The 72089-nt window shown below is 40.0% G+C and overlaps 2 protein-coding genes and 1 non-coding gene across 3 annotated transcripts; 2 read left to right on the top strand and 1 right to left on the bottom strand.

The window, feature by feature from the left end:
- Positions 1-24953: 24953 nt before the first annotated feature.
- On the bottom strand, positions 24954-25265 carry LOC142174504 (uncharacterized). The gene has a single exon (XM_075240310.1). The coding sequence runs from the start codon at positions 25263-25265 to the stop codon at positions 24954-24956; it is 312 nt and encodes a 103-aa protein (XP_075096411.1).
- Positions 25266-31288: 6023 nt separating this feature from the next.
- On the top strand, positions 31289-33663 carry LOC107823771 (putative carbohydrate esterase At4g34215). Its single transcript, XM_016650477.2, has 3 exons — positions 31289-32051; positions 32427-32622; positions 32927-33663. The coding sequence occupies exons 1-2, from the start codon at positions 31395-31397 to the stop codon at positions 32619-32621; spliced, it is 852 nt and encodes a 283-aa protein (XP_016505963.1). The 5' UTR covers positions 31289-31394; the 3' UTR covers position 32622; positions 32927-33663.
- A 5874-nt stretch (positions 33664-39537) lies between these two features.
- On the top strand, positions 39538-39644 carry LOC142174983 (small nucleolar RNA R71). Its single transcript, XR_012704180.1, has one exon. It is a non-coding gene; the product is annotated as a small nucleolar RNA R71 (small nucleolar RNA).
- Positions 39645-72089: the final 32445 nt, after the last annotated feature.

The raw sequence follows: 72089 nt of genomic DNA, 5'->3' as shown, positions 1-72089 counted from the left end.
TCATGTTCTAGGTCGCCCACCAGTATAATGCGGGTATGCATTTCTCTTTTCATTTCATGTTCTAGGTCGCCCACCAGTATAATGCGGGTATGCATTTATGTTTTCATTTCATGTTCGCCCACCAGTATAATGCGGGAATACATTTCTGTCTTTTCATTTCTGTTCTAGGTCGCCCACCAGTATAATGCGGGAATACATTTCTGTCTTTTCATTTCTGTTCTAGGTCGCCCACCAGTATAATGCGGGAATACATTTCTGTCTTTTCAGTTCATGTTCTAGGTCGCCCACCAGTATAATGCGGGAATACATTTTCATTTCATATCCTAGGTCGCCCACCAGTATAACGAGGGAATACATTTCATATTGTTGCATCCAGGCGCCCACCTGTATAACGAGAGGAATACTTTGCGGTCTTATACTGCAGATTTTGAAGTCAGTAACCCCACCAGAAGGCAGAAGGTTACAACAAGAATCCCCAGCAGGAAACAATAAAAATCCCAGCACCGGAAGGTAGAAGGTGGCAACAAGAAGTCCCAGCGCAAATTCAAGCGCATGAGTCAAAAGAAAGAAAAGACGCGTCTTGAAAAATGGCGTGTGAACATTAAATCATGCCCAACATAACAAATCTGATGAAGAGAATCGTATCCCCAGAGGAACCACCAAAAAGCTTAATGAAGAAAGCCCTGTCCCCAGCGGATCGAACAAAATGATGAAAACTAGTATTCAGAAAAGCGAAGGGCCAAAAATCTTGGTAGAAAGGCACCAGAGGAAACACAAGCCGACAAAAAGCAAGGCAACCGGAGCAAGGGGGAAGACAGATAAGATTCTGTAATTTTTAACTTAGTCTAGCTTCTTATTTTTTTAAGCATGGTGTAATAAGGAGGTCAGCAAACAGTAAAAGTAGCATGCAACAGCAGTAACATTGCAGTCCCATGGTAGTCCCAGCTACCAAGACTTCCCGAACTACATTGACCTGATTCCTGTTCAGCCCAGTATATGTAGGAAACCTCTGAAGCAAAGGTTCGGTCAAAATCTTTCAAAAAATGCTTCACACGGAGTACTCGAACGGGCAAAAATTGCTCGTATTCGCTCACTTTATCTTTGCACGAAAACCCTTCGTGTTTTCGGACAAAGAGGGGCAGCTGTGAGCACGTGATTTTTGCCCTATATGAGAATCACTCCCAAAAAATTCAAAATAAAACAATTTTCCTTTGTATACAATTTTTGTATTTTTGTGGTATTTTTGTATAATTATTTTTATCTGTGCATGTTTATTTGTTAAATTAATAAAAAATACCAAAAATATGTCGCATTTGCATTTAGGATTTAATCCTACAATTGTTAGTAATTAAGTTTGTTTTACAAAAATTAAAAAATTACAAAAATAGGCATCTTTTGCATTTTTAGCATTTAATGTCCAAATATATAATTTTATGCTTAATTACTACTTAATTATGCGTTAATTGTTATTGGGAATTAATTTGTGCTTTTATATCTTAACTTAGTTCTTAATAATAATTTAAGTATTTTTATAATTTAGTTCTAGAAAAATAAAAGAAGAAAAGAGTAAAAATACAAAGAAAAATCGGATTGGGCCATTTCTTCAAATTTCAACCCCAAGCCCAAACAATTGTCCAATCTTCCCCACGACCCGGTCCATTTCAAACTGGGTCGACCCGGTACATAACCCAACACCCCTATTATCTTGCCTTTCAAAAATAAAACAAAAAAAAAAAAAATGAAAAACCCTAAAACTATACTAACTACCCCCCCTCATTTTCCTTCTTCTTCCTCAAGCTCCCCTCCTTAGCATCAATGGCTGCCCTTCACCCTCACCATGGACAACTAGCCACCCTCACTCACCTCTCAATACCCAGCAACCACCCTTCAACTCCTCCTCTCACCGGACCATCCTTGAACCAACCCAAGACCACCATCACCCAACCTATTGCTTCATCTTCTCGCAACCAAGCGACCACTGGATCAGCCTCATGTCTACCCGACCACGTCATAACGTCGTCTTCTTCAGCAGCCAAGCTCGACCATCATTTTCTCGAACACCCTCGAGACCCTAGAACCTCACCCTTCTACTACGATCCAGCCAGGACGTCGAACAGCAGCTCCAAACCAAAAGCGTCGTCCAGTTCGAGCCCAGTTGCTGCGTCTTCATGTTGAACAACAACAGTAAAGAAACCCAGTTGTTGCGTCTTCACGTTCATCCGCGTCGTCGTCACGTCCAAACGACCAGACGCTCCTGCTTCTGCTTGCCGCGCACATGGATGTTGTTGTTGCTGCTTCAACCTTTGCCACTGCCAGCTGCTTCTGCTTCACGTGCTGCTTCTACTGTTGCTTCATCTTCTTCGTCAAAGTTCGAGGGTCTTTGGTTGAGTCGAGGTCCGGTACGTCGAGTTTTCTGTTCGGGTTTTGGTTGGGGGTCGTCAAAACAGTCCCTACATAGTCCGAGGTCGTCATTGGTTAGTCGTTGTTCGTCGTTTCGATCCGGTTAGTAGATTTTGAGTTTTATTTTTTTTCCGTATTTCGTTTTGATATTTCTCGAATCTAAAATCGGTAGATGTTTGATTTTTGTTTTGTTCATGTTCATTGTTTTGTTAATTTTTCAGTTGTTCATGTGAAATTGTTAGTTTAATATTTGTTAGATTCAAATTGAAATTTAATTAATTATTTCTTCAATTTGTTTCATGTATTTTATGTATTTTTCAGAAATTGTTAATATTGTTAGATTCAAGTTTAAGCTCATAATTGGTTCTTGTTCGATCTTGTTATTTGTCTAAAAAAGAATTTAGTTGTAGTCGGGGAGTATGTTGGTTTAATCATGTGAATCCGTCATGTTTTGTTTTTTTAAAAATAGATTTAATTCATGTTCATCTTTGTTTGAAGTTCGTTTTTAATTCAATGTTTTAATGTGAAGTTATGTTTTAATTTTTTTTTTGGAATCATGTATCTTTGTTATAATTTTGTTGAATTTAATTTTAAAAGATCAATTGATTATTTGAAGTTTAGTGATTTGAATAAGTTTATTTGTTTTGTTTGAGCTTAATACAAGTTTAATTCGAATTTGAATAAAACTTGCTTGTTATTGTTGTTGAATCTTTTCATTTATGTTCATACTTTGTTTGATTGTTCTTGAATCCGAAATTTGTATAGTTTGATTTTCTTGTTTATTGTTTATCATTTATGATTATTTCTTGAGTTTGTCTCATAATCTTGTTTAAGTTTAATATAGGAATTGTTGGTTGTAATGTTGTTAGAGTTGATTTTAAGTTCAAATGATTATTGAATTTAGAAATCTGAATATACTTGTTTGTTGTTGTTGTTGAATCTGAAAGTAGGTTTGTTTGTTGCTAAAAATATTGTTCAATCAAAATTTTAGTTGTTCTTTGTTGTTCGATTTGTGTTCATGTGATATTGTTGTTGAATTGGTTCAGAAATCATGTTCATGTGATTTGTTGTTTGAACATTGTTAGAAATTGGTCATATTTGCTATATTTTGGTTGAAATTGATTAAGTGAAGTGTTTATAGCTGATGGGGGTAGTTTGGTAATTTGCAGTACGTTCAGGGGTAGTTTGGTAATTTCACTAAGGGCAGAGGGGTATTTTTGGAATTTAATTTCTGAATAATTATTTATTTTGAATGTTCTTTCCATTAAAATTAAGATAATATTAAAGTAATTAAGCATGTGGGACAAAATGTAATGGGTGAGGTTTGATATGATTGTTTAATTTAATGGGGGACAAGACATAATGTAGTGGAGGGAAATATGGTAATTGTTTATGATAAGCATGGGGGACAAGATGTAATGGGGTGGGGTTGATATATTTGTTTAATTTAGTGGGATTAAAGAGTGGGAAGATAATGGGTTTGGTAAGAGAAAATGGGTGTTTTATTAATTAATTAAAGGGTTTGGGGATGTGATATATATAGGAGGCTTGATCAGATTTTAGAAGAGACGGACAAAGATATAGAGAGAAAAAAAGCTGAATATTTAAGAGAGAAAGAAAAATCCGAAAAATATTAAAACTTTCAAGAAAGAAAAAGAAAAGAAAAGAAAAATATAAATAAAAAGAGCTGGAAATTAGAAGAGAGAGTAGTACACACCTGATAAATATTCTGATATACGGGTTTAGAAAAGAAGGGTTAAACATTAATTAGCCTTTCAAAATCTGAAAATTCCCTTAGATTCTGCCCGTTGTTTGTGGATTTTATTTTGATTTTCAAATCTGTCACTGGGATTTCTGTTGACTGGATTGCTGGTTATTATTGTTGTTGCTGTGTTACGTACTACGTGGCTGACTTTCTTCTTCTTATATTGACAATACCGGGTACACAACTGTAATTTTGGCCTCTTGTAAGCTGAAAAATGAAGAATGGAAGTTTAAATTTTTTTTATTTAGTTTTCTTTTATTAATTGCATTTAGGTTATTTCATGTATTATTATTCTGTAAATCGCTGTTGTTTTGCATAATTAGGCATATTGTAGCGATGTATTAAATAATGCTTTGCTTTAACCTGATTATTAGGTAGTATATATTTAAGCATGTTCATTACTGTTTAAATTGTCAAATAATTAAAATAGAAGAAAAATAACGTAAAAATGGCTTATAAATCAGTTTGGCAAAATTGATTAAGTTCCTTATGCATAAGGGTTTTAGTATCACCAACATTAAGTTAATCGGAATCATGTAGTAAAATTCAGTTAAAACATGAATTAATTTCGCGAATCAAATATTAGGACAGGATTTGAATTAAAACAAGGTTAGTTAAGGCTAAATTATTTAATTTTTAGAAATATGGTTTAGTACTCAAGATTATTTCAAATTTTCAGTATTTGTAAATAATTAATTTCAATAACTCAAGTCATCTAACAATATGATTTTTAATCCGACTATGGGATAATTAGTTTTTTTTTAAAAAAAAAAAAATTATTTGACAATTCCATGTTGTATTTATAATTATAATTTTTATTACTTTCTTTTAATATTTGTTTTTCTCTTCTATTTAATATGTTATTTTTTAAGAATGTAGAGATTGATTTTATAGACAAACTTAGTAATAATAAAAATGTAGTCATTAAAGGATATTCTTAAAATAAGGAAGGATTTCGCTAAGAATAAATAGATGTAAACAATACAAAAAATTTGCAGGATTCTCATTTATTTATTTAATTATTTTTTTTAAAAAAATAATGCTTAGAGTTTGGGATGGACTGTTTAGTGAATTTCACTTCCTTCCCCAAAGATAATAACGCGCTAGACTCTTTAGGCGCGATTTAATTAATTTTACCTTCTTAAACTCGGATGCGCATTTCATGCGACCCAAATCTAAATCCTAAAACATTGAATAAAAATGTGTTCCGGATTGCGGGTGCATTTCATGTGACGTAATCCAAAGACATGTTTTAAACGATGTTCACATTTTTTTTAAAAAATAATAATAATAATAAAGTGGTAAAAAGTTAAAATTGGCACATCGGTTCATAATTGTATTAAAATCAGATAAATAAGCCGAATATAACAGTTGAGCGACCGTGCTAGAACCACGGAACTCGGGAATGCCTAACACCTTCTCCCGGGTTAACAGAATTCCTTATCCGAATTTCTGGTACGCAGACTGTAATATGGAGTCATTCTTTTCCTCGATTCGGGATTAAAATTGGTGACTTGGGACACCCTAAATCTCCCAAGTGGCGACTCTGAAATAAATAAATAAATCCCGTTTCGATTGTCCTTTAATTGGAAAAACTCCTACGCCCTTCGCGGAGGTCGGAAAAAGGAGGTGTGACAGCTCTGGCGACTCTGCTGGGGAACTATAACCCAGAACCACTCTTGCCTCCAAATAATATCCCAAAGTCTTCTTTCCTTACAAAGTAGTGTCTTCCCCTCAAAAGCATATTTTAGGATGTATTTATAGCGATTAGGGTTTGTGTGGGGCAAATTTCGCTTCTCCTAATTCGGATTGGAGAAGGCTATTTTTTCTACTCCGGTCCTGATCTAGAAAAGTGAACATCGGTTTGCTGTCCGGGACTTTTCTGATTTCTTCTGCTCCGGTCCGGCCGGTATGGCAAAGTGAATCTCGCTTCTGTCCGGGACCTGGGCATACTTCCTCCATATTCTTCCGTTTCTACTCCACTTTACATGCAAACTTTTCAAATGATTTCCAATTGACTCCTACACATATGAATACTATTATTTAGCTCAAGTTACAAATATTCACACCACAGTTAACAAGATTGAGGCATAAAGCAAGGAAAATTACATGCAAAAATATGAATTTTTAGCCAAACATCAAAGGCCCTTTCTAATCAAACAATGCAACGCAAGGCATCATATAATGGAGGAACATTTAGAAATTCAACACACTACACCTGTGACCATGGTTGATACCAACAATTAAAGAATTGCATATGCATTCATATCTTCCCCAGCTTTATCACGCTTGAATAGTGGTGAACAATTTAAAATACTCAAACAACTTACCCATAACCACCTTACCTCAAATATCGATTCGTCGCCTATAAGCACTCTCAACTTGTGCACTCACCCAACAAGAGATGTTTAATAACGTCACCTATCCATCATGGAATCATGTGCCTCACCAAAGAATAAGAGAGTATTTTATCCACACATTCAAATATGCATTCGAATATAATTTAAGGACATCACATACACGAAAAAGGAAACACTCACTCTCACAAAAAATATTGTGTGCATCACGCGGTTGTATAGGCTTGCCCGTAGTGTATATCTCTACTAATTTAAGTTTGCAAAGTGCAAGATCAATTAGGTTTTTACAGGTTGTAATAGAGGCTGAAGGACGGGTAGGATATATATTAGTATAGTGACTAACCTTCTTAAACACTTTAATATACTTCATTTAACTTTAAAGTGCACACTCTTCATGACCAACTCAATCCATGCCATGAAACCATACACAATTTAGCTCTTTCTCTTTAAACAAATCTATACATTTACTAGTCTGGATCAAGATTGATGGGAGATATATTTTCTATTTTTTCATTTTTTTTCTCTTTTTGTACTTTTTTTTTTTTGCTTTTTTCCCAACACTCTTCTTAAATTTAAGTGTGCCCGGATAATGATCTTTCAAAACATATGTGCACCTTTTGGTCTTTCTATGGCTACACTCAAAAGCTAATACAACTCTCACCTTATTCTTCAGTGACTTATGTGCTTTCGAAGGCAAAGATTCGACAAGGTTCAACTAAGAACAAAATAAGATTCAGCTTGTAATGTGGATGCCAAAGATAAGGTTTATAGGTTCAACTGGGCTATCTAAGGATAATTTTATTTGTGGTGGCATAATAGCTCGATAAATGATCAAAGAAACACCTACATCATCTCCTAGACTTACGAGACTTAATTATTTTTCTTCGACTAACACATCGGGCAAGTTCTACACTAAAACATGATAGCACAACATAAAGCAAGACCTTTATCACGTCCAAATGCATGCCTCTAACAAGGTATGACATGGTCGTTTGCAATAATAAAACCCAAGAAGGAGTTGGGATCGAATCCACAGGGAGATAAGATGCGAATTAGTAGTATATATTTGGAGTGAGTACGTGAAGTATCAAGATTACACTTTCACAAATAGGTTATTATTTTTACTTCTAAAATTAACTAAGGATTACAGATCTAAAGGAATAAATCTAGAGATGATTGTTTTTGAATGTTTTTCAAAGATATAAAAAGGTCTAGGTATGTGACCATGACCTAGGTATTTGCCTAATGGGAAAAAGATTTCTATGTTGTTTTATTGACTGGGGTGTATTATAGCTCACAAGAGTAGGTTGCCCACTCAATACCTTTCAGTCAGAGAGTGGTTTTGCCCAATTTAGCTTTCTCAAAACCAAATGGGTATCTACCAAAATGGTTGGTAAGAGCTCAAGCCGGATTGTTACTATCTCTAGGTTGAACCTTTTAATTGGGTTAATCAATCTCTAAATTGACCCATTTCCTTGTTAGCTAAGTTAATCTAGACTAGGTCTCTCTTTCTCAATAAGAGACTAAGTCAAATATGCATAAATTAATTTTTACAACCATTAATTTCACAATTGAAGCATGAATCTTGCTAAATAACAAATACCCATTCATAAACAAGCATAAAATTAATCACCCATAAGGTTTACACACTATGGTTGGGTCACAACCCTAGTAAAAATCTAGCTACTCATAATGGGTGTAGAAGAAAATAAAGAAGAAGAGATAATAAAACTCATATTGAAAGATTAAAATATAGAAATCCAATGTTAAACGACCAAAATAAACTAAAGTTGCCTAAAGGAGGAAAGAGAAATGGCTACAACACTTTTAATATTCAAAACTTGACCTAAAAAAGTGAAACTCTTCTATTTATACAACGCTGGAATTTTCGGACAAAAATGACCTTTTGGAGGTTCTGCAGCCGCACAATTCCATGTGCAGTCCTCACTTTGCTTCAACTTAATAGGACTTGGATCTTGCGGCCGCACAACTCTGAACAGCGGCCGCATCTCTTTTTTTCTGTGGTCCGCACATTTTTGAGTGCGGCCGCACAAGGCTCTTCTGCGGACCAAAATGCACTTGCGGCCGTATAGCTGATCTTCTACGACATCACAATAATTGTACGGTCCGCACTTCTTTTATGATGACCCAAAAGGTCATCACTTGTTTTAAAAGTAAATTCTGCATTCCAAGGCCTCAAAAACTTCTTTTAGCATCACCTTGATTTGCGTGCGTAGTTCGGGTGCGTAGCCGAAAAGCCATTATGTGAAAATCTGTGAGAAATGATGAATTTTTGACTTTAAAATGGATTTAAGTTGATTTCGGTCAACATTTTGGGTAAACGAACCTAGACCCGTAATTTGACGGTCTTGGAGGGTCCGTAGGAAATTATGGGACTTGGCCGTATGCTCGGAATCGAATTCCTAGGTCCCAAGCCCGAGAAATGAATTTTTAAAGAAAATTTTTTTCTGCAATTATTTATGAGTTTTGGAAATAAAATGTTTTTAAAACTTGATGGTATGGAGCCCGTATTTTAGTTTCGGCGTCCGTAGGTCTTATATGTGATTTAAGATAACTTTGTGAAATTTGGTAAGAAACAGACTTGAAATGATATGAATCGGACCTTATTTGAGGAAATTGGGAAATTTGAAGTTCTTAAGAAATTTCATGATTTTGATGCTAAATTCATAGTTTTTGATGTTATTTTAGTGATTTGAATGCACGAGCGAGTCCGTATGATGTTTTTAGGTTAGTGTGCATGTTTGGTTTGGAGCCTCGAGGGCTCGGTTGAGTTTTGGATAGGCCACGGGGTGGATTTGGACTTGAGAATTGCAGATTTCAGCTGTTACATTGCAGGCCTGCAGGCTTCGCATTATGTGAGTTCGCAAATGCAAAGGCTATGTCGCAAATGGAAAAATAGCCCAGGCCAACCTTCCTCGCAATTACGAGGAATTTATCGCAAATGCGATGTTTTCCCCTTTGGGTCAGTTGTCGCAAATGCGATGTGTGGTTCACAAAAGTGACTTCGCAAATGCAAAGGTCTCCTCACAAATGCGAACTTAGCAAAAGTCTGGGTTCGCAATTGCAAACCCTAGTCGCAATTGCGAACCCTAGTCGCAATTGCGACATTTGCAACCTGCAATTTTATAACTTAGCCGAAAATCTTTCATTTTTCACACTCTTTCAATACCAAAACACTCTTGGGCGATTTTTCAAAGACAACTCTTCTTCCAAATCGATTGTAAGTCAATTTTAACTTATTTTGTTCAATCATTAACATCTTTTCACATGATTTCAACTCAAAATCAATGATTTTCATGAGGGGAAATTGGGTGTTTTGGGTAGAACCTAGGTTTTTTTAAAAATTGGGGATTTGGACCTCGATTTGAGGTTCGATTTCAAAACAAATTATATATTTGAGTTTGTGGGGGAATGGGTAATCGAGTTTTGGTTCAAACCTCTGGTTTTGAACATGTGGGCCCGGGGGCATTTTTGACTTTTTGGGTAAAACTTTAGAAAACTCATTTTTATGCATTAGAATTGATTCATTTAGCATTTATTGATGTAATTAAGTAATTTGTGGATATATACGAGCAAATTGGTGGTGGAATCAAGAGGTAAAGCGATAGTAGAGACTTGAATTGTGTTCGTGGCATCGAGGTAAGTGTTTGGTCTAACCTTAGCTTGAGGGATTATGAGTCGAGTCCTATTTGTTATGTGGTATTTGTTGAGTACGACGTATAGGCATGGTGACGAGTATCTATACGTTGGTGTCAAGCATGTCCGTGAGTCTTATATTGTGATTATTATGACTTCGTTGTATTATTCATGCTTTGATGATGATTTCTATTATTGGGCAAAGTTTGTGGAAGTAATTGTGACATTTAAACATTGAGGAGCGTTGGCTCAAGTTGTACAATGAAATGTGAAAGTATAAGTGGAAATTGAATCTTTTAGAGCATTGGATCAAGTTGTGAAGTGAGTTGCAAAGTAAAAGTGAGAAAAAAAGAGAATCATTACGTGGTCTCCCTTGCCGGGATATTGTTGCTTTTAATGTTATCTCCCTTGTTGGGATGTTGATATTTCTTTTGATGTTGTTCCCTTGCCGGGACTTGATTGTTGAGCTATTGTTCCCTTGCCGGGATTCTTATTGTAATTTCATTTATTCCCTTGCCCTATTGGTTGTGATTGTTGTTTGGGTGAGGCAGAGTGTTAAAGAACGAAGGGTAATGCCGTGTGTTGTTTTGGTGAGAAAGTGTTAAAGCACAAAGGGCGTGTACGATTTGTGAGGAAAGAATGTAAAGCACGAAGGGTGATGTCGTGCCACACGATGTACCATATCGTGCTGATTATATTGACTATATGGTGAGGATGAGAGTAAAAGCACGAAGGGTGATGCCGTGCATATTTTTATTACTTGATTGCTTTGGTGAGGATGAGAGTAAAAGCACGAAGGTTGATCCCGTGCACTTATTGATTTCTGATTCTTTGTTGATATATGAGATATATTGTTCCCTCGCAGCATGTTACCCCTCCCATACTTGACTGTATATTACCGTTATTCTTTTCCGTTGTATATAGTTGAATTGTACAAGTTTATTTGGTAGTCTTGTCCTAGCCTCGTCACTACTTCGCCGAGGTTAGGCTAGGCACTTACTAGCACATGGAGTCGGTTGTGATAATACTACACTCTGTATTGTGTGCATATCCCGGAGTAGTAGCTTTTGGATCGTAGATTGGGTGGCTGCCTTCAGTCCACGCGGAGATCCAAGGTAGTCCTGCAGGCGTCCGCAGGCCCTGGTGTCTCCCTCTATCCCTTTACTCTTGTTTCATTTACTTAGTTCAGAAACAATGTATCTTTTATCTTTCAGACTTTGTATGTAGTATTCTTAGATTGTCTGTGAAACTGTGACACCAGTTCTGGGTAGTCGAGGCTCAAACAGTTGTATTAGATACATATTTCAGATAGTTTGCTGCATTTCTTCCGCTTATTGTAATTTTCACTATCTACACATTATTGCCTTATAATTGTTAAAGAATATAAATTGGTAAAAAGGTAATTTGTTCAAACAGTCAGCTTGCCTAGCTCACATTAGTAGGCGCCATCCCGACTCCCAAGAGTGGGAAATCTGGGTCGTGACAAGTTGGTATCAAAGCTCTACGTTACATGGGTCTCACAGTTCACAGACAAGCTTAGTAGAGTCTGAGGGATAGGTACGGAGATGTCTGTATTTATCCCCCAGAGGCTACAGAGTTGGGAAAAACTTCACATTTATTCTTTCCTGTCTTGCGGTTTGGTTTCTCAATGCTAATTGGATTTCTACTCTGTTCTTTCGCAGATGGCGAGAATACGCGCTTCCTCATCCACTTACCAGTAGTAGAGCCCCCAGCAGGAGCTCCTACGAGGGGGAGAGGGCGAGGCCGAGGCCATGCTAGATGCCAAGGTAGGGGCAGAGCTCAGCCCAGAGCAGCAGCACCAGTGGCAGAGCCTCAGGTTGACCTTGATGATAAGGTTCCGGCCCCGACAGTTCTGGTGGGCCTAGCTCAGGTCCCAGAGGGGATTAATTCTACCCCCGTACTCCAGGATGCTCTGGTCCGTCTAGTGGGCCTTATGGAGAGTGTCACCCAGGCAGGCTTGCTTCCTATAGCCCCAGCTGTCTCTCAGGCTGGAGGAGGAGCTCAGACTCCTGCTACTCGCACTTCGGAGCAGGTAGCTCCACAGTTCTAGACTCCAGCAGTTCAACAAGTTGGAGTAGTTCAGCCGAGTGTGGTAGCTCAGACCGGTGATAGAGCAGCTATGTTTGCCGATGCTTTGTAGAGGTTGGATAGGTTCACCAATCTCTTCACTACTATTTTCAGCGGTGCATCTTCTGAGGATCCCCAGGATTATCTAGACAGCTGCCATGAGGTTCTCAGGAACATGGGGATAGCGGAGACCAATGGGGTCGATTTTGCTACTTTTCGCTTGTTTGGATCCATCAAGACTTGGTGGAGAGATTATTTTTTGGCTAGGCCAGCTGGATCACCAGCTTTAACTCGGGAGCAGTTTACTCAGCTATTTCTGTAGAAGTTTCTCCCCATCACTCAGAGAGAGATCTATCAGAGGCAGTTTGAGCATCTCCAACAGGGTTCTATGACCGTTACTCAGTATGAGACCAGATTCATCGACTTGGCTCGTCATGCTCTTATCATACTTCCCACCGAGAGAGAGAGAGGGGGGTAAGGAGGTTCATTGAGGGACTTATTCAGCCGATTCGACTTTAGATGGCCAAGGAGACTAGGAGCGAGATTTTTTTCCAGGAGGCGGCCAATATGGCTAGGAAAGTTGAGATGGTTCTATCGTAGGGAGGTGGTCAAGGGTCTGGCAAGAAGCCTCGTCATTCAGGACGATTTAGTGGTACCTCGTCTGGAGGCAGAGATTCGTATGGTAGAGGCCATCCTCCTAGGCCTTTTCAGTCCGCACTTCAGGTTTCTCACAGTGCTTCAGGTGGTCGTGGTTCCTATATGTAGTATTCTAATCAACAGTCCTACAGTGCACCACCAGCTCCTATCAGTGCATCACCGCTTCAGAGTTTTTGGGCTGGTCATTCAAGTCGTCAAGGTCAGCAGTCTCAGCAGCCGAGGGCTTGTTACACTTGTGGTGATATGGGTCACATTGCTAGGTTTTTCCCTCGGGCACCGAGCAGTTCTCAGCATCAGGGTTCCCATGCCATGGTTCAGGCACCGAGTGTTCCATAGTCCGCCCAGCTAGCTAGAGGTAGGGGTAAAGGTGCTAGAGGTGGAGGTGGAGGTATTAGAGGTGGAGCTCAGGCCGCTAGAGGTGGAGGCCAGCCAATAACAGGCCATCCTAGAGATGTAGTTCAGGGTGGTGGGCCCAACCCCGATGTTATGCTCTTCCAGGCCCGAGGCTGAGGCTTCCAATGCAGTTATCACAGGTACTGTTCTGGTTTATAGCAGAGATGCTTCAGTTTTATTTGATCCAGGATCTACATACTCCTATGTGTCATCTTATTTTGCACCGTATCTGGTCATGCCTAGTAATTCTTTGAGTGCTCCTGCTTATGTGTCTACACCTGTGGGTGATTCTACTGTGGTAGATCGAGTCTATCATTCATGTATAGTTGTGATTGGAGGTCCTGAGACTCATGTAGATTTGCTTCTTCTGGACATGGTTGATTTCGATGTCATATTGGGGATGGACTAGTTATTACTTTATCACACTATCTTGGACTATCATGCCAAGACTGTGACCTTAGACTTGCTGGGTTTACCTCGTTTAGAGTGGAGGGGGACTCCTGGTCATTCTAACCGCAGTGTTATCTCTTATATGAAGGCTCGGCGTATGGTCGAGATGGGGTGTTTGGCCTATGTTTGTGATTCTAGTGCTGAGGTTCCTTCTATTGATTCTATGCCCGTTGTTTGTGAGTTTCCTGAGGTATTCCCTTCAGACCTACCGGATATGCCACCCGACAGGGATATTGACTTTTGCATTGATTTGGCTCCGGGCAATCAGCCCATTTCTATCCCGCCGTATCGTATGGCCCCGCCTGAGTTGAAAGAGTTGAAGGAGCAATTGGAAGACTTGCTTGAGAAAGGTTTCATTAGACCGAGTGTTTCGCCTTGGGGTGTGCCGGTATTGTTTGTTAAGAAGAAGGACAGATCGATGAGAATATGTATTGATTACCGGCAGTTAAACAAGGTTACAATCAAGAATAAGTATCCATTGTCGAGGATTGATGATTTGTTTGATCAGCTTCAAGGTGCCAAGGTATTTTCGAAGATTGACTTGATATCTGGCTACCATCAGTTGAGGATTAGGGCATCCGATGTCCCTAAGACAGCTTTCCGCACTCGGTACGGGCATTATGAGTTCTTGGTGATGTCATTCAGGTTAACAAATGCCCCAACAGCTTTTATGGATTTGATGAACCGAGTGTTCAGGCCTTACTTGGATTCGTTTTTGATAGTCTTTATTGATGATAGTTTGATCTATTCCCGTAGCCGGGAGGAGCACGAGCAGCATACTAGAGTGGTTCTTCAGACTTTGAGGATAGTCAATTGTTTGCTAAGTTTTCGAAGTATTAGTTCTGGCTGAGTTCAGTGGCATTTCTGGGTCATTTTGTATCAGCAGAGGATATTCAGGTCGATCCGAAGAAGATTGAGGCAGTCAAGAACTGGCCCAGACCAGCATCAGCTATAGAGATCTAGAGTTTCTTGGGATTGACAGGCTATTATCATTGGTTTGTGGAGGGGTTTTCATCTATTGCAGCCCCGATGACCAGGTTGACCTAGAAGGGTGCCCAATTCAGATGGTCGGATGAGTGTGAGGCGAGCTTTCAGAAGCTTAAGATAGCTCTGACTATGGCACCAGTGTTGGTTTTGCCCACAGGTTTAGGGCCTTATACAGTTTATTGTGATGCCTCTCGTATTCGACTTAGTGCTATGTTGATGCAGGATGGCAAGGTCATTACCTATGCGTCGCGGCAGTTGAAGATTCATGAGAAGAACTATCCGGTTCATGATTTGGAGTTAGCAGCCATTGTTCACGCGTTGAAGATTTGGAGGTATTATTTGTATGGCGTAGCATGTGAGGTGTTCACGGATCACAAGAGTCTGTAGTATTTGTTCAAGCAGAAGGAACTAAATTTGAGACAGATAAGGTGGTTGGAGCTATTAAAGGACTATGATATCACCATCTTATATGGGTTTTCATCTATTGCAGCCCCGATGACCAGGTTGACCTAGAAGGGTGCCCAATTCAGATGGTCGGATGAGTGTGAGGCGAGCTTTCAGAAGCTCAAGACAGCTCTGACTACGGCACCAATGTTGGTTTTGCCCACAGGTTCAGGGCCTTATACAATTTATTGTGATGCCTCTCGTATTCGACTTGGTTCTATGTTGATGTAGGATGGCAAGGTCATTGCCTATGCATCGCGGTAGTTGAAGATTCATGAGAAGAACTATCCGGTTCATGATTTGGAGTTAGCAGCCATTGTTCACGGGTTGAAGATTTGGAGGCATTATCTGTATGGCGTGGCATGAGAGGTGTTCACGGATCACAATAGTCTGTAGTATTTATTCAAGCAGAAGGAGCTAAATTTGAGATAGATAAGGTGGTTGGAGCTATTAAAGAACTATGATATCACCATCTTATATCATCCGGGAAAGGCTAATGTGGTGGCCGATGCTTTGAGTAGGAAGTCAGCCAGTATGGGCAGTCTTGCTTATATTCCAGTCGGTGAGAGACCATTTGCTTTGGATGTTCAGGCTTTGGCCATTCAGTTTGTGAGGTGTGATGTTTCTGAGCCCAGCTATGTGTTAGCTTGCACAGTCGCTCGTTCTTCTTTATTGGAGCGTATCCGAGATCGGCAGTATGATGATCCTCATTTGTGTGTCCTTAGAGACACGGTACAACATGGAGGTGCCAAGCATGTTACCTTAAGAGATGATGGAGTTTTGAGATTGTAGGGTTGAGTTTGTATGCCTAATATGGATGGGCTTCGGGAGTTGATTTTAGAGGAGGCCCATAGTTCCCGGTACTCTATTCATCCGGGCGTCGTGAAGATATATCAGGATTTGCGGCAGCATTATTGGTGGAGAAGAATGAAGAAGGACATTGTTGCATATGTGGCTCGGTGTTTGAATTGTCAGCAGGTTAAGTACGAGCATCAGAGACCTGGTGGTTTGTTCCAGAAGATTGAGATTCCTAAGTGGAAGTAGGAGCGTATCACTATGGACTTCGTTGTTGGACTCCCACAGACTCAGAGGAAGTTTGATGCAGTGTGGGTTATTGTTGACAGGATGACCAAGTCAGCACATTTCATTCCCGTGGCAGTGTCCTATTCTTCCGAGAGGTTAGCTGAGATCTATATCCGGGAGATAGTTCGTCTTCATGGCGTGCCCGTGTCTATCATTCGGACCGAGGTACGAAGTATACCTCCCATTTTTGGAGAGTAGTTTAGCGAGAGTTAGGCACACGGGTTGGTTGAGCACAGCGTTTCATCTTCAGACGGACGGGCAGTCCGAGCGGACCATTCAGATTTTGGAGGATATACTCTAAGCTTGTGTCATTGACTTTGGAGGCTCGTGGGATCATTTTTTGCCTTTAGAAGAGTTTGCCTATAACAACAGCTACCAGTCGAGTATCCAGATGGCTCCTTATGAGGCTTTGTACGGTAGGCGATGTCGATCACCGGTTGGATGGTTTGAGCCGGGAGAGGCTCGGTTGTTGGGTACGGATCTGGTTCAGGATGCCTTGGACAAGGTCAAGATTATTCAGGATAGGCTTCGTACAGCTCAGTCCATGCAAAAAAGTTATGCCGACCATAAGGTTCGTGATTTAGCATTCATGGTTGGTGAGCGAGTATTGCTTCGAGTGTCGCCTATGAAGGGCGTGATGAGATTTGGGAAAAGGGCAAGCTTAGCCCTAGGTTCATTGGCCCGTTTGAGATTCTTGATCGAGTGGGAGAGGTAGCTTATAGACTTGCATTGTCGCCGAGCTTATCAACTGTGCATCCAGTGTTTTATGTGTCCATGCTTCAAAAATATCACGGCGATCCATCCCACGTGTTAGATTTCAGCACTGTCCAGTTGGACAAGAACTTGTCTTATGAGGAGGAGCCGGTAGCTATGCTAGACCGGCAAGTTCATCAATTGAGATCGAAGAGTTTTCCTTCTGTTCGTGTTCAGTGGAGAGGTCAGCCCACTGAGGCATCGACCTGGGAGTCCGAGTCCGATAAGTAGAGCCGTTATCCCCATATTTTTCCCGACTCAGGTACTTTCTTTTTCTATCCGTTCGAGGACGAACGGTTATTTTAGAGGTGGAGGAAAGGATCATCACTTGTTTTAAAAGTAAATTCTGCATTCCGAGGCCTCAAAAACCTTTATCGGCATCACCTCGATTTATGTGCGTAGTCCGGACGCGTAGCCGGAAAGACATTATGTGAAATCTGTGAAAAATGATGAATTTTGACTTTAAAATGGATTTAAGTTGACTTCGGTCAACATTTTGGGTAAACAGACCCGGACCCGTGATTTGACGGTCTCAGAGGGTCCATAGGAAAATATGGGACTAGGACGTATGCCCGGAATTGAATTCCGAGGTCCCAAGCCCGAGAAATGAATTTTTAAAGAAAATTATTTTCTGAAATTATTTATGAGTTTTGGAAATGAATGTTTTTAAAACTTGATGGTATCGGGCCCGTATTTTGGTTCTGGCGCACGGTACAAGTCTTATATGTGATTTAAGATAAGTCTGAGAAATTTGGTAAGAAACGGACTTGAAATGATATGAATCGGACCTTATTTGAGGAAATCGGGAAATTTGAAGTTCTTAAGAAATTTCATGATTTTGATGCTAAATTAATAGTGGTTGAAGTTATTTTAGTGATTTGAATGCACGAGCTAGTCCGTATGATGTTTTTAGGTTGGTGTGCATGTTTGGTTTGGAGCCCCGAGGGCTCGGGTGAGTTTTGGATAGGACAAAGGGTGGATTTTGGACTTGAGAAATCGCAGATTTCAGCCATTGCATTGCAGGCCTGCAGGATTCGTATTTTCGCAAATGCGAAGTCTATGCCGCAAATGTGAAAATAGCCATAGTCAGCCTTCCTCGCAATTGCGAGGAATTTATCGCAAATGCGATGTTTTCCACTTTGGGTCATTTGTCACAAATGTGACGTGTGGTTCGCAAAAGCGACTTCGCAAATGCGAAAGTCGCCTCGCAAATGCGAACTTAGTAGAAGTCTAGGTTCGCAATTGCGAACCCTGGTCGCAATTGCGACATCTGCAACCTGCAATTTTATAACTTAGCCGAAAATCTTTCATTTTTCACACTCTTTTAAAATCAAAACACACTTGGGCGACTTCTCAAAGACAACTCTTCTTCCAAATCGATTGTAAGTCAATTTTAACTCATTTTCTTCAATTATTAACATCTTTTCACATGATTTCAACTCAAAATCAATGATTTTCATGTGGGGGGGGGGGGATTGGGTGTTTTGGGTAGAACCTAGGTTTTTCAAAAATTGGGGATTTGGACCTCGATTTGAGGTACAATTTCAAAACAAATTATATATTTGAGTTTGTGGGGGAATGGGCAACCGGTTTTGATTCGAACCTCGGGTTTTGACCATGTGGGCCCCGAGGGTGAATTTTGACTTTTTGGGTAAAACTTTAGAAAACTCATTTTCATGCATTAGAATTGATTCATTTGGCATTTATTGATACAATTAAGTAACTTGTGGCTAGATACGACCAAATTGGTGGTGGAATCAAGAGGTAAAGCGGTAGTAGAGGTTTGAATTGTGTTCGTGGCATCGAGGTTAGTGTTTGGTCTAACCTTAGCTTGAGGGATTAGAAGTCGAGTCCTATTTTCTATGTGGTATTTGTCGATTACGACGTATAGGAATGGTGACGAGTATCTATACGTTGGTTTCAAGCATGCCCGTGAGTCTTATATTGTGATTATTATGACTTCGTTGTATTATTCATGCTTTGATGATGATTTTTATTGTTGGGCAAAGTTTGTGGAAGTAATTGTGACATTTGAACATTGAGGAGCATTGGCTCAAGTTGTATAATGAAATGTGAAAGTATAAGTGGTAATTGAATCTTTTAGAGCATTGGCTCAAGTTGTGAAGTGAGTTGTGAAGTAAAAGTGAGAAAAAGAAGAGAATCATTACGTGGTCTCCCTTGCCGGGATATTGTTGCTTTTAATGTTATCTCCCTTGCCGGGATGTTGATGTTTCTTTTGATGTTATTCCCTTACCGGGACTTGATTGTTGAACCAGTATTCCTTTGCCGGGATTCTTATTGTAATTTTATTTTTTCCCTTTCCCTATTGTTTGTGATTGTTGTTTGGGTGAGGAAGAGTGTTAAAGCACGAAAGGTGATGCCGTGTATTGTTTTGGTGAGAGAGTGTTAAAGCACGAAGGGTGATACCGTATACGATTTGTGAGGAAAGAGTGTAAAGCACGAAGGGTGATGTCGTGCCGTACGATGTACCATTCCGTGCCGATTATATTGACTATATGGTGAGGATGAGAGTAAAAACACAAAGGGTAATTTCGTGCACTTTTTTTATTATTTGATTGCTTTGGTAAGGATGAGAGTAAAAGCACGAAGGGTGATGCCATGCACTTATTGATTTCTGATTCTTTGTTGATATCTGAGATATATTGTTTCTTTCAATTACCTGTTATCTTTCTATTCTAAATTGATATTTTCCCCACAGCGTGTTACCCCTCCCATACTTGACTGTATATTACTGTTCTTCTTTTTCGTTGTATATAGTCGAATTGCACAGGTTTATTTGGTAGTCTGGTCCTAGCCTCGTCACTACTTCGCCGAGGTTAGGCTAGACACTTACTAGCACATGGGGTCGGTTGTACTGATACTACACTTTGCATTGTGTGCAGATCCCGAAGCAGTAGCGTTTGGACCATAGATTAGGTGGCTGCCTTCAGTCCACGCGGAGATCCAAGGTAGTCCTGCAGGCGTCCGCAGGCCCTGGCGTCTCCCTCTATCCCTTTACTCCTGTTTCATTTACTTAGTTCAGAAATAGAGAATCTTTTATCTTTCAGACTTTGTATGTAGTATTCTTAGATCGTCTGTGAAACTATAACACCAGTTCTGGGTAGTCGAGGCTCAAATAGTTGTATTAGATATATATTTCAGATAGTTTACTGTATTTCTTCCGCTTATTGTAATTTTCGCTATCTATACATTATTGCATTATAATTGTTAAAGAATATAAATTGGTAAAAGGTAATTTGTTCAAACAGTCGGCTTGCCTAGCTCACATTAATAGGTGCCATCACGATTCCCGAGGGTGGAATATCCGGGTCGTGACATCTTTTGATCTTGAAATGATAACTCTTTGAACCTATGCTCTTGCTTAGCTTCTGCGGCCTCACTTCTCACAGTCCCCTGATATGAATGCCTTCACAATCTGCGGCCGTAGATGGAAATCTGTAATTCGCACTTTGAGCTTCTGTACCTGTTTTTGTCCTTGAGTTCAGATCACTCATTCTTGAATTAGATTTCATCTTAGTTGCTCATTTTCTAATGCTCCTGTAATTAGGCATATTTCATCAGTTTTCGGGAAAACAATTAAACACTTTTGGACTAAAAAGAAAGCTAAAAGGCACTAATAAGTAGTCAAAATCCCCATTTATCAGACCTCACATCACACAATGCACATGATCCATTCAGGATGGTTCTATTCCAACCCTCAAGTCAAAGAAAGTAATCACATAGTCAAGAAATATTAAGCAATAAAGAAGAAACTGAGAGAAGGCGTCATAAACAAGTTGTTCAATTTATCTATGCCATCAATATTTGTCAAAACATATTAGGGAGGTAATTCGCATGCTAAGGCCTAACTATGATATCATCAAACAAGTCAAAAGGCATACAGGAGCAATCAAATTTTCTTCCTTTTATTTTCTAAATAAAAATAAAAATACCCGGTTCAAGATACATCCCTTGGAAAAGAACCGATGCCCAAAGAAAAATCAAGGGGGATTATTACCTACCTACGACTAACTAAAAAGAAAGAAAATATTTTCTTTTGATTTTGCATTAGACCTTAATCCTTCAAGAAAGTTGTCCAAGAGATCCAATTCGGGAAAAGTCCAAGTTTTTTTGATGTTTTTGAATTTTTGATTTTTTTCCGGATAAAAGCTACTAAAACTAGTACTAAAATACTACACTACTAATTCTACTAACTAGGAAATAAAAATAAGAAGCTAAAAATTAAAGACAAGAAGTTAATGTTAATACAACTATACCTCTATAATCTGACAGTCCTCCACCCCACACTTAAAAGGGTGCAGTGTCCCCAATGCACAAATAAAACAAAATAAATAAATAATGAGGGCGGATAAGAAACTCCCTGAAAAGCCAAAGGTTGAAGCAATTGCGGCTTACGAGGTACTAAGACTTTCTCAGGTATGGTCCTTTGTGCGGGCACCACACACTTAATTCTCAGCATCTAGCTTACTTTTGCACTCTTCCAATGGCTTTATTTCCTACGCTTGTAATCCTACAAAATAAAAACAAATACTACAAAAATATATATAAAAAAACTAAAATAAAATAAAGTAGTAAAGACGAGTTTTCTCCCAACAAGCGTATGATTTAATGCCACGACACGACGTAGAATCTCGCCTAATCATTGGCGAGCAACACCTTTGACTTCTGACGATCAAAGTAACCTCCATAATAGTGCTTTACTCTTTGTCCATTCACTAAGAATGTTCTCTCTCCATCTATGACGTGCAACTCAGTTGCACCATGTGGAGTAACTCTTACTACCTCAAAGGGCCCCGACCATCTCAATTTGAGCTTTTCAGGAAAGATTCTCAACCTTTAATTGAACAAGAGAACCAATTGGCTCGGTTCGAACTAGCTATGGTGAATATGCTTATCATGCCTGCGCTTGGTCTTTTCTTTATACAACTTGGCATTCTCATACGCATGCAAGCGAAACTCATCAAGCTCGTTCAATTGCATCAACCATTCTTCACCCACTAATTCTACATCAAAGTCAGCTTCTTTATCGCCTAATAGGCCTTGTGCTCAAGTTCCATCAGTAAATGGCATGCCTTCCCATAAACCATCATGTAAGGGGAGGCTCTGATTGGAGTTTTGTAGCCAGTCCAGTATGCCCATAGAGTATCATCAAGCTTTGCAGCCCAATCTTTCCTACTTGCACCAACCGTCTTCTCGAGGATCTTCTTTATCTCTCTATTTGACACCTCAACTTGTCCACTAGTCTGAGAATGGTAGGTGGTCGCAACCTTATGTTTGAGCCCGTATTTCGCTAAGAGATTATCCAATAGCTTATTACAAAAATGGGTGCCCCCATCACTTATCATCACTCTCAGAGTGTCAAACCTTGTAAAGATATGATTTTTCACAAAGTTAACCACAACCTTGGCATCATTGGTAGGAAGAGAAATGGCCTCCGCCCACTTCGACACATAGTCAATGGCCACCAAAATGTACTTGCACCCATTGGACAGGGGAAACGGACCCATGAAATCAATTTCCTATACATCAAAGATTTCAACCTCCATAATACCATGAAATGGTATATCATGCCTTTTCGTAATCATTCCCATTCTCTGGAATCTATCACACTTCCTCACGAACTCATGTGCATCTTTAAACAACCTAGGCCAATAGAAGGCCGATTGCAACTCCTTGACTGTCGTTTTGTCACCTGCATGGTGACAACCATAAGGTGACGCATGACAGTCATGTAAAATATCATTTATCTCAGACTCAGACACACATCTTTGCATCAATTGATCAACATATGATTTGAACAGAAATGGCTGAGCTTACATATATGATCTCACATCCCGCAAGAACATCTTTTTAGCATGAGGTTCAAGGTTAGGTGGCATTTCTCTAGAAGCTAGATAATTCACAATATCCACATACCATGTCACCTCACCAACAGTAACGGCCAACAATTTTTCATCCGGCAAGGTTTTATTGTTGACATCTCCCTCAGCTACATGACTCCGAGTTTCTAACGTAGACAATTGATCGGCCACTTGATTCTCTGTTCCTTTACGGTCTCAGATCTCCAAGTCAAATTCTTGCAAGAGTAAACCCAACAGATTATCCTTGATTTAGCATCTTTCTTTCAGAACAAATACATGATGGTTGCCTGGTCTGTGTAGATGATGACTTTGGTGCCAACCAAATAGGCCCGAAATTTATCGAACGTCCATACTACAACAAACAACTCCTTCTCTGTCATCGTATAATTTATTTGAGCACGAGTGAAAGTCTTGCTTGCGTAGTAAATAGAGTGAAATATTTTGCTCCTCCTATGGCCCAATACGACCCCAATTGCACTGTCACAAGCATCACACATCAGCTCGAATGGCTCGTTCCAGTCAGGAGACACTATGATTGGTGCACTCACTAACTTCTTTTTCAGCTCCTCGAATGCCTTTAGACAAGCATCGTCAAACTTGAACGGTACATCCTTCTCTAAAAACCTACACAAAGGAGAGAACTTTTTTGAGAAATTCTTTATAAATCGGTGATAAAATCCTACATGTCCCAAAAAACTCCTAACTCCTTTTATTGAAATTGGTGGTGGCAACTTTTCAATTGCTTCCTTCCACCTTAGCATTGTCAACTTCCAGTCCATATTTGGACACCTTGTTCCCCAACTCTATACCTTCACATAACATAAAATGACACTTTTCTCAATTCACTACCAGATTAGTCTCCTCGCACCTAGCAAGCACTTTAGCAAGATTGGTCAAGCATTCATCAAAAGAGGGACCAAATATAGAAAAATCATCCATAAAGACCTCCACAAATCTTTCTGCCATATTGGTGAAAATAGCCATCATAGACATTTAAAAAGTTGTAGGTACATTACATAACCTGAATGGCATTCTCTTAAATGCATAAGTTCCATAAGGTCATGTAAAAGTGGTCTTTTCTTGATCTTTCTAGGCAATAGCAATCTGATTATACCCTGAGTATCCATCAAGGAAACAATAATATTCTTGTCCAGCTAACCTGTCAAGCATTTGATCAATGAATGGGAGAGGGAAGTGATCTTTTTTGTGTAGCATTATTCAAGTTCCTATAATCTATGCATATTTGCCATCTAGTCACAGTCCTAGTTGGGATTAATTTATTTTTTCATTCACTGCAATAGTTATACCCCCTAGATAAACATTGGACATGGCTTACCCACTTACTATCGGAAATAGGAAACACTATACCTGCGTCGAGCCATTTAATCACTTCCTTTCTTACCACCTCTTTTATGATTGGATTTAGGCAGCATTGATATTCCCTACTAGGCTTGTGCCCCTCATCCATGAATATTTTGTGCATACAGAATGCAGGGCTAATACCTTTTGGTCAGACATTTTCCAACCAATGGCACCCTTGTGATCCCTCAGCACCCTCAACAAATTTTCTTCCTGCAAGTTAGACAAATGAGAAAAAAACAATCATAGGCAAACTATTAGAACATCCCAAATATGCACAATGAAGATGAGACAGTACGAGTGTAAGTTCTAGTTTTGGGGCTCCTCAACTGAGGGTTTAGGGGGCGGGCCGATTGGCCTATTTAGGGGCACAAAAAGGGTTAATCGTTGCATGTATATGCATGATGCATCTGGTATATGCATTATCTCCTCAACCTCATCATCAATCTCCAAGCTATCGAATAATATGAGTGATTTCTCTAGAGAATCATCTGGATATATGCTCGGATCTATAAGCTGCTCATTCACATACACAATAGATATCATAGAGAGCTCATTATAATGGCCTATGAGTTGAATCGCCTTGTAGACATTGAAAACTATTTCCTCATTGTCTATGCTCATAATCATTTTTCCCTCTCTCACTTTAATAATTGCATCACTTGTAGCCAAGTGATGTCATCCAAATATAATTGTAACTTGTTCATCAGCCTCATAATCTAGGATGATAAAGTCTGTTGGGAAGATGAATGTCCCAATTTGTAGCAATACATCTTCAATCACTCCTTCAGGGTAAGAAATGGATCTATCGGTTAATTGCAATATCACAGTGGGTGGTCTTGGAGCTCCCACACCCAGTTGCTTGAACAAAGACAAGGGAATCAGATTTATGCTCGCCCCCAAATCACAAAGAACATGACATACATCAACATTACCAATCTGCACAGAGATGGTGAAGCTGCTAGGATCCTTAAGCATTTGAGGAAGCATGTTTTGGACCCTTGAGGTGCATTCCTCAATAAGTGCGACTGTCTAGAATTCAGTAGGTCTCCTCTTGTGAGCCACTATATCTTTGGTGTACTTAGCATATTTTGGAATTTCACGAAGTACATCAACCAATGGAATATTTAATTGAACCTGGCTCAACATAGACAAATTTGTTAAATATGCGATCATCATTCTTCTTCTGTAACCTTTGGGGGAAATGAGGTGGTAGCATTGCGACACCTACTAGTTGTGAACTTGTATCATCTTTCTTTGACTCATGGTTGCTTTAGGAATCAACTCCCTCTCAGGTACATGCTTAACTTTTCTCTTCTTTGGCACCTTTTCTAATTCCCTTCCGTTTTAGAGTGAGACTGCATTAACTTGAAGATTCTTCTTAACATCACTGGGAAGTGCACAATCAGGCCTAGTATTTTGATTTGTCGCCAATCGCCAACTTGTCTCTCAAGATTTCTAAAATCGGTCTTGAACTGCTGATTGTTAAGCAATAACTTCTTCAATAAGTCATTCATATTCTCCTCTACTTGTTGGGCTGGCTTCAACAGTTGACTATAATTTCCTTGGGGTCTATACAAATTCTGAGTCATCTGATTCCCACCCCATGAGAAGTTAGGGTGATTCTTCCAATTTGGATTGTATGTGTTCCCATATTGTGCCTGCTAATTTATCGTCCCTCCACTTTATTGCCCTACATAATAGATGGATTCAGGATTTGCAGGACATATGTCACTCGTGTGACCTTCACCACATAACTCGCAACAAGTAGACATCTATTGCACATGTTGCATATGTTATGCTTAGTACATAGTCATTTTATTCATCTGATTTGCTAACTTTGCTATATCTACCCTCATGACTGAGAAATCATCGAGCTCAATTGCACATGCTGACTTTTGTATAAATGCTCTTCGTGGTTCCCCACCTCCTTGCCAATTATTATCATTAGCAGTGAAATTATTTAGCAGGATCTGGATTTTACTATACGGTCTTGCCATGAAACTACTCCCACATGGTGAGTCAAGATTCATATTTGATGTCTCATCCAACCCATCAACGAAAGTATGACCCAACACCTCATCAGTCTAACAATGGTGTGGGCAGTCTTTGAATAGCTTCTTGTATATTTCCCAATCTTGATGAAGAGTCTCGCCATCTCGTTGTTGAAACCCAAGAATCTGACTCCTTAGCGACTTTGTCTTCTTAATGGGAAAAAACTTGATTAAAAATTTTCGTGCTAGATCATCCCATGTGTGGATCGAGCTTGCGGGATCCTTCTGCAACCATTCTTTGGCTCCTCAGCAGTGAAAAGGGAAACAATGTCAGTCTGACATAGTCGTTGGAAACAATCGGATAATTATAGGTACTCGTAATTTCCAAAAAGTTCTGAATGTGCCGCTGCTGATCTTCATGAGATAGACCCACATACTGCCCTATGGACTGAATTAGTTGTACGATGTACTGTTTGAGCTCAAGTGACTCGTGATATCAGGCTTCACTATAGCCTGGGTCACATTAGCAAGATTAGGCATTGCGGCCACTATCACTGGTCGCTCTTCATTTACTGCCATTTGTTGTGGTTTAGGCTGAACATTAATTTCCAACTCTCCTTTTGTTCTAGTTCTAGCTTCGACTTCCCTCTTTAACTTGCGAAGTGTTCGTTCTATTTCAAGATCAAGAGGAAAGTGGTTGTTCGTGCTTCTACTCCTCTGCATTCGAGAGAAGAGCCTGCGTTAACATAAATAAAGCAAACTAAAAATTAAAAATTGAACATATAATGAATAAAAGCTTAAATTAAATAAATAATCAATAACCAAGTCCCGGCAACAACGCCAAAACTTATTGGTTCCCTAACTAAACGCAAGTATATGTGACTGTCAAGTAATAAAGTGACTCAAAAGTCGGATGTCGAACCCATATAGACTTAGATTAATCGTTAACTAAGCTAACTAAAATCAATTAACAGTCCAAGATAAAAAATATCATTTTTCTACTAAACAACTTTTGTATAAATTGAACAAGTAATTAGCTAATATATCAAGGATGCAAACATGTGTTTTTGGATTTTATTTAGAGGTGATAAAGATTCTAGGGTTGTGGTCAGTTTATCAATCATATTAAGTTCAATAACCATACTTGTTAATCCATAGTATCAATGATTGCTAATTGACCGGATCATTTATATGAATAACATGTTATAGCATGTTCCCACAATACTACTCGTCTATCCATACTATATTAATCCTATATTCCTATGGTATTGAGTCTATCACGAACGAATATAATACGATATTCAACTAAGCAAGATGGTTAGGTTTATCCCTATCCTAACCTCAAAATGCCCTGAGCCACGTATTCAGAAACAGGCTCTCTTTAATTCAACTCTAATCTACACACGACTTTTCCAAGCATAGCTGTTACATCCCGCGTTTTCGTACGTTAAAGTTTCGTCTTCAGTTAATCGATGTAGACTCAGGGATGAGATTATCTTAAGGCTAACGTATTTATGCTATTTATAACAAGCGATAAGTAAGTGCCGTGAAGGATAAAGGGCAAATAAATCTAAGAAAATGAGTTTCGTTGAAGGTTGTCGATTTATGATAAAATACGGTCCGAGCTATAATACCCGATATTTATAGACTAGTGTCATATAAGGTACCCCATGACCACGATAGTAGGGTACTCAAAGTGTATTAACAATGAGTGGTAACTTAAGTAATTTGAGACAATTCTTAATTATGCGGGTAATTGATTAATTATCAGGTAACGGGACATTACCTAATTAATTAATAAATTATTGGATAAAGATTTAAAATCTCCTCCCTGCCCCACCCCTCACGTGGCAGTAGGCCACTATTAAGACATATGACTAAGTAGTCATATGATCATAGGTGGATACCTAAAGTGAATAAGTCATCAACGTGTAAAACATTCAAAGTTATAAAAAGTTTGGTTCATTTGGACAGAGAATAATAAAGTAAGAATCATATATCTTTCTTCCTAAGTTTAAAGTACTTCAAGAATAGAAGCTAAACTCCATCCGAAAAAGCTACCAACGAAATTCTTGCAACCAAACAATTCCAACGAGAATTGTTAGAACTGTAGTAACGTAAAATTTTGCGGTTCTAAAGGAGTATAGTGCAATCTTTTCCAAGAATATTATACGGGTTTTTCCCTACTCTAGGTATGTTAAGGTCATCCCTTCTTTCTTTTGGCATGATCTATACGATACAAATGAAACGAGCAAATGCACAACTTTCATAAATTACTCTATTCGTAGAAATGCTAGAGATATGTATATTCTTATTCTCTCATAAGTCTTATTATTCTATCGTCTGTTTATGAGTCTCAGAAAAATATGTATTTGATAAAGTTTATCCAAAAGGCATATAAAGTTTTATGGCATTCCAAGAAAATCTTATTAACGTATTTCTTATGCATTTATACATGTACATTGGCCCATGAACAGATGGCGTTATATATGTGTATATATGTATATTATATTTATATGGGATACGGGAAAAAGATTACGATGTTATATACGCACCACCACCAGTTGGTATATGCTGATGATGTTGTCCACAGTGGCCGAGACGATATGCTATGATGCCCTTAGAGGCTTGATGATATTATGTACACCTATACCCATGCATGGCACGATATTTATATGCACGTTCATGACATTATAAACGTTTCAGAATTTACAAAGTTATTCAGACTTACAAATGAAATTCTTCATTCCATGTTTCATCTATGTCTTTTATGTACTGATTTTCATGCCTTACATACTTAGTACATTATTTGTACTGACGCTCTATTTCCCAGGGCCTGCGTTTCATGCCCGCAGGTGCAGGTAGGCAAGCTGACAATCCCCCTTCTTAGGATCCTTGATCAGCGAGAATTGGCATGCTCCACTTGATCCGGAGCTGCTTTTGATTTTGGTATGATATGCTTGTATATATAAATATGGGTATGACATGGCTCAGTGCCGTCTTTGTACAGTTGTATTTCTATTAGAAGTCGGTAGACAGTATGTATAGTTGGATAGTATGTGGCCTTGCCGGCTTCTAGTTTTGGATATGTAGTTTTCTATAGCAGCCTTGTTGGCCCGCCCTAAGTAATTCGCACGTGTATGTATATATGTCTTTTGGATAGATTTCCTCACATATGCTATTCTAGTGGTCCAGCAGATGTTATTCATGTTTATATCTTAGACGCATGTTTAAGGGTGTTCGACAGGTAGGACTCGGCACCTATCGCGATCCATCGGTTTGGTCGTGACAATAGCATAGAAAGTAGGGTGAATTGGTAGCTAAAACAATTCACAAATAAAAACTAGAATTAAAGAAACAACCACAAGATGATAATCCGAATTAACGGAGATGTAATTAATAAATGTTAATAATCATGTCAACCACAACCCTAGAAACTAGAAAGCTTAGCCACTCATGTTCGTAGTAATAATTTTCCAAGTATTTTGCATAAACAAATTACAAACAAAAGATAAAGGAATGAAGAACTCGATAATTTTCTCCTCCAAAAGTTGTTCCAAGTGATATTCTTGCCTCCGGTTGCAAAAATTCCTCTAAAAATAGTGTTTAATGACTATTTATATGTATAGGAAAAAAGCCTAGACGAAATAGGCTTCTCCCAATTCGGATTGGAAAAACTTATTTTTCCTGCTCCAGTCCCGGTATGGCGAAGTGAACCTTGCTTCGCTGTCTAGGACTTTTCTTATTTCTTCTACTCCGCTTCCTGTCTGGCGAAGTGAACCTCGCTTCGCTGTCCGGGACTTTTCTGGTTTCTTCTGTTTAGGTCCTGGTTTGGCGAAGTGAACATCGCATCGCTGTCCGGGACCTGGGCACCAAACTTATACTTCCTCCAGATTCTTCAGTTTTTACTTCACTTTGTATGTAAATTTTTCAAATCACTTCCAATTGACTCCTACACATATGGATACCATTATTTAGCTCAAGTCACAAATATTCACGCCACAATTAACAAGATTGAGGCATAATGCAAGAAAAACTACATGCAAAAATATGAATCTTTAGCCAAACATGAAAGGCCCTTTAGCACCATGGGGCAAATAATAAGAAGAAACTTTATTGACTCCATTTAGAATAAATCTATAAAAAGAAATAGACCTTGAGTTAACTTCATCTTAAAAGTTATTTTATTATAAGGTGAAGATTTCCCATGACCAAATATTCCTTATCCGACGTGGGAAACCAACAGTAACCCTTCAATACAGACCAATTCAATCCAAAAAGAGCAGCATTGGCTTCTTAGCTGGAGGAGTAGTTTACGTAACCATATTACTTGTGACGTGCACGAAATCATGTAAACTAAAAAATGGCTTCTACACATAAAGTCTATCATTTTAATAGCATGCTTGGTCGACAAAATTCTGGAAAACTAAAAGTCTTTCTTTTAAGAACTGAGAGTTATAGTATTTGGAGAAGTTTCTAGAAATGAATTGATTGTGAGCCTACAGGGAGGATGTTAAATTTGTGGCCGGCTTATCATTGGATGCAGAAGTTGAGAATTAATTAATTCATGAAAAATGCCTTTAAAAAATTTATATAACTTAATATAAATCCTTCACGTACAATAAATATTTAAAATCATTCTTGGAATAATCTTGATCTATCCTTGCTGCTAACCCGGGAGGAGCTATAATGTCAGTAGGATGGACTTTTGGTACATTTTTGTTTTCCTCTACTTTTGTTGCCTTCTCTTAACGGACGAGAAGTTCAAATAAATTATTGCAGTAGACGTTTTGCAACACAAGCATGTAGAAATGCAAGTGATTAATTAAGAATTAACTCGTGATACAATAGTGCCCAATGTGTTAGTTTAGGGTAAGGGGCTGGTCAAAGGCTTGATTAATGTGGAAACACTGTATTCATTCATTCGCATATAAAAAGTTTTGTCTTGTAGTCATATCCAAAGGTCATACTGTAGCTGATTAGTAGTGTTGAATAAAAATAGTAGCAAGTGGAATGAATCTAATACTGAATTAACAAGGAATCAATCATCTTGCTAAAAGGAAAGGCCAACAACCCTCTTTTCCTCGGAGTCCCTCTTTAATTTGTTTAAAAGGAAGACTTGAAGATGTTCTCAAAATTTGAACCTGTGTTCTGGAAAACAATGCATTCCCTTCTTTTTTTGATGTTTTTGGTGCACACCGCGTGGGTGGCAACGGCTAATGTAACAAATGGTTGTGCTTCAAAAGTCAAGAACATATTCATTTTATCAGGACAGAGCAACATGTCAGGCCGTGGTGGAGTCTTTAATCATACCAGCCCAGCAGGTATGGTTAATTTGACTTGGGATGGTGTCGTTCCACCTGAATGTCAGCCCAATCCATCAATCGTCCGACTTAGCGCAGAACTTAAATGGGTTGAGGCTAAAGAACCTCTACACAAAGACAGAGATGTGAACAAAACTTGTGGGGTTGGTCCTGGTATGTCATTTGCCAATACACTCTTGAAGAGCGACCCGAATATTGGAGTGATTGGGTTGGTCCCGTGTGCTATTGGCGGCACAAATATTACTCAATGGGCTCGTGGTGGTTGGCTCTACAATGAAATGATAAGGAGGACGAAGGCGGCGTTGCAAGGCGGAGGGACAATACGAGGGATGCTGTGGTACCAGGGAGAGAGTGACGCTGTGGACCCTGAAGATGCTGCATTGTATAAAGGCAGATTGAAGAAATTCTTCAAACATGTGCGCAAGGATCTGCAGCTGCCTATACTCCCTATTGTTCAGGTAATGAAATGATCTTTTGTTCACAGAGAAAGTCAATGCTCATGTTAACCATCCGGTATTCAAAACTTACTAGCTCGGCTAATTATTAATCCAGATTAGTGACGAGTAGGTCCACTATGAGGTGAATCGCTCACTACCAAGAAGTCTCCATTTTAGGGCCCAAACCTGAAACCTCTGATTAAGGATAGAGGGACCATCCCGCTAAGACTCTTGGTTGTAAATAGTTTACTACTATTCCATTATTCTCATGTATTTCCCATGTCATTATGGAGAATTTCTTAAGATGGGTCCCTATACAACTCGAAGCTAGATCAAGATTTTGACTAATTTTCGTTGGTTATTGTGCTGCCGTTGTTGTTGTTGTTGTGGGTGTAGGTGGCATTGGCGACAGCACCAGGGCCTTATATAGAGGAGATCAGGAAAGCTCAGCTGGGGCTTAAGCTTCCGAACCTGAGATGTGTTGATGCTAAAGGGCTACCAGTTGGGCCAGATTTTTTGCACCTTACAACTCCAGCACAAGTTCAGCTTGGTCTGATGCTGGCTGATGCCTTTGTTCGCACTCAAAATTAAGGTGCATTCTCCCTCTTAAGACTAGTAGTGTGCCCAAAATATTATCGATGTCGTGTTAAATTTTCTACCACCAATGCATTTCGACTCATTATGTCAAGTTATTTACTTTATTTTCCATATTACCAAATTAGATTTATTTTAAAGAGTTACTTGGTGCTGCAAGTCGTGCTCTTAATCTCAGTGTGTAAAAAACTTAGTTACACTGTTAATGTAAAGAAGTAGAATTCTTATCTATTTAGTTCTTCATATTTCATCATTTCATGGCTTTAATTTGTTTGTAATGGATGTTATGTTGTTTCTGGCAGGAATTTTCTTATCAGGCCCGAGGTTGAAGACTGCGGTTCTGTTGGCATTGAAAGTACAAGAGGCGGGGATTAAAATTTAGTCGGCTAATATGAACATTAATTGACTAATCCACGAGACAGAAGGAGTAAAAGCAGTAAAGAGCAATAGTAAGACATACACGATTTATACTGGTTCGATACCGTTGTGGTACTTACATCCAGTTCCCTTGGGTCACAAGAGTTCTCTTAAGATCTTGAATAAATTTACACGATGGTATCCATCAATATATAGAATCAGCAATTGAGTTCTAATCAAGTGACACAACTTTCTTTTGCACTCTAGATCTCTCTATCTTTTGAGATACTGATAACTCAGAATTACAATGTTTGAACTAAGAAGTAGACAGATTTGGAATGCTCTTTTTGTAGTTGCAAGGTCTTCTTCTTGAGAGAGCTTCCCTTTTATACCAGAGAAAAGAGCCATTAAATCTTTATTGGAAACATGAGGCTCAAAATCTTTGATTAAGGGATTTGACCCAAGAGATACTTCTTTGAATCTTGCTCTTTGACTGGCCCAGACTCGGATGTGACCTTTCATGTTCCGGCTGATTTCAAGGAGCATATTCTTTGAAACTGGAATGGGTTCCCTTGATTGAGTCAAAAATGCTTCTTGATTGACCATTAATGATTGTAACTGAATATTCGTTCACTCCTTAAGTTGAGCTGCCTCTTAATGATCATTAATGCAGTAACTAATTCTTCTTTCTTTCTTTATTTTGAATCCAGTAGCAATCTTGCTAATTATCTTTATTCTTTCCTTTTTGTTTACCCAAAAATATAACAGAAGATAATATTGTTATAATTGAAACTTAACCTTAAAACCTATCAGGCATTATATTAACTGCCACAGTATAGAAAATTCGGTTGACGAAATAAACATGCCAACTTTTACGGTATTGAAGTTGCTGGCTGACTTTCAAAAGAACAAAAGATAAAGTTTGTGTATGTTGACGTTTGAAAGAAAAAAGAAATTAGGTGTTTAATGATACTATTATTTCTACGTCATTCGTACTATTTTAAATTTCAGTTAATCGTTCTTCTCCTTGGAGGTGATCATATAGTTTTCTTTTGTTACTAGTAGTTTAATTAGCCACTTGTAGAGGTAGCTTAGTATAAATGGTGCGTGTGGGAATATGCTAAAAGCCATTTGTCATGAGTAATCATTTTGTTTTTTCTTCATTGTTACGTTGTGCTCCTTCCGCTTCAATTTATAATTTAGGGGTGTTAAATGGGCGGGTTGAGCCGATTTTGGGCGAGTCAAAATGAGTTGAGTTAATAATTGAGCGGGTCTTGGGCTAAAATGGGTTGTATCAAGATGTACTAAAATTCAGGTCATTGCCCAACCCGCCCAATTCTTTTTAAGTTTTACTTAATATATGTTGTCTTCTTATGAATTGCATAATTTCTAAATAAGACCTTTTTCTTTTGTTATATAATTTATTTCTAAGATATTTTGGCAAAGTTACTCATTGATCAATTTGAGTTAAAAATTGGCCCAAATTTTAATGGGTTGAAATGGGTTGGGTCAAGATGAGCTTAAGTTCAATAAATAGGTGGGTCAATAACTAGCCCAACATTGAATGAGTTGTGTGAGTCATTTGGGCTTGGACCAAATTTAACCGCCCTTATTTATATGGAATGATTTAACTTGTCTAGCCTTGTCACAAGTTATGACAGTTATCAGGAGTTCGATACAAAGTGTCCAGGAATCACCGGGAGTTTCTATTTGATAGGCTTGTCCAAGGTCCTGATAAATCATCAGGACCTTAGTATTAACTGTGTCGTAATTTAGAACAAATTGTTCACATATTCTGGTGGATCCCCAAGAGTTTCTAATGTATGGACTTGTCATAACTAGTCTTGGTGAATTATGTGGAGTTTACTACAAATGTGTCATAACTTTGGAACACATTGTTTACAAATTCTAGCGGATCTCTAGGAATTTCTAATGGATAAGGTTGCCACAAGTCTTGATAAATCACCATAAGCCTTGTTAAATTGTGCCATAATTTTGGAACAAATTGTTGTCATATTCTGGCGGATCTATAGGAGCTTCTGATTGATGGATTTGCCACAACTACTCCCGGTGAATCACAAGGAATTAAACACAAATTGTGTCATTATTTAATGGTCTGGCATGCAGTTAAGCAGGTTGATTCTGGAAATCACTTTCTACAGATTCTGGCGAATCATAAGAAATTTCTGAAAAATTTCACCAACACATTGTTTGCTTAAAACTAATCCAAATTTGTCAGGAACAACATCAGAATCCAGATGGCTTTATTTTATATTCAACATCTTATTAATCCCAATAATTCTCGATGGTTAAATTCAATCCAAACCTTCGAAAGTTAATAGAATTACTTTATCTTCTTTAACAATAAAGTCAAACAAACCCAAATAATTTGGTATTTTCAAGGTTCTTCTACAATCCCAATCCAAACCAACACAAATAAGGTCATGAGTTTTCAATTTTCTACGGCACATATGAAAATGATGGAGAAGAAGAAGGAAGAGGAGGAGCACAAGTTCTGGCGGGTATTTGTATAATTACTATACTTTCTTTGACATGACCAAAAGTTAATCGCCAACCTTTAAGGATGCACACTGTGAAATTTCTTCACTTGGACCCTAATTTATTTGGATCTCCAAAGAAGGGCATATTTATAAAAAAAATATTGACCTAACAACTTTTTAGATTTCGTTTTTTAAATATAAACTTTTTTGGTTAAACTTTCTGTATTTAAAATTCGCTGGCTCAATTAATTGGGATTCATGCCGATTAAGCCACTATGAATAGGTAAGGAGCTTCTTATGATGGTATTTTTATTGGGTTAATTTCACAAATGGTGATATAACTATAGTTTTTTTTCACTAAAATCATGTAACTTTATCTTTTCACACAAAAATCATAACCATGATTCTTTATTTACCAAAATCATATAATTATATTTTCTCACACAAAAATCATAAAAATTCTACTAACTCACAAAAAATCACAGTGATAGGAAAATATAAATTTTCACAAGAATTTTCTTATTTTCAGCCTAATAAATAATAATCAAATTAAAATAGGAATAACTCAACCCGACGTGGCTCACCCGATCCAATACTCATATATATAAATTAAAGTAATACTAAAAGTAAATAGTAAATCCTTCAAAACATGATACTTCTATTGTTTATTTTTCTTTTCGAGATTTTTATTCAAATTTATAGCATTTTTATTTCAAGTGCTCTGTATTTAGATATTGAATCTGAATTCTCTAATTAACGGTGAAGGTTTCAAACTATCATACTCCTTTGTGGTATTATAGTCTAAACTACATGCCTTTTTGCTACTTACATTACGTCCTAACCTGATATGACAATGTATATTATTGTCGTGAATCTTTGGTCCTAGAGAATGATTGGCTCAATATTTGTCGTAGTTATTTATATTCATTCCATTTTATATCTAATAGGAGTATTTATTTTTCATTTTAACGGAGGGGGGGGGGGGTTAGATTCTACAGCAGTGAATTTTGTTTTGGTTGTCGTCATCTAAAGGAGAATCCATATCAGTGAATTTTAGTGCAGTTTAGTTTAGTTGTCTTATTTTAAAGGAGGAGAATTTCACAAAAAATGATCCACGTGGGAGGATCCGCTTTTATATATCAATTGAGCTAGGATATTCTCCTCGTATTGCCGGCAAACTTGGTGAGCTCCATTTTAATTTGTGGAGTTCGTTAATTTCGGAATTTCGTCTTATTATTTAGTATTTATTAGAGACTTTATAGATAGAGTCAGAACATAATCATGGATGTCCACTTTGCATTACATTTTATTTCAACGTATTTAAGATACAAAAAAATTTCTTTTTAGAATATTATTTCCTTTAAAGCTTCAGAAAAGAATTTACTTTAGATTATCTTAAATTGTGTTGAGATGCATTGCATAATAAAAATATAATAGAATAGAAAAGCCAAGATGATTCGTTCGGTCAAATTAAGGCACCAAGTGCTAGTTATGACTTGGTCAAAAATCAGATCGTGACACAAGATTGGTTAAGCATTCATCAAAAGAGGGACCAAACACAGAAAAATCATCCATAAAGATCTGAACAAGTTGTTCCACTATATCGATAAAAATTACCAGCATACACCTTTGAAAAATCGCAGGTGCATCACATAACCCAAATGACATTCTCTTAAATGCATAAGTGCCATAAGGGCATGTACAAATGATCTTTCTTGATCCTCCATGGCAATAGTAATTTGATTATATCCCAAATAGCCATCAAAGAAACAATAATATTCTTATCCGGCTAACCTGTCAAGCATTTGATCAGTAAAGGGGAGGGAAAAACCATCTTTTCGTGTAACATTATTTAACTTCCTGTAGTCTATGCATATTCGCCAACCAGTTACCATCGTAGTTAAGATTAATTCATTTTGATCTTCACTATAACAATCCTATCTCCCCTTTTATATGTACATTGGACAAGACTTACCTGCTTACTGTTGGAGATAAGAAATACAACACCTGTGTCGAGCCACTTAATCACTTCTTTTCTTACCACCTCTTTCATGATTGGATTTAGGCGGTGCTAATGTTCCACACTAGACTTATGTTCTTCCTCCATGAGTATTTTGTACATGCAGAATGCAGAGCTAATACCCTTTACGGCAGACACCATATATCCAATGGCACGTTTGTGCTCCTTAGCACCCTCAACAACTTCTCTTCCTGTAAGTTAGACAAATGAGAAGAAATAATCATAGGTAAAGTGTTAGAACTTCCCAAATATGCATAATGAAGATGAGAGGGTAACAGTTTGAGTTCCAGTTTTACGGCCTCCTCAATAGAATGCTTAGGTGGTTGACCACTTGGCCTATCCAGAGGCTCAAACCGGGGTTCTTTTCTAATGCATTCACGTGATGCATCCGGAATGTGCATTCTATCCTTACCCCCTTCTTCAAGTTCCATGTGATGGAATAACATTGGTGTTTTTTTGCAGCGCATCATCTTTAAATGCACTCATCCAGGGTTGGTTCGTCTGCTTCCACTATAGAAATTAAGGCAAGGTCCCCGTAATGGCGATGCAACTGAATGGCTCATTACACATTGAAGACTTATTCTTCATTGTTAATCCTCATGATTATATTACCTTCTCAAATTTTGATAATTGCATCTCTAGTGGCCAAAAGAGGTCGTCCCAAGATGATAGGAACTCACTCATCAACCTCGTAGTCCAAGATGATAAAGTTTGATAGGAATATGAACTTCCCAATTTATAGCAACACATACTCAATTACTCCCTCGGGGTATGCATGCGATCTATCAGCCAACTATATAGCCTAACTGCTTGAACACTGATAACGACATCAAATTTATATTTGCACCCAAATCACACAGAGCTTTACCTACATCAACTTCACCAATACTCACAAGGATGGTAAAGTTTCCGGATCCTTAAGTTTTTGCGGAAGCTTGTGTTGATCCTAGAAGTGCACTACTCAGTGAGTGCGATGGTCTCAAACTTAGTTAACCACCTTTTATTTTTCACTATGTCCTTGATATATTTAGCATATTTTGGGACTTCGCGAAACATGTCCACCAAAGGGATGTTTAAATGTATCTACTTCAGCATATATAGAAATTTTTGAAATATGCGGTCATCATTCTTGTATTTTAGCCTTTGAGGAAAAAAGGGTGGTACCCTTTTTGCTACATGCTCAGATTCGACTATTTTTTTCTTAGCCATCTCCACAGGTTTTGGCACTCTTTCTGCTTCGATCCCAGATGACTCCTTATGTACTTCTACCAATTCTCTCCCATTTCTCAATGTAACTGCATCGACTTGAGGATTTTTCTCTATATCTCATGGGAGAGCTCCCGCAGATTTAGTGTTTTGATTATTTATCATCTACACGAATTGACTCTCTAGATTTCTGAACTCTATACGTAGTTGTTGATTGTCATCCATTATCTTCTGGTTATCGAGTACACGATTTTTCATCATATCGGTCAAACTTTCCTCTACTTGTTGTGGTGGTTTCAGTGGGTGATTATAATTACCTTGAGGCTTGTTGTTGCTCTGATTTTCATATCATGGAAAGTTAGGATGGTTCCTCTACTTTGGATTGTATATATTACCATATTGAGTATTATAATTCATCAGACCTCTAGTTTGCTTCCCCACATAGTAGATGAGTTCGGGGTTTATAGGACATTGGTCACCAATGTGGCCTTTCCTATAATACTCACAATAAATTATTATTTGTTGCACATGCTGCACAGGTTGCATTTATGCTAGAGATGGCTTTCCAACTTGATTTGCTATCTTGGCTACATCGGCTCTCAATGCTGTTAAAGCATCTATTTCGATCATACCATTCGTCTCAGGACCGATTTCTCTACTTGGTTCTCTTTCTCTTTGCCAATTCTAATCATTTGTACTAAATTTGCTAAGCAAGACCTGGATTTTACCGTATAGTTTCTCCATGCACATATTTTCGCAAGTGGAGTCTATGTACATTTTGGAAGCTTCATCTAATATTTCCACAAAAGTGTAACTCAAAACTTCTATCTGACCATGGTGTGGGCAGTCTCTAAGTAGCTTCTTATATCGCTCACAAGCTTGGTGAAGCATTTCGACTTCCTTTTGTTGGAATCCAGAAATCTGGCTCCTTAGCGATTTTGTCTTCCAAGAGGGGAAAAATTTAATTAATTTCCACGCCATATCATCCCAGGTTCTAATTGAATTTGTAGGCTCCTTTTGTAACCACTACTTTGCTTTTAGTGAAAAGCGAAATAATGTCACTCAGACATTATCCGAAGAGATTTTTGAAAAATTGTAGGTTTCTGTGATCTCCAAAAAATTCTAAATGTGCATATGCAGATCCTCATATGGCGGCCCCACATACTGACCTTAGGATTGTATCCATTTTACTATGTATTATTATAGCTCAAAATGGTTGGTGATGGTTGGATTGATGATGACTTGTGTTATATTTGCAAGGCTAGGCCTTGCAGCTATGATCACTAGTAGATCTTGATTGACCTCCATCCTTACAGGTTGTGGAAGTTCAACAATTGCCTATTGATTCTCGATTTCCTTAACATGTGTTGCCGCTTTTGCTATTTCTTTAGCTTCTTTTGGTGCTTTCTTATTTTTGTGTAAGAGTCTCTCAGGTTCGTTCTCAAAGGATTCAAGCTTTTCTTTACCCTCGCCTTTTTTTCCTGACATTCACTTCACAAGTACCTGAGACAAATCAGGTAACTTAACCAAATCAAAAGTTAAATAGAAAACTTATAAAATCCACTCAATTAAATAATCAATTGCTAATTCTCGGGCAATGATGTCAAAAACTTCTTGGTTCTCCAAGTACACACAAGTATACATGGCCATCAAGTAATAAAGTGACTTGAAAGTCGGATGTCGAACCTACATAGACTTAGAATAATCACTAACTAAAATCAATTAACTATCCAAGGTAATCAAAAGTAATAATTTTTCTACTAAACTACTGTTACAAAAATTGAATAAGCATTCAACTAAATTAATAAGGAGAAAGCGTTTTGTGGTTGGATTTTGATCAGAGGAGATGAAGATTCCAGTGTTGTGGTCGATTTATCAATCTTATTAAGTTTCTAACTACAATTGTTAATCCAAATTATCTACGATTGCTAGTTGACCAGATCGTTTATATAAAGGGCATATTTCTATAATACTATGTGTCTATCTACAATATATCAACCATATATTTCTATGGTATTGAATCTATCATGAACAAATATAATATGTCATTCAACTAAGCAAGACTATTAGATATATTTCGATCCAAATTGTGAAATCCTTCCTCGAGGATTCAGAAACAAGCTCTCTTAATTCTACTCTAACCTAAATATATCTTTTCCAAGCATAGTAAAGATAATGAGGTAAATTGGTAGCTACAATAATTCACAAGTTAAAACTATAATTAAAGAGAAAACCACAAGATGATAATTCGAATAAAAAAAGATGTAATTAATAAATATCAATATTTATGACAATCATAACCCTAGAAAATAGAGTTCTTAGCCACTCATGTTCGTAGTAATAATTATCCAAGTATTTGCGTTACCAAATTACAAAACAAAGATGAAGGGGTGAAGAACTCTATGATTTTCTCCTCCAAAAGTTATTCCACGTGATGTTCTAGCGGCCAAATAATGTCCAACCCACAAAAGCAGGTTTTGAACTCCTTCTATACATGTTGGGGCGTGTAGGATCGAAACCGCCAAGTTCCAGGTGAAATAGGATAAAATTCCCGCTAAGGCGCTACGAGGGGCGACGAGCTCAAAACACACCACGAGCGCAAAATACAACACGAAATTAATGCTCGCTAGCCAAATATAGCATAGAAAATTATCGTCTCCAAAGGGATTTGATTTAAATAATGTTCAAGTAATTTCTGATTTGAACGCTATTCAGGATGATTAACACTTTGATTGGAATGATTATGAACTAAAATTAACAACTAAAACTAAGTTAATTAACAATTGATTACAGTAAGACATGAGTTGAACAACATCAGAATAATCAATGGGAGAAATAAGGTCATGATAGGATAGGTGTAAGATAGCTATTCGGGATCTAACTCTAGTTCAATTCACTCTTATGTTCTAATGATTCTCACGAATTTACTCGATGATTATTGAAATCGTATAGCCAAGACTCCTCTCTCGATTACATTTGAACTTTACAAGTTGAACTAATATAAAGCACTATGAATGTATGCAAAAATACGTTAATGGACTAGTCCTTAGGAAAACGTCTCTCGAATATTCTCCTAACTTGATTTAATCAACAATTCAACAAGCTCTTTCTATTACTTAAAAGAATCACTAAATTAAACAAAATGAAATAATGCAAAGATAATCACCCAAAATATTTCTCTTTCGATTAAATAATTTGGTGAACAAAATTGCAATTAATTCAAAGCTCCATAAATAAATTCATACAAAATTGCTAGAGTTAAAATCCACAAATATCAACCAAACACCATATTTATCAAACCCTAAAGTAAAATACTCCATAGTCATGGATAAAGTCATCACAGATAAAGTTAAAGAATAAGAAAACATGAATTCAATCCAAATTCAGGTGTTGAGTTGAGGAAAGAATGATGAATCCTTCTGCCTTGGAGTCTCCAATACTTTTCCAATCCATGGGTCAAAAGTCCCATCAAAAACATGTTTCTAGTGTATTTATACCAAGTCAGAATATGCCTGGACCAAACTACCCTCTTTGAGCCGAAGTGAGAAACCTATTATTTTACGCTCCCGGCGTCACACAATGCTATGCGCCCTGTGTTGCATTAGTGTATTTTACTCGGTTGTAAACTCTCTAAACTTTTCTTGTCTAACACACTTTTGTACTAATGCGTCCTGCCATACTGTGCACTCTGCATCGCATTAGTGCATTTTCCTGTTAGACCTAAAAACTCCAAGTATCTGAATTTCTCAAGCTTCTGACGAACTTTTGTACTAATGCAATGCTCAATGCCATGCTTTATGCGATGCACTATTACACTTTTCTCTATCCCATGAATTTTCTTCCAACTCTCGTATATAACGCCAGCCCATGAACCCTGGAAATGGTCCTAGATGATCAATTGAAGCTTTTACTCGGACTTCGAAGCTTTATGTTTCATTATGGCTCTGATTTAAGTCCTGAACACACAACCACATTATAAGTACAAATTTCTCATAATTAAGGTCAAACACGATTGAAATGCAATCAAAGATAGGTGAAATTGATACCAAAATCCATGCTTCTAGCCTTCCATCAACACCCCACACTTAAGCCCTTATTCTTCCTCGAGCAATAAGACTACACTCAGAGAGACAAACATTTTATGCAACTTTCCTAACTCATCATGCCAAGAATATTTAGAACAAACCAAGAACCATGCCATAACATCCTAGCATCAAGACTCGACTCAAAAATACTAAGTATTTTTTGAACCTACTCACTTACTCTAACACAAAAGCCAAAGACACTACCTTTCCTTCGCAAGTCATGTGCCCTCACACAAACGATAGATATTAGTTCCACACACAATAAAATTCAAGAACAATTAGGAACTCATATAGAAGGAATTCGCTCACTCTAAGAATAAAATTCATGTGTCACATGAGATGTACCATAGGCTTGCCCGTAGTGTGATACTCTACTACTTTGAGCTCATTCAGTAAAGAATCAAGTAGGACTTAATTTGGTTATAATGTAGGCTGCCGAATGGGTAGGATATATTTAGATACAGTGATTACACCTGTCATGACCCCGATTCGCCCTCCGTGAACCATCGTGACGGCACATAGTCTCTACGACTAGGTAAGCCTAAAATGCGAAAGATAAACAAACTCACGGAAGAAACAATTTAAAATAGAAACAGAGTAATAAAACATCGTTTAAAAGTGCCGCTCGGCATACACAATATTTAACTCTCAAAAACTAATACATATTCCCAAAACCTGGAAACCCATGAATCACAAACTAATGATTACTACATAGTGCACTAACTCCAGAATAGTCTAAAACAAAATAAATATAGAAGGGCTGTAACTACAAGAGAGAATGGAGAGAGACTCCTCGGTCTGCGGATGCGGCAGATATACCTCGAAGTCTCCGAAGTGTCGCTTAGCCTCAAGGATGGTAAGTCTGAGTCGAAGTACTTGGATCTACACATGAAAAACATGCGCAGAAAGGGCATGAGTACACCACATCAGTACTTAGTAAGTGCCAAGCCTAACCTCGGTCGGGTAGTAACGAGGAGGGTCAGAGCCCTACTGAGATTTAAATAAATATAGAGATGACGGAATAAGATAAACAGTACAATTGATACAGTAAGAATTTAATACAGGATAATAAGGAATACAATAACGGAAATAGAGATAAAGACAAAACACAAGGAAATACCACTCATAATAAGGATGATAACCGGGGATCTCTTAGTATCTTCAATATATATGCCGAGGATCTCTTGGTATCCTCAATATATCCAAGGGATCTCTTGGTATCCCGAGGATCTCTTTGTATCCTCAATATATGCAAGGGATCTCTTGGTATCCCGAGGATCTCTTGGAATCCTCAATATACGTGCCAGGGATCTCTTGGTATCCCGCACCTTAGTTCAAATCATAAATACGTACAGGGGATCTCCCGGGATGCCGTCCCGTAGTCCCAAAGTAAAACACACAGCAGCAACACAAGAATACTCAATTAAACTCAATTTCGTACCAAGTAAAACATGAAGTTCTAATCTAACATGCTTCACATAATTCATTTAAGGAAGTTTAAGCAAATAAACAGTTAAGTCAATTAGACATGCTTTTTCTAAGCTAACAACAGGTTTAAATTGCAAGTAACATGAAACAGGAAAAAAGAACACAATTGAAATTTCTTAAAGAAAATCAGATTTTTAACAATTAGCTCAAATACGCACTCGTCACCTCACGTACATGGCATTTCAATTATCAAATATACCAAATCGTAAGGGGAAGGTCCCCCACACAAGGTTAGAAAAGCCACTTACCTCGAACCAGCTTAAATCAATCTGAAAACCATGCTTTTGCCACGAGTACTCGACTCCAAATGGCCCGAATCTATTCAATTAAATTTCATAATGTAAATAACACTTCAAGTAACTGATTCTACGAATAAATTCTAAGTTAATGCACGAAATTAGGTAAAATGACCAAAATGTCCCTCGGGCCCATATCTCAAAATCAGGTAATATTTACATTTCAAGAATCCTCACACTCTCACGAGTTCGGTCATACCAAAAGTACCAAAATCGGACCCCAATTGGTCCCTCAAATCATCACTTAAAGGCCTCTACTTAGTCAAGCCTTAACCCACAAATTACTATTGATTTTCCTTAATTTTTCATGCTTAAATTGATAATAATCATTCCAATAACGAGTTTAGGGACCAAAGAACTTACCCCATTGAACTCCTCTGAAAACCCCTCTTGAAAAGTGCTCCCCAAGCTTCTTCCCGTTTGAAAAGATGTAAAAAATAGCTAAATTTCACGAAGGCAAGTATATATATGTTTCTGCCCAGCGATTTCCGCATCTGCGGCCCTGTGATTGCTTTTGCGGTACCACTTTTGCGGACCAATGGTCGCATCTATGACTTCTCATTAATTTCTTTTTTTCCGCTTCTGCGATAGATCCTTCGCACCTGCGGTTTCGCAGGTGCGATACCCATTTCGCACCTGCGGCTCCTGCTGGACCTCCCCAAATTTTGCTTCTACGATTGCTCCGCCGCTTCTGCTGCTCCGCACCTGCGGGACCCAACCGCAGGTGCGGTTATGACAGATATCAGCAGCTGAAGCTGCAACTCCAAACTCCAAAATCCTTCCATCAACCATCCAAAATCATCCTAAGGCCTCCGGGACCTCAACCAAAGGCACCAACAAGTCTAATACCACTGTCCAAGCTTATACCAATCCTTAAAACACCTAAAACAACATCAAAACGACGGATCAACAATGGATTCAAGCCTAAAAATTCAAAAACTCTAAAAATATGCTTTCGATCAAAAAGTCTGTCAAACCTCATCCGAATAACCTGAAATTTTGCACACATGTCACATTCAACACTACAGAGATACTCCAACTTCCAGAATTCCATTCCGACCCTCAGATCAAAATCTCAATATCGAACCGAAAACTTCAAAAATTCAACTTTCGGCATTTCAAGCCTAAATTAGCTACAGACCCCCAAAACATAATCCGATCACGCCCGTAAGCCTGAAATCACTCAACAGAGCTAACGGAACCGATGGAATTCCATTTCGAGGCCGTCTTCACACTGCTCTGACTACGGTCTAATTTCTAGAACTTAAACTCTCATTTAGGGACTAAGTGTCCCAAAACTCTCCGAAACTGAAAACCGAACATCCCAACAAATCAAAATAGCATAAATAAATACGGGGAAAGCAGTTAATAGGGGATCGGGGCGTAAATTCTTAAAATGACCGGCCGGGTCGTTACATCCTCCCACACTTAAACATTTGTTTGTCCTCGAACAAGTATAAAGACATACCTGAAGTAGTGAAAAGATAAGGGTCGCATATCCTGCTCGGTCTCCTAGGTCGCCTTCTCGACCGGCTGACCCCGCCACTGAACCTTTACCGATGCAATGTTCTTTGACCTCAACTTTCTAACCTGCCTGTCCAATATTGCCACTGGCTCCTCAACATCGGATAGATCCTTGTCCAACTAGACTGAACTGAAATCCAACACGTGCGACGGATTACCGTGATACCTCCGGAGCATCGAAACATGAAATATCGGATGAACTTCTGCCAAGCTCGGAGGTAAGGGAAGCTCATAAACAACCTCCCCAACACGCCTCAATATCTCACAAGGGCCAATAAACCTCGGACTCAATTTGCATTTCTTCCCAAACCTCATAACGCCCTTCATAGGCGAAACCCGAAGTAGAACCCGCTCTCCAACCATATAGGATACATTATGAACCTTCCTGTCCGCATAACTCTTCTATCTGGACTGGGCTGTATGGAGTCTATCCTAAATCACCTTAACCTTTTCCAAAGCATCCTGAACTAAGTTTTTGCCCAATAATCTAGCCTCACCCGGCTCAAACCAACCCACCGGGGATCTACACCACCTGCCATATAAGGCATCATACGGTGCCACCTGAATGCTGGACTGATAGCTGTTGTTGTAGGCAAACTCCGCCAATGGCAAGAACTGATCTCAAGACCCTTCAAACTCAATCACACATGTACGGAGCATATCCTCAAGAATTTGAATAGTGCGCTCGGACTGTTCGTCCGTCTGAGGGTGAAATGCTATACTCAACTCTACCCGAGTACCCAACTCATGCTGAACGTCCCTCCAGAATCATGATGTGAACTAATTGCCTCTATCTGAAATACCATGCAGACGAAAAATCTCTCGGATATAGATCTCCACCAACTGATCCGAAGAATAAGTAGTACACACAGGAATAAAGTGAGCGGACTTGGTCAATCGATCGACAATCACCCAAATAGCATCGAACTTCCTCAAAGTCCATGGGAGCCCAACTACAAAGTCCATGGTGATTCGCTCCCACTTTATCTCTGGAATCTCTATCTGTTGAAGCAACCCACCCGCTCTCTGGTGCTCATACTTCACCTGCTGACAGTTAAGGCACCGAGCTACAAATCTAACTATATCTTTCTTCATCCGCCTCCACCAATAGTGTTGCCTTAAATCCTGATACATCTTTTCGGCACCCAGATGAATAGAATACCGCGAGCTATGGGCCTTCTCTAGAATCAACTCCCAAATCCCATCAACATTGGGTACACAAATCCGACCCTGCATCCTCTATACCCCGTCATCCCTAATAGTCACATCTCTGGCATCACCATGCTGAACCTTGTCCTTGAGGACAAGTAAATGAGGGTCATCATACTGACGCTCCCTGATACAATCAAATAAGGAAGACCGAGAAGCCACGCAAGCTAGAACCCGACTGGGCTCCGAAAGATCCAATCTCACAAACTGGCTAGCTAAGGCCTGAACATCCATTGCCATAGGCCTCTCTGATGCTGGTAAATAAGCCAAACTCCCCAAACTCTCTGCCCGATGACTCAAAGCATCGGCCACCACATTGGCCTTGCCCAGGTGATAACAAATAGTGATATCATAGTCCTTTAACAATTCTAACCACCTCCTCTGGCGCAAATTTAGATCCTTTTGCTTGAATAGGTGCTGCAAGCTCCGATGATCAGTATAAATCTCACAAGGCACACCGTATAAATAATGGCGCCAGATCTTCAGGGCATAAACAATGGCAGCTAACTCAAGGTCGTGGACCAGATAATTCTTCTTGTGCACCTTCAACTGTATGGATGCGTAGGCAATCACTCTATCGTCCTGCATCAAAACCGCTCCAAGGCCAATCCTCGAGGCATCACAATAGACCGTATAAGACCCCGAACCTATAGGCAATATCAAAACTGGGGTTGTAGTCAAAGCTGTCTTGAACTGTTGAAAGCTCGCCTCACACTCTTTCGTCCATTGGAACAGAGCACCCTTCTGGATCAGTCTGGTCATAGGGGCTGCAATCGATGAAAACTCCTCCACAAAACGCCGATAGTAACCCGCCAAGCCAAGGAAACTGCGGATCTCTATAGCTGAGGATAGTCTGGGCCAACTCTACACAACCTCTACTTTCTTCGGATCTACCTGAATACCCTCACTCAATACCACGTGGCCTAAGAATGCCACAGAATCCAACCAAAACTCACATTTCGAGAACTTAGCATATAACTTCTTCTCTCTCAGAATTTGAAGCACAGTCCTCAGGTGCTGCTCATGATCTTCCCGACTCTGGGAATACACCAGAATATCATCAATAAAGACAATGGTGAATGAGTCAAGATACGGACGGAACACACTGTGCATCAAATGAATAAAGGCTGCTAGGGCATTGGTTAGTCCAAATGACATGACAAGGAACTCGTAATGACCACACCGAGTCCTGAAAGCAGTCTTTGGGATATCTGACTCTAGAATCTTTAACTTATGGTAACCTGAGCGCAAGTCAATCTAAGAAAACACCCTTGCACCCTGAAGCTGGTCAAAGAGATCATCAATATGAGGTAGAGGATAACGGTTCTTCACTGTAACCTTGTTCAACTGGCGATAATCAATACACATATGCATAGAACCATAATTTTTCATCACAAACAAGGCAGGATCACCCCAAGGTGATACACTAGGCCGAATAAAACCCTTATCAAGCAATTCGTATAACTGATCCTTCAACTCCTTCAACTCAGGAGGAGCCATACGATACAAAGGAATAGAAATGGGCTGAGTGCCCGACAACAGATCAATGCCAAAATCAATATATCTATCAGGTGTCATGCATGGAAGATCAGCTAGAAACACATCGGAAAAATCCCGTACTACTATAATTGAATCAACTGAAGGGGTATCAATACTGACATCTCTCACATAAGCTAAATACGCATCATACCCCTTCTCAACCATACAGTGATCTTTAAGAAAAGAAATAACTCTATTGGGAGTGTGATCTAAAGTACCCCTCTACTCAACACGCGGTACACCTAGCATAGCCAACATCACAGTTTTGGCGTGACAATCAAGAATAGCATAATGGGGCGACATCCACTCCATGCCTAAGACAAAATCTACCATGCTGAGCAACAATAAATTGGCTCTGGTCTCAAAACTACTAAGAGCAACCAAACACGACCGATAAATGCGATCCACAATAAGAGAATCTCCCACAGGAGTAGAAACATAAACAGGGGAACTCAAAGAATCCTAAGGTCACCCAAATGCAGTGCAAAATAAGAAGACACATAAGAGCAACCAAACACGACTGATAAAGGCGGTCCACAACAAGAGAATCTCCCACAGGAGTAGAAACATAAACAAGGGAACTCAAAGAATCCTGAGGTCACCCAAATGCAGTGCAAAATAAGAAGACACATAAGAGTAAGTGGAGCCTAGATCAAATAGAACCGATGCATCTTTGTGACAAACCAGTATAATACCTATGATGACAGAATTAAAGGTAACTGCCTCGATATGGGCAGGAAAGGCATAGTATCTGGCCTGGCCTCCTCCTCTAGGGCGACCTCTACCTCTCTAACCTCCACTTCTAGCTGGCTGAGCAGGTGGGATAGCAACTGGAGCTGAAATCATAGCCTAAGAACTCTGCGGGGCACGTTGTGGCTAAGAAGTCTGTGGAGGTGCACCCTTCCCAAGTCTAGGGCAATCCCTCACCACATGGCATATGTTACCACACTCAAAACAAGCTCTGGGAGGACGTGGTGGCTGTGACTGACTCGGGCCAGGTCTGCCAGAATGACCTCTGAAAGCACCCCGCGTAAGGGATGCGCTAGATACCGGAGGTGCATAATGAGGCTCCTAAGGCCTAGGAGAAGCTGGAATACTACTGGCTGCTGGAAGAGTTGAATGAATAGGGCAACTCATATAACCCCTACTATGATGACCTGCAGCTAGGGCACGGGCACCAGAATAATGGCCCGACTCTCAAGACCTCTTGGCCTTCATCTCCTCCCTCTCCCTAGCATGCATACCCTCAATCCTCCTAGCAATGCTTACCACCTGCTGATAAGAAATATCCATCTCCATCTCACGAGCCATGCTAGACTTGATGTTGGGAATAAGACCCTCAATAAACTAGCAAACCCTCTTGAGAACAGTAGAAACCAAGGCTAGTGCATGCCTAGCCAAGCTAGTGTAACAGATAGCATACTCTGAGATAGTCATAACACCCGGGCGCAAATGCTCAAACTCCATGCGCCATGCATCCTTGAGGCTCTGAGGAACATACTCCCTCAGGAACAGATATGATTGAGTCCAAGTCAGTGAAGCAGCCTCATCCGGACTGTCTAACTCATAGGTACGCCACCACTCATAAGTGGCTCCTCAAAGCTAGAAAGTAGTTAAGAAAACCCCGCTCGATCCTGATATACCCATGGTATGGTAAATACGGTAACACACATCCAGAAATCCCAAAGCATCATCCGATGCTAGACTACTGAATAAATGAGGCTTGTACTTCTTGAACCTCTCAAGCCTCAGCTGCTCATCCTCAGAAGCCGCTGCCCTGTCCTCGGGTTGATCTCGGACTCCAGGCTGTATGGGAATAATCTCAGGGACCTGCTCAACATGCACTCGCTGCTCAGGAGTGCAGGTGGCGAGAGTCTGTGCTCCTCCCCTGCCCTGAGATGTAGCTGTAGCAAGGGGAATCAACCCTGCCTGAGCCAAAGTGGTGTACATGCTCATGAACTGTGGAAGAGTCTCCTGAAGTGCTGGAGTAGTAGTAGTAGTAGGCGTATCAGGTGCTTGGACTCTGGCCGGAACTGCTAGTGGTACCTCGGCGGCAGCTCGCAGGTGCTCTTGCTGCACCACGTGTACGTCTTCGGCCTCTACTCAGTCCCGACCTCTAACGACTGCAGTAGGGGCGCGAGTGCCTGATCATCTCGGGTAGTGCATGTCCTCACCATCTATTAGAGAATAGAAGACAGAAGTTTAGAATTGTAATGTCAAATCTCGCACGACAAGTAAATCAAATGAAGTGGAATTTTCCTAACAGTTACATAGCCTCTTGTAAATAAGTACAAACGTCTCTGTACCAATCAACGAGACTCTAATAAATCGGCTTGTGATTCATGACTCCTATGAACCTATAGCTATGATACCAACTTGTCACGACCCCAGTTCACCCTTCATAAACCATCGCGACGGCACCTAGTCTCAACGACTAGGTAAACCTAAAATGCGGAAGATAAACAAACTCACGGAAGAAATAATTTAAAACAGAAACAAAGTAATAAAACAATGTTTAAAAGTACTGCTCGGCATACACAATATTTAACTCTAAAAAACTAATACATATTCCCAAAACCCGAAAACCCATGAATCATAAGCTAAGGATTACTACATAGTGCTCTAACTACAGAATAGTCTAAAACAAAATAAATACAGAAGGGCTGTAACTACAAGAGAGAATGGAGAGAGACTCCTCGGTTTGCGGATGCAGCAGATATACCTCGAAGTATCCGAAGGGTCGCATTGCCTCAAGGATGGTAAGTCTGAGTCGAAGTACCTGGATCTGCACATGAAAAACATGCGCAGAAAGAGCATGAGTACACCACAACGGTACTCAGTAAGTGCCAAACCTAACCTCGGTCGGGTAGTGACGAGGAAGGTCAGGGACCTACTAAGATTTAAGTAAATATAGAGATGACGGAGTAAGATAAGCAGTATAATTGAGAATCTACAGTAAAAATTTAATACAGGATAATAAGGAATATAATAACGGAAATAGAGATAAAGACAAAACACAAGGAAATACCACTCATAACAAGGATGATAATCGGGGATCTCTCAGTATCCTCAATATATATGTCGGGGATCTCTTGGTATCCCGATGATCTCTTGGTATCCTCAATGTATACAAAGGATCTCTTGGTATCTAGCGGATCTCTTGGAATCCTCAATATACGCAAGGATCTCTTGGTATCCCGCGGATCTCTTGGTATCCTCAATATACGTGCCAGGGATCTTTTGGTATCCTATACCTCAGTTCAAATCATAAATACATACAGGGGATCTCCAGGATGTCGTCCCATAGTCCCAAAGTAAAACACACAGCAGCAACACAAGAATACTCAATTAAGCTCAATTTCGTACCAAGTAAAACATGAAGTTCTAATCTAACATGCTTCATATAATTCAATTAAGGCAGTTTAAGCAAATAAACAGTTAAGTCAATTAGACATGTTTTTTTCTAAGCTAACAACAGGTTCAAATTGCAAGTAACATAAAACAGGAAAAAAGAACACAACTGTAATTTCTTAAATAAAACCGAATTTTTAACAATTAGCTGAAGTACGTACTCGTCACCTCACGTACAGGGCATTACAATTATCAAATATATCAAATCCTAAGGGAAAGGTCCCCCACACAAGGTTAGGCAAGCCACTTACCTCACACCAGCTTAAATCAATCCGAAACTATGCTCTTGCCACTAGTACTCTACTCCAAATGGTCTGAGTCTATTCAATTAAATTTCATAATGTAAATAACACTTTAAGTAACTAATTCTACAAAGAAATTCTAAGCTAATACGTGAAATGAGATAAAATGACCAAAACGCCCCTCAGGCCCACGTCTCGGAATCAGATAAAATTTACATTTCCAGAATTCTCACACTCTCACGAGATCATTCATACCAAAAGTACCAAAATTGGACCCCAATTGGTCCCTCAAATCATTACTCAAAGGCCTCTACTTAGACAAGTCCTAACCCACAAATTACCACTGATTTTTCTTCATTTTTCATGCTTAAATTGATAAAATTCATTCCAATAATGAGTTTAGGGACCAAAGACCTTACCCCAATGAGCTCCTCTGAAAATACCTCTTGAAAAGTGCTCCCCAAGCTTCTTCCCGTTTGAAAAGAGGTGAAAAATAGCTAAATTTTGCGAAGACAAGTATTTATATTTTTCTGCCCAGCGATTTCCGCATCTGTGGCCCTGGGACCGCTTCTGCGATCCCGCTTTTGTGGACCAATGGTCGCATTTGTGACTTCTCATTAATTCCTTTTTTTCCGCTTCTGCTATAGATCCTCCACACCTGCGGTCTCGCAGGTGCGATACCCTTGTCGCACCTGCGGCTCCTGCTGGACCTCCCCAAATTCTGCTTCTGCGATTGCTCCGCCGCTTCTGCGGCACCGCAACTATGGGACCCAACCGTAGGTGCGGTTATGACAGATATCAGCAGCTGAAGCTGCAACTCTAAACTCCAAAATTCTTCCGTCAACCATCCGAAATCATCCCGAGGCCCCCGGGACCTCAATCAAAGGCAACAACAAGTCTGATACCACTGTCCAAACTTATACCAATCCTTAAAACACCTAAAACAACATCGAAATGACGGATCAACCACCGATTCAAGCCTAAAAATTGAAAAACTCTAAAAATACGTTTTTGATTAAAACGTCTGTCAAACCTCGTCCGTATGACCTGAAATTTTGCATACACGTCACATTCAACACTACACAACTACTACAACTTTCGGAATTCCATTCCGATCCTCGGATCAAAATTTCACTATCGAACCGGAAACTTCAAAAATTTGACTTTCGGCATTTCAAGCCTAAATTAGCTACGGACCTCCAAAACACAATCCGATCACGCCCCTAAGCCCGAAATTACTCAACGGAGCTAACGAAACCGACATAATTCCATTCCGAGGCCGTTTTTATACTGCTCTGACTACGGTCTAATTTCTAGAACTTAAACTCTCATTTAGGGACTAAGTGTACCAAAACTCTCTGGAACTCAAAACCGAACATCCCCACAAATTAAAATAGCAAAAATAAACACGAAAAAAGCAGTTAATAGGGGATCGGGGCGTAAATTATTAAAACGACCGGTCGGGTCGTTACAACACCTCCCTATGAACTTTAATACATACAATTCAAAATCTCAACCCTATACTTGTGTTGAACCAAATCCCAACCTTCAAAACATAATAACATCAAGCTCCTAATTTCTTTAAGCACAAACAAAATAAGAAATATCAGTATAAATGAAATCTTTTCTAATACATACCCAAACTCAAATGTTTTTATTTTTTTTTTCATTTCAAAGTTCTGAATTTTTTTCTCAAGCAAATTCACTTTTATTTTTCAATTCCTTACACATGACTTTCATAAATTTTAAAATATTGCACATTTCTTTATTTTTTTAGTTCCACTGAAAATCCAACCATACCTCTACTTAGATTTTAACAAGCTCCTAATAATATCAAGTGCTCAATAGAGGAAAAAAGTTCAAATAGATAATTAATTCAAATAAAGGGGCCAGGCTTGTAATGTGATTGTCAAAGAAAGTAGGATTACAGGCTCAAAGGGGATAACTAAGATAAACACTAATTAGGTGGATAAAAGCATATATCTGTCTCAACAAAGAAACACCTCTATCACATCCTAGACTGAATATGACTGCTATTTCGCTTTGCAAACACACGGGGTAAGTTTTTGATATCAACTGACATGGACAAAATATCAACAAACACATACATTGGTACATAACTCACTCAGGACCGGATTTATCCTGACTCTCTAGTCAAAGCAGTTAAGTAGAGTCAATATGAAACAATTTAAGGCATTATAGACGAGTCAAGAAATGAGCCTAGGCGTCACAACTGAAGCACTCACCGCTCTCAAGGCACCACAGAGTTAAGACAAGTTATCTCCATTTAACACCATAGCAAAAGACTTCTCTATTCCTAACAAAGAAAAATTATCTACACCTGGTTCAAGCAAAACCCTTGAAAAAGAACTGCGGCACAAAGAAAAATTAAGGAAAATTGCTACACTATCAAAGAAAAAGAAAAAATAAAACAAAAATAAGAGACACATATTCCACTTTAATATATTAAGAAGACAGTCAACGAAATCCATCTTCGGGAAAGGTCTAAATTTTTATTTTATTCTCAATTAAAATAATGATGAAAACACACACAAAGATAAGGAGAAGAAAAACAAACACACATATACAAATTTTCATCCTCCCCACACTTTAAATTATGGCATGTCCCATGATACACAAATAAAAAGCAAGTGTTAAACAAATCTCTCCTTAATTATCTAGTCTGGGTCTGGATTAATGTCAGGGTCCACCTTGAATGCCCGACCAGTGCACACAACCATGTCAATTTTTTTTTCCACTTCTTCGGGCACACACAACACTTATCCTGCTTTCCCTTTTCACCTAGCTCCTTTAGGACATCCACCTTAGAGTATGTAGTTGACTCATCTCTAGGTGCACTTATTGTGTCATTTATCTTGAACACCACTCTTTCTTCCCCCACTCTTAGAACGAGCTTCCTTTCCTGAATATCCAATATAGCTCTGCCCATAGCTAAGAAGGGTCTCCCTAAAATAGTAGGACCTCTTTATTCTTTTCCATGTTTACCACAATGAAGTCAACTGGGAATGCAAATTTGTCCACTCGAACTAGCACATCTTCAACTATTTCTTCAGATAAGATTGTAATCTGATCCGTCAGCTCCAATGACACAGGTATAGAACTAATTGCTCCAATCTCTCTCTCAAGTTTTCTGATAATAGACAAAGGCATAAGATTAATAGATGCACCTGAATCACCCAAATTTTTCAAAGTTAGTACTTCCTAAAGAGCAAGGTATAATGAAACTCCTTGGATCTCTATACTTTCAAGGGAGCTTATTTTTAGAATCGCACTATAATGCTCTATGAGCTTGAAAACCGAAGTCTCTTCCACTTTTCGCTTGTTGGATAGTATCTCCTTCAAGAACTTGGCATATGCTGGCAATTGTGAGAGTACCTATGTGAAAGGTAGGTTAACATGAATCTGCTTGAGTACTTCTAGAAAATACCTAAATTGTTTGTCCAACTTCTCTCTTCTCTTCTTCTGAGGGAAAGGTAGTGCATGCATATATTTTCTCTCCTCTATCTCCTCATTTGTTGATTCTTCCGTCTTCTTCTTTTTAAAAATTCCAGTCTTCCTCTTCTTCTTTATATAATCCTTTGTGTCTGCCCTCACTTTATCTTCTTGATTTTTGTTGTTTCTCTGCTCCTCTAAAATCTCCATTTGGCTTTTGATCTAATCACCTTTTTAGCAATGGGGTCCTTCAATACTTGGCCACTCCTCAAAGACACCACATTTATTATTATTTTTGGATTCCTTTCGGTATCAACAGGAAGAGTTCCTGGAGCCCTTTCAGACAATAGATTAGCAATTTGCCCACCTATTTTTCTAAGTTCCAAATGGTTGTACCATAGGTTTCAAGTCTGTCATATATCATAATAATGAAAACCTTTATTAAATCTTCCATTCTAGAATGATTAGATTGTTGAGGCTGGTATTGCTGCCTTTGCTGATATAGAAAATCTGGAGCTCCTTGTCTCTGGGGTCTGGGATTATTCTGTTGCCATGCATTCAAACTACCACCAGGTGAACTCCACGAAAAATCGAGGGGTGCCTCTCGCCTGTGGAGTTGAAATTGTTTCCGCCTTGATAATTTACTCCTTCAAAACTTCCCAAAGCATTTACCACATCATCAGCAGCTGAGTCCTGACATTCATGTGTTGGGTGACTCATACCACAAAAATCATAACCATTGGTGGCTGAGTTTGGACTTTAACAAAGGTCAACTTTATGATCTCCTTTGCCATTGAGCCTAAATTGAGATATTGGATTCCACCTAATGTATCCCAACTTCTTTTCATAACATAATAACATCAAGCTCCCAATTTCTTTAACCACAAACAAGAGGAGAACTTCCAATAGTAAGGAATCAAATCTTTTCTAATACAAACCCAAACTCAAATTATTTTCTCTTTTTCATTTCAATTTTCTGATTTTCTTTTCTCAAGCAAATTCACTTTTATTTTTCAATTCCTTACACGTGTCATTCACAAATTTTCAAACATTGCAAATTTCTGTATTTTTTTTAGTTCCACTCAAAACCCAACCATATCTCTAATTAGCTTTTAACAAGCTCCGAATAATATTAACTGCTCAATAGCGGAAAAAGATTCAAACAGATAATTAATTCAAATAAAGGGGTCAGACTTGTAGTGTGAGCCAAAGAACATAGGATTACAGGCTCAAATGGGCTAACTAACATGCACATTAATTCGGTGGATAAAATCATATATCTGGATCAACAAAGAAATGCCTCTACCACATCATGAACAGGACTGATATTTCACTTTTCAAACACATGGGGCAAGTTCTAGACATCAACTGACATGCAAAGAATATCAACAAAACACGCATTAATATATAACTCACTCAAGACCGGATCTATCCCGACTCTTTAGTCAAAGAATCTAAGAAGATTAAAAATCAAATAATTTAAGGCACTTACAGATGAATCAAGAAATGATCCTAGACATCACAACTAAAGCACTCATCGCTATCAAGGAACCATAGAGTTAAGACAAGTTATCTCCATTTAACATTATAGCACAAGACTTCTCTATTCCTAATAAAAGAAAAACTAAATACACCCGGTTCAAGCAAAACTCTTGAAAAAGAACCACGACACAAAGAAAAATCAAGAGAGAATTGCTACACTATCTAAGAAAAAGAAAAAATAAAACAAAAATGAAAGAAAAACACATATACTTCTTCTTCTTCTACTTTAATACCTCAACAAGAAAGTTGAGGAAATCCATCGTCGGAAAAAGTTAATTTTTTTATTTGTTTTTTTTTCTCAAACAAAACAATGATGAAAAAACATACAAAGAAAAGGAGAAGAAAAATAAACACACATATACATATTTACATCCCCTACCCCTCACTTTAAATTATGCCATGTCCCCATGATATACAAATAAAAAGCAAGAGGTAAAGAAAACTCTCCTGAATCATCTAGTTTGGGTGTGAATCAATATCATGGTCCACCTTGCATGCCTGACCTAGTGCACAGAACCATGCCAAAATTTCTTTTCTAACTTCTTCGAGAACACCCTACACTTATCTTGCTTGCCCTCTTCAGCTAGCTCCTTTAAGACATCCACCTTAGAGTATGCAGTCGACTCATCTCTAGGTGCTCTTGATGACGTCCACAATACACCTCAATGAGAGATATGATACTGCCCTATGCAATAATAATTACCCAACTAGGAGTCGGGGTTGAATCCACTAGAGTTATGAGGGGTGTTGGGGGTATATATTTGAAATAAGCAAATGGGTTATCTCGATTGCACTTCCACAATAGATTTTTGATTTTTTACTTCTAATGTTACTCTAATGGATGTGTATGTGGTGAAATCAGGGGGATCTATTTCCCGCCTTTAACGTATATTCGGAAAATCATGTCAACACCTCGAGGCTGTGGGATCACGATCGAGCTCCCTATCTCAAGGATCATCCACGATTCTATAGAGAGTCCGAGGTTAAGGGGACTATCCGCGACCCAACAAAGGTTACGAAATTGGGGGACTTCCGAGGCAAATGGCTAGAGTCAATAGGCACTAGTACTATGCCTAGCCATCCCATCTCCGTGTCTTTACATTCAATACACCCTGTACTATATGGTATTCCCTCTCCTATATAAGGGGAATCCATGCCTCTTTGTAAGGGACTGATGTTGCTCCATTTTTCCACAAGTACAATAATATCTCTCTCTCTCTCTCTCTCTTTCTAACTTGTTTGTTCTCACTAGCCCGAGGCCTCCTCGATATTCATCGTGTTCTTACTTGCTCTTCATCGTACGACTTAGTATTGGACATAAAAAGCCTTGTTTAATTATATCCTTAACTGTTATCCCATCCCCGACTATCCCTGATAGCTCAAGCTCGACCTCGACGTCGACCTCGAGGTCCTTCATCGATCAAACCTATACCCAGGCAGCAGGCCCTACGGTTCAATTACTATCTCGTTTTAGCTAACTTTTCATCATTAGATTCCATATTATTAGCATCAACTGCTCTAACAACTAGCTCGGGAATAGATCACGTATTTTTAGAATCTCATTTATAAATTTAATTTTTGTTACCATTTTGACGGTAAAACGTTTGGCGCCCACCGTGTGGCTAAAAATAATAGTGATTATTTTCTTGCTAGTTTCATTACACAAATGCACATTATCTTTCACACTTTTTCTTGTCCAAGATCTTTTGATTTCAGGTCAAAATGTCTGACTCGGTAAGAAATGTCGAGAGCGACCACCCCGAAAATCACGGTGAAAATGGCGAGGCTATTCCAATGGCTGACACAACACCACGGAACCCCGATAACGCATCTGGGCTGATTCCAACGGACACGGATTCACAGGACGCACAACAAGTAGAAAAAACTTCTCACACAGATAGGAGTATTCAACATATCGACCAATAGGAAGCCCGACAAACCCCGGTTCGTGAAACACAGGAAGTTAGCCTTCAGGATATTTTTGAATTGTTGCAGGCACAGTAGTCAGCTATCGCTCAGCTATAGATCCATTCAAAGACTCCCAGCACAACAACGCCGAAAACAGCCCCTTACACCGAACGAGTACCCAAAAGAACAAGCAACTACGGATCGATAACAGACCCCGCCATAGCGAAGATGCTCGGGGATCTCTCCAAAAGGATCAAGTTAGGTTCGTGGAGGCCCGTGCAACAGTTCTCCCTAGGGGAAGCGGTCCCAAAACCCGCTTCACAGAAATCCGGAACGCCAAAACTCCCCAGGCACGAGAGGACCTCGAATCCCGACGAGCGCGCTACCGCTTACACATGCGCGGGGAAGGGCAACAACCTTCAAGTTAATAAGTTCGAGCCCTCCTCGTTGAAAAAGTTCGAAGAAACACTCTCGAAAGAAACCATGATGTGGCGCCGCAGCCTAGCGCCCGACCTCACATACTCGCATACCATACCGACAGATTCCTCCGCAGAAGCGCACACTGATGCCATCGAAGCAGTAACAGAAGAGCCTGATATCAGAGGCTAAACAAAGAGAATGAAACACCATAGGGAGTTGCGCCTCATCTCCCAATAGGACGAGTGAGATCGTCCCCAGGTTCGGATCACTGGCCAACGCAGGTCTTTGCCCGAAGTTTAAACGAGGCACGCCCGTTGACTCCAGATCTTTTCAAACAACACCTAGTTAGATACCCAGCCCATACCCGGCCGTATGATCGTAGCCGGCACCGACCACTAATCAGGGCCACGGACAACCATCCGGGAGCCTCTACAGTCCCGGTATACCCAAGCAGGCCAAGCAAAGAAACTAATGCCGAACAAGTGGAGATACCATCCGTGCACCGCGAATGGGAGGAATGCCACAAGATGCGACCTACCTCACAATGGTAGGGAAATATTTTGAGGGCAATGTCCTCGAGGAAGTTTCAGTAGAATCGGATCTGACGAGGCGCAACTAGCAAAATATGGTTTCAACATTGCTATGCCAAACATCATGATCACCATAAGTGGAAACAGGGACGTTAAGCAACTCAGGCCTATTCGACAAGACCATTTCAAAAGAACCACAACCCGACGCAGGAACCGCAGGGTGCGCATGGTCACGGGGTCGAAAATGACCCCCATCTCGGAAAGATAGCTATGTTACTCAATGAAAATCACCGCCGAGTACCATTGAGCAGTCCATTTCGGATCCAGCCCCAAGGAAAGAAGACAATCGGGAAGGATGGAGTGAACAAGCCACGACGTATTACCACAATAGTGAAGGAGCGGCGGCACCCTCTGTGGACTCATAAAATGGAAATTGAAAATGTTTGCCGCCAAGGAAAGACGGGTCTAGGAAAGTATTCCGGAGGACACCCTTACATCCAGGGAAAAAGACATCGAGACTTCGCCTCGGCATCACACTGACGCATTGGTAACCCTCTCCCTCATTTGATCTATTTCAAATAAACATGTGTTCATGAACTCAGGCGGTCCAATCACGTACAACAACGATGTCGGACCAGAGTCAATAGGGCAACCCGGGCTAACAGACCAAATCACTCCCGCATCCCGAAACCCTGGCAAATTGCTAATGATGAATCGCCACAAAGACCATTCTCTTAATACGACCCGCATGAGCTCGGGCCAGAGCGTCGAGCTCTGTACCATCGGAGGAGGCGCAAAGCACGGGCGTCTTATTCAGACGACCGCCGACATACCACCCGGAGACAACATCGGATCCGTTTCGCTAAAACCATGGAACCCCTCGCAAAGAGCAGAACCAAAATAAGTCGACAGAGAGCAATACGCGACAAGAGGAAATTCCTCACCATATGACGCATCACCGACATCGATGCCCCTAGCCTCGGAAGGATCAAAGGGTAAGCAAACCACATCTTTGGCAAAGCCTGATAAGACACGACGGAGGGCTGAACCAGGGCTCGAGCCCTAAAAGAATAAGAACATACCAAATCTCAAAATGTCGCCTATACATCCCGCAGTGAGGAAGGATTGCTTTACTCCCTTGTTATTTTTTCGCTAAACTGTATGTAGACAGTTGGCCAGGATATTCAGAGGTTCTAACTCCACCCAGAAACCCCTAGACCTCAGTCGGGATTCTGCCCCAAAGAGGGCCTTGTCAGCAAGATTATTGGAAGAGTAGCGCACCCCTAGAGGAGGATCCGATAAGGTTGCAGGCCTTCTTTTACAGTCCAACAACAAAGCGATGATCTGCTTCTAAGGACACCGCCCCCTCGGGAGGACCAGGAAACGACATACTAAACCCCAATCGGGAATTATGTACCGGATCAAATGGTCCGAGAAGCTGCACCTGTGCGGGCCGAGCTCACGACGATGTATGTCTACACCAAGCAATAAAAGGATATCTTTTCAACACCTTATTCTCCGAGTGAGGAAATCTTAAGTATATCCCCGATAGTGACCTCTTCACCAAACGTGTCCCGACATACTCAGAGACTTAGTGTCAGCAATTTCGCACCCGCACAACCCCAGGGTTGGAACTCTAGGCTCACAAAGCCCCTACAAGGCAACTCTGAGCTCACTAAAAGCAGTATTCACGCTTAAACAAATTTGATGACTCAGAGACTATCATTCGTTGCCAATTACCATGCGCTGGAAAACTCGAAACTGTAAGACCCCTTGAGGGCAGACTCGGCGTAACAAGATCTATTCTATATTACAAAAACTATAAGACCTCAATAGGCATGACAAACTGTAAGATCTCAATAGGAATGATAAACTGTAAGACCTCAATAGGCATGACAAACTATAAGACCTTAACAAGTATGAAAATCCCAAAGTTCAGGCTATACATCGCATTTGTAATAATCCCGAAAGGGCATACCCTCGGTGTTGACGCCTGAACTGTCACTCAGGATAAAAAATAGCTCCCGCCAAACACATATGACTATGGTCAAAGAGGTTGATACAACCATACTAACCCGACTCGGGTATCCCCAACCGTCGCTAAACAAAATTCGTAGGCCATTACTTCGAATATACTTCGGAAAGAACCGGTTAAAATAGGCTTCCCTCAATAGGCAAAAATGAGCTTCGACCATATAAGCTCCAAATCACAAAGGCTTCAACCTACTCAACTTACGAGCTATGAACCTTTCGAGGTGCTCAAATATCACCGATAATGACTTGAAATCGAGGTTCTTCGGAACCGACGACGGGTCAGGCAAAAATCTTTGAAAAGACCTTAATGAGCAGAAAACAAAGCCTACAAAAAGCCCACAGGCAAAAATAGCATAAGAGCCATTGTCGCCAGCTATGTAAGCCTACGGTCCATATATTAAAAGGTCTCAACGACCAAATAATGTAAGAGCCATCGTCGCCAGCTAAAATATTGACAACTAGAGGATTAAAGTGAGCTCGAATCGTAACCCGATTCAGAGATCAGATCCAAAATAGTCAACTATACAAGCCTCGAGGCCACATATGGAGAGGTCTCGATGACCAAAAATAGCATAAAAGGCCATCGCCATCTACCCATGCAGGGGGAAGAGAACTTAAGGGTCAATTAAAGCTCGAATCGCAACGTGACTCAGAGACTGAACCCGAAATGGCTAAATTACAATATGCTTAAGGGCACATCATAGATACCACTATCGCCAATCGAGTGAGCCTCTGGGCCACCCACCTGTAAGGTTACTTCGACCCGTAGCACAAAAGGCCATCGCCATCTGCCCATGCAGGTAGGAAAATCTTAAGGGTCAATTAAAGCTCGAATCGCAACGCGACTCGGAGATTGGACCCAAAATAGTCGAAACACCAAACACCCAAGAGCAAGAAATAAAAACTAGCATCGCCAGCCCAGACAAACACAAAACTCGAGGGTAAATTAAGCTCAAGTCGGGCCCTGACTCGGAGACTGAACCCGAAGACAGTTAAGGCATGCAAGCCTAAGGGCAAATCCGGGATCAAATCGACCCAATTAAAACTCCAACGAGCATAAATATAGAAGATATAAGTTGTGGGGTTCCCCCTCTTATTGCTACATATTGACAACAAAGCGCGACCTCAGCCCGCATCATATAATGAAAGTTATATATAAATGACAGAGAAGGAAGGGAATAATCATTCTGCTTTTTTTCGGTAGTTATAGCCCGGCGGTCTCCTCCTCATCGTCCTCGGCATCGGACATTAGAAACTTGGCATCGTACTCCTCTCCTTTGGCTTGCTCGATATCCCCCGAGAGATCAAAGCCCCTGGCATGAATCTCCTCAAGGATTTCCCTCCGGGATCTGCACCTCACGTACTCTTTGCTGTTGTTGGCACGATCGAGGGTCTTCTGCAACTCACCTTTAGCAGCGGCAGCACTCCTCGAATAAGCTGCCATTTTTGACCCGCCCTGGTATTATTTATCACAACCTCAGCCCAGACATTCACCACCTCGATTTTTGCCCTTGACAGCTCGGATGAGAGCCTCACGATCATCTTCACCCGAGAAGAATCATTCGCACGGGCAGCCTGAATTTGCGACTCAAGAGTAAAAGCCCCAGCCTGAGCCCTCTCTTTAGACTCAGAATGGGCATTCACATGCACCTATAGCTCGATGAATTCACGTTTGGCTTTGCCAACCTGCCCTAGAGTTGTTCCAGCTCATCTGTCTTATCCTTCAACTAAAATAGCAACACGTCAAGATAGTGAGATAGAAAAGGAATACATCCAATGTGAGATGCAGGATACCTGTTTCTCCAAGAGAGCCTCCCGGGCCCGACTCTGATCCACCTCACATCGTAAGGAGACGAGCTCGCTTTCCTTTGCCGCACAAAGAAGTCTGAGGGATTTCTCCCTATCTCGAGCACCCCGCAACGGGGTCTCGCAACGGAGCAATCCGGCTTTGAGACTGTCAAAAGCCTGAGAAAGAAAGCCAGGTAAACAAAGGGAAAAGAGAGGAGCGCAGATCCAGAATATCCTTACAGTGGACGAAACTCACCATAAGGCCAAAGCGCTAAGCCTTGCTCAAGGTCGAAGCAATGTTTGATGATGTTCCAACTCCAGAAGATTGCCTGTCTACTGAATCGCTTCTCCTCAACCGCTGCGAAGAAGGCACCTCATGACCGGCCTTCTCGCACCCCAGGGCATCTTTCCTTTTCTCGGTGTTCCTTGACCTCGGGGACAACGATCTCTCCTCCTCCCTCGGGGAACTCGATCTCGCTTCGAAGAGACTACCGACACCTGTAGTAGATAAATCAGTTGAGCCAGCAAGAAGGAAGCCACCCCTTAGGGGAGCAAAATGCTAGACACCTACCGTGAAGCTTCGCCTCCCATCTCCCTTTTGATATATCTCGCTACCGACGCCTATCGTAAGACGAGCAAGCTGCTAGCTTACGAGACCATTTGGCTAAATCAGGGATCTCGCCGGGCAATCAATGAGTGGCTATAGCAAAGAACAGAAAGACACCGTTATGGGGCCAACCCTATACTGAGTTAAAAGACATCTCAAAAGAAGCACTTACATGTAAGGTTCCATCTCTCAAGGAACGGCAAAAATTTTTCGGGGATAACATCGGTCATCCAGATTTGAACGAACCGAATTCATCCATCCACGGTCCTCATCCTCCTTGCTGCTAATCACGGGAGCTCGGGTGGATCTACGCTGAAGAGCAATCAGTCCCCGATAGCGCAATAGCCGATACAGCCTCACGAGGTGGCTGAGGGTGAATTCTATCCCGGCCTTGTCCGCAAAATATCTCATCGACTGCACTATTATCCAAAGAAAAGGATGAACCTGCACCAACGTTACTTGATATTTCCTGCAGAAATCAAGCACGACCCAATCCGGGGAACCCGGCGCAAGAATGTGAATATACACACTCAAGAACCCCTCAACGTATGTCATGATACTCTCCTCGGGGAAAGGTACTCGTAAAATCATGCCTTCCCCCCATCTATATTCTTTCCTGATCATCTCGATGTTTTCCCCCCTCACCGATGAAATAATTCTCGACACATGCTCTCGATGGCCTGGAACGTTGGGAGGTCTCCTCAATGTGATAGCCTTCTTGGAGGCAGGGCGACCCGAATCTCACCCTCCCGATATCGAGGGCGAGTCGCTGGTACCAACTAAGGGCGGAGCACAACAGGGATTCCCCTCCGTCCAAGGATCAGCCGTCGAAGCGGCAACCATGATTACAGCAGAATAAGGGGAAGAAGATGAGAATCCAAGCAAAAACTTTCTGAAGAAGGGGAACAGAAGGACTCACACAAAGCGCCAGGGTCTGCAGAGGAGATAGGCTTATAAAAAAACTGCAAAATCACCGCTTGATTGGTGAATGAGCAAATATATAGAGGCTAAGTAACAACTGCTCGTTTGCGCAAGAGGGCCAATTAATTCTGGCTGCGTTAACGTCACCTTCTCCTTAGGGAGTGCACTGGCAGAATCATTCCAGGCTCCTACATAACTCATAAAACCGAAGGACCTTGGGAGATCCCAACATGATAAATATTAGTTAGGGAGGAACTATTGATCCCATCTCAGGACGTGGCTAGTCTCGGGGCCCATGGTCTACCCCATGAAAAGGCCCCGAAGGGCCGGCTTCGGAACATAAAAACAAAGAAGCAAAGAGAAAGACTGACAGGATAAAAGATCTTTTTCATACATTGGCAAAGAGAGAAAACATCTTTATACTATTTGTTTCCCAGGGAGGGAACACATGAAGCAAAGAGAAAGGCATACAAAAAGGGCTCGGAGACTACTCCTTGCCACTATCATCTTCACCCCTATCAGGGGTGATCAAGAGCCCCAGTCTTCCTTCCACCATACGAGACTCCTCCAGATTGGCAGACAGATCGAAGCCTCTGGCCTCGAGTTCTTCCAGGGTCTCCCTCTTTGCCTCCGCTTTGGCATGCTCGACAGCTCGAATTAGTCTCTACTCAGCTGCCATGGACATGTCGCGAACCATTGTATGCGCCATGGTCACATCCTCCTTATAAGCAGCAGCATCTCATTCTACCTCAGACTTAGCCGCGGCCAAAGTAACAATCTCCCTGTGAGCGTTCGTGAGAAGATCCCGGGATGTCGTCAATTCCCCGGCCACAGTCTCATTTTGCTCTTTCAGCCAGGAGACCTCCGCTTTCAACTGACTAATCTGCGAGTTACTCTACTCAACCTATGAAGAAGGTCAAGTCAACGAATATATGAATCCAAAACATTTGCGGATACGAGGTAGAAGGGCAGGCATGGGTAAGGCAGAATACCTGAGCAGCAAGAGCAGCCTTCTCCTAGAGCGCCACCTCCAAGGCAGTCCGAAGTTCTCCCAACTCTCTATCTCCTTGGTCAGAACGGGCCTCCGAGTCTTGTAGCTTCGAAGCAATGTTATTACGCTCCTTCTCATGGCAGAAAAGTTCCTCTCGGAGCCAAAGAATGGCGTGGTCATACATCTCCTTACACTGCAGCACAATAAGAAAGTGAAGAAACACGGTGGATAACGCCCAAGAGTGAAAAGGAATACGCAAGGTAAAACTATCACTTGTTTCATGGACTTCTGCACCACTTTAATGCCACCAGAAATATCGAGATCGGCCCTATCGATCATGTAAGCACGTGATTTTTGCTTTACGAGCAATCGCTCCAAAAGAAAATAAAAATAGTGACAAATGGTTTCGCTGTACAATTGTTCGAGTTTTCGTGACATGTGTTGTTAGTCATTTGTGGATCTGTCCATTTTTGCATTTAATCATTAGCAGACAAAATACAAAATATGTATGTCAGGATGATTAAAACATAATTCGGTCAGTAAAAGAAAATTCAAAATATATATATATATATATATATATATATATATATATATATAAAAGAAAATTCAAAAAATATATATATATGTGTGCATCGTTCGTTCTAGGCTTTTAGCTAACTTACTTAAATATTTTTGTGATAATTGTGTTAAAATGTTGCATGGTTGCTTAGTTTTAATTTCATTATTTTATTATTTGTTATTTTTATTTTTGTTTTAAAAGAAAAAATGAAATTAGAAAACAAAAAGTGAAGGAAATCGGTTTGGGCCAAAAGAAATTAAACAAAAAATAACAGGCCCAACCAGCACTCAGACCCAGTCCAAATCCGGCTGCCCAGGCATCTCCTGAAACGACGCCGTTTCAGGCAAATCAATCTGAGCCGTCCGTCCAGGCCAATCCGATGGCTCAGAACCCCTTTCAGTAACCCGTGTTCAAACCCGACCCAATAACCAATCCGACCCAACCCCTCACTTAAACCAAACGACCCCGTTTAACTACCAAACGACCCCGTCTCATTTCTCACCCTCAGATCCAAGCCGTTGAGATCATATGATCTAACGGCTCAGATCCAATCAGCCTCCCCATATATAAACCCAACCCTTCACCCCACGCCCCCTATCCGAACCCTCCTTCATCATCCCCAAACTCAAACCTGAAACCCCCGAACCCTAGCAGCCGCCCTAGTCTCCTTCGTCATTAAAGCCGGCGGCACGAACGCCGGTGGCCACCTCCTGAACACCCTAGGACCACCTCACTGTCCTGAACATGGATCTACTATCCATTTGCCTCGAATCACTCTCGTTCGTCTCGAATCTTCATTTGAAGATTTGAGTCGAACCCGGAACTATGCCAAACCACCCCATCTTCATACCAGACACTCCCCTGACCTTCCTCGTGACCAAACCAAGCTTGGTTTGGTCCGAATCTACCCACAACTCCTAAAAATCCAGATCTGAAAATCCAGAACTTGAAACACATGCACCTGGGGAATCCGGCCGGTCTTGACAAGGGTTGAGGTCTAATAGACCTTAATCAAGGTGTTCTCATGTGAGAACACCCTGATTAAAGTTTGTTCGGCCTCAAGAGTTCGAAGTTGAGTCAGATTTGGGTCATTTTGACTTCAAACTCTTTTGGTAAGTTTTCCTTTCTTTTGTTTTAGTCCTAATTAAGTTGTCAGCATGTTTCGTTGTGTTTGTTTGTTATTTTGTTTTTTTTTACTCGGATCTCTTCCATCTCTGTTAAAGGCCTTTTTATTTGGTCGATTGTCTTCTGTTTGTGTTCTGAATACACTCTGTGATAAACATGATCGTCAGTTAGATTAGTCGTCAAATGAATTAATTCATATAGGCCCAGTAATTTAACAAAAGTTGTCTGATACCCTTTAGGTCCCTGAACGTATTGTTTATATGAGCGACTGGTTATTACCTGTTATAATTAGTATAGTCGACTCGATAAATGTCGTCGATTAGTTTTCTATAACTAATGAATCGAATGAGCTAATAATGTCGCATGACTAATTGAACCTTGCCACTGACTGAATTGCCCCAGCATTGTTTGAAATGAGTTTGTCTGCATTGTAAAAATGACTGAAAAGGTCAGTCCAGGGCAGTCCTGAATTTGAACTTTCATCAGTTCAAAATACCCTGATGATGCAATAGGCAGGGCAGTAATAATCAAGGTTAAGCAGGGGTATTCTGGGGTGTTGAAAAAGACAGAAAGGATTAGTTTAAATGGGCTGACAAGTAGGGTATTAAGTTGGGATTAAACTAATACCAAGGGGGAACAAGACACAAGGGTATGGGGCTTAAAATGAATAATAAAATGAGCCCATAATTCTGGATTAAACAAAAACCAGGCGTGGGGAATAAAGGGGCTGGCACCAAAAGATGCTTAGGCATGGGCTTTAAAGAGTATGGGCAGACTGCAAGTTGCAAAAGAGGGCAGCTTAGCTGCACTGGGACATTTGGCTTATAAATAGGCCATTCGAGAACTAAAACAGGGGGCTGGACTTTTAGTCTTCAGAAAAAGGGAGAATTTTGAGTCTTGAGGCTGGAATCTTTAAGTCTTAAGAAAGGTTTGTGAGTTAAAAGAAAAGACTGAAAACATAAGAGAGTTCCAGTAAGACATTGCAACCAAACACTGTCTGAAAGTTGTATAAGAGTGCATTTTGGTCAAGTTGTCTTGGCCAAGTTCTGTTGTTTGCATTGACTGAGCTATTTCTGGTTGTTGAATTGGTAGTGTTGCTGTATTGAATACTCTGTTGTTGCTTCATCATTCTTTTCTGGGTTCACTGGTTTGGTACTCGACTATTTGCTGGTCCTCTTTGGTTCTGGGAAACATTGTTGTTTGTCTGTGGCTGTGGAAAACACTTGGTTGGTTGTTGCTGTGTTGTTGCTGTGTGTCTGCTGCTGCTGTATTCGTTGCATACTACTCAACTGATCACTCTCCTTCTTCCTTTCCTTTCCTTACCAGGTACACAATTGATACCACCAATGTAACTGAGAGTTTGAGCATGAATGCAAAAGAGAGGACCTGCAGATTGTTTTTATATATACATGAACTGTTACATTAAATGTCATGAAATAGTTACATTTTCGTTTGGATAATAGAAGTAGCCTACATGCTCAGTATATCAATGTAGGTTAATGAATGATAGTCACGTATGTATGCTGTTAGGTGAAAAACATTCCCAGTGTAATAAGTTGTATTTTAGACTTAGTCTGATGGTGTAGTATATTCTCTAATGTAGGCCAAATAGGAAAACTATCCACATGAGTTAAAGTTCTTTCCCCTTTTGCCAGATTGTCACATATAAATTGATAAAGAACAAAGAATCAGTTCTAGGCCTCGACCTCATGAAGGCCGAGCCCAAATCGAAACAAATCAGTTAGGCCTGTATCGGAAAAACAGGGGCCCAAGTCTGGCCATCTCACATGAGCTAGGTTTGGGCCCAAAATTTTCGACTAGTTGTCCATAAGTGCAGTCACGTTTTATTATTCTGTAAAAGCACTTTAAATCCTGTTATAAATAAGCTCGCAAGCATGTAATCGACTAAGGCTATTTACTGTTTTCAATTAGTAGAGATGAACGCGATAAGAAACGTAATTGTTATAGGACATCCTTTCAAAAATAAAGACAAGATGAGCCTCGACAAACAAAAACGCATAAGATGCGGGGCCCTTGTTAAATGTATATTATCGAAGTATTTAGTTTCCAGGACGGGTTGTTTATCAAATCTCACAACTCTCCTAAAATAACAATGCGTTAGACTCTTTAGGCGCGCCTTTAATAAATTAATTTCCTTAAACTCGGGTGCACATTTATGTAACCCAAATCCAAATCTCAACGGAGTCAAAATGTGTCTCTAGTCACGGGCGCATTGATTGTGGCGTGGCCCGAGATGCATTTCCACGACGTTGCAAATTCATTTTTAAAAATAAGAATGAGATGAGCCTCGCCAGATAAAATACAAATTGCGGGGCCCTCAGTAAATGTTTGCTTTAAAAATTATCTGGACTTCGGGATGGACCGTTTAGTCAAATTCCACGGTCTTACCCAAAATAAATACGCTAGTCGCTTTAGGCACGCCTTTAATAATTTAATTTCCTTAAACTCGGGTGCACATTGATGTGACCCAAATCCAAATCTCAACGGAGTCAAAGTGTGTCGACGACCACGGGTACATTGATTGTAACGCGGTTCGAGATACATTTTCACAACGTTGCAAGTCCTATAAAAATAACAGTGAATGATAAAAGCGGTTAAAAGATAAAATTGGCACATAAGTTCATACTTGTATAAAATCAGATAATCAAGCCAAATATAACAGTTGAGCGACCGTGCAAGAACCACGGAACTCGGGAATGCCTAACACCTTCTCCCGGGTTAACAGAATTCCTTATCTAGATTTCTGGTACGCAGACTGTAATATAGAGTCATTTCTTTTCCTCGATTCGGGATTAAAATTGGTGACTTGGGACACCCTAAATTTCCCAAGTGGCGACTCTGAAATAAATAAACCAATCCCGTCTCGATTGTCCTTTAATTGGAAAAAACTCCCCTGCGCCCCTCGGGTGCGGAAAAAGGAGGTGTGACAGCTCTGGCGACTCCACTGGGGAGTTAGACCCAGAACCACTGGTTCAGGGTTAAGAATTCGAGCTTAGAATAATTGTTATTATTTGGCTTTATTTATTATCTGATTTTATTACATGTTTTGAGCCTAATGTGCTAAATGCTGCTTTTATTGCTTTGATATTGTTGGAACTGTACATATAAACTGTGCCGAAACCCTTCTCTTCTCTCTTAAGGAGCGCACGCTGGTCGTGGCTTCTTTCTGTTAGTGTCATATGCCCAAAATAGAACGAGGATTCGGAGGAGTTGCAAAATCGGATGGCCTTTTGGTTACCGGTACACAGCTCCCATCCTTGGCTCGAGTTGTCCGCTCGGGTAAGCCAGGTCTAGAACAAACACCTAGGTTTTACAGCATAGCATAACATAACTTCATGCCGAATCCCTAGTAGGAACGCTTATTTGCATCATGCGCATTTGACTTAGGGGACTCAGCATAGGGGTTGGGTCCGTCTAGGACAGGCAACCTGAGAATAAAGACCATCCTGCTACATCCTGTTCGCTTTATGCATTTACTTGTTTCAAGGCTTGCATGCTGACCGGTTTCTGAATATCGGGAATGTTTGGAAAAGGAAGAGGAATAACGGTTAAGGGGTTAATTATTTATTCTTGAAAAGTCACAAAAATGATTAAAGCTCTGCCAGAATTTTGAAAAAAAGAAAAAATGTGTGTCTTATTAATTTGTTTTAAAAAGAAAAAAAAAAAGAGTCTTTGATTCATTTTTAAG

This window comes from Nicotiana tabacum, chromosome 20 (genome assembly GCF_000715075.1).
Source record: "Nicotiana tabacum cultivar K326 chromosome 20, ASM71507v2, whole genome shotgun sequence".
Lineage (NCBI taxonomy): Eukaryota > Viridiplantae > Streptophyta > Magnoliopsida > Solanales > Solanaceae > Nicotiana > Nicotiana tabacum.
This window is presented reverse-complemented; position numbering and strand designations above follow the sequence as displayed.

Excerpts from the sequence above, each read along its gene's own strand:
- LOC142174504 (XM_075240310.1), bottom strand. The coding sequence starts at position 25,265 with ATGCTTCCTCAAATGCTTAAGGATCCTAGCAGCTTCACCATCTCTGTG.
- LOC107823771 (XM_016650477.2), top strand. The coding sequence starts at position 31,395 with ATGTTCTCAAAATTTGAACCTGTGTTCTGGAAAACAATGCATTCCCTT. Across the intron at positions 32,052-32,426 it reads CTATACTCCCTATTGTTCAG|GTGGCATTGGCGACAGCACC; the intron begins GTAATGAAATGA and ends TTGTGGGTGTAG.